Consider the following 72089-nt stretch of genomic DNA (forward strand, 5'->3'; position numbering starts at 1 on the left):
CGGAGGCGGTGGGGGCGTGCTCCCAGACAGCCCGGTGAGTCCAGCAATGATTTATCTGTGATTAAGGCATTACATGACTTATTAGGGGTCGTAACAGCGGGTACAGTGGGGATAAAGGGGGGGGGGGGCGCCTGATCAGCAATTGGCGGCTCCAAGGCCGGCCAGTTCTGGATCAGGGGCGCAATTGAAGGATTTATCGAAAGGATTGCAGAATTTGGTGGGTAGATTTGAACTGGGACAGGAACAGCTGCCGCAGGTGGCCCTTGGAAGGGAACGGTAACCGGGGGGGAAAGAGGTGCTATGGCGACTAGGGTAAGGGTGCAGAGGGTGCCGGACCCCTCGGGGGCGGCAGCAGAAGGAGCGGGTCAAGGAAAAAAGGGGGGCTACAGAGGGGGCGGCAACAACGGCCAGAGTGGAGGTGGTGAGTATTGCGGATGCGGCGAAGGGCGAGGTATATGGGTGCTTTGAGGGTCCACTGGGAACACACTTAAAGCAGGAGGTTCGGGATAATATTGTCAAGGGTGAATATGTGGAGATATTTTTCCCTATTGCCGCTGGAAAAATTTAACCTGTGATAGGGTAAAACCGGATAATTCCAAGAAGGGGGGATGAAGAAAAAAGAGGTACAGGCTGATTCCGCGGACATTTACAAATTGTAAATTTGGGGGGTCCTGTAAGTTTAAGCACGAGTGCTTCAAAAAAAAGGGAGGCGTCACAGCGAGCCTGCACATGAAAGGGACGACGCCGGAAAGGTGAAAAGGAAGAAGCCTTTTCTAAGTAGGTATCCGGACTAGGTAGCGATGAGGCTATTGGTCACGGGGTTTGGGGAAGGTTTTCGTATACCATGTTCATGGGCAGTGGTTCCACCACTGACAAGAAATTAGAAGGTTAGTGGGGGGGGAAAAATTGGCGAAGGAAGTGGCTTTGGGTCGGATGGGGGGCCGTTTGTGGATAATACCTATACAGGATTTAGTTGTTTCACCTTGGGGGGTGGGGCCTAAGAAGGAACCGAACAAGTTCCGACTTATTCATCATTGGTCATTTCCTAAGGGAGTTTGGTGAATGATTTTATCGATCCGGAAGCATGCACTGGGTCTTACACGTCATTCAACGTGGCAGTATGATGGGTGAGGAAGTATAGCAAAAGAGCCATTGATGGCAAGTCGGACATAGAATCCGCCTTCCGCTTGCTTCCGGGGCATCCGGATAGTTTCCGGCCGTTGGGTTGTTATTGGCAAGAACAGTTTTATGTAGACAAATGCTTACCTATGGGTTGCTTCATTTATGGTGCCATGTTTGAAGCATTTAGCTCATTTCGGGAGTGGGTGGTTAGGGATGTGTCGGGCCTAGATTCGGTCATACATTACTGCCTCCGACGTGTGTGCGATTCTGCTATCCACGTTGCAGCACTTCGCGGGCAGGTTTTTGGAGTGCCTTTAGCAGAGGATAAACAGAAGCCCCGACGACGGAACTCAGTTTGTTGGGGGGATAGTGGTAGATGTGGAAACAGTGGAATGTCGCCTGCCCAGAGGTAAGTTGGAGAACTTATACAAAGTAATTTGAGGGATCCACAGACTGTGGTAAGTCCAGTTGAGGGCTTTGCAGTGGTTACTAGGTAAGTTGACTTTCGCTTGTAGGATAATCCCAATGGGGAGGGTGTTCTGTCGACGGCTGTCGGCAGCAATGGTAGGGGTCAAGGCACCTACATATTTGGTCGGGCTTAATAGGGAACACCGGGAGGACTTGAAGGTATGGTATGAGTTTCTGGAGTCGTACAACGGCAGATCGTTGTGGATGTCGGGCCCGGTGACATGGATTTAACTACAGACGCGGTAGGGGCTAAGGGTTATGGGGCGTTTTTTTCAAGGGCAGTGGAGTGCGGGTCCTTGGCCGCAAGTATGGGTGGAGGCAGGGTTCGCGTAACCTGGTGTTACTGGAACTCTTTCCAGTAGTACCGGCGTTGGAACTTTGGGGGTGAGGCTTGTAGGAATATGAAATCGGGACTGAATTGTGCCAACAGGGGAGTGGTCCAGGTGATCAACCGCATGTCGGCGTCATCACCACCTGTACTAAGGCTATTGCGTAGGTTGGTGTTGAGGTGCTTGGGATTGCACATTTTCTTGTATGCTGGTCACATACCTGGAGTGTATAATACACTGGCTGATGCACGGTCTCGCTTTCAGTGGGACAGATTCAGAGAGTTGACCCCGGGCGCAGAGCAGGAGGGAGTCCCTTACACAGATTGGATGTGGGAGCTGGCATTGGAGTCGCCGCGGGATGGATTCGGCAGTCAGTGAGTGTAGCCACGCGGGCGCATTATACTAAGGTATGGAAGGAGTGGTTGTTAATGGTACAGGAGGCCAGGATTGGTAAGGACAGGGCGGAGGTAAGGTTGTGGGTTTTGTATTTTGTGTCTAGGAACATGGAACGTGGGGGATTGGTCTCTGCCATTGAGCGGAAGATGGCAGGCCTGTCATGATTTTACAACTGATGGGGGAGGAGGATGCAACAAAAGAGTTTGGGTGAAACAGGCTTAAAAAAAAAAAAAAAAAAAAAGGGGGGGGTTTTCCGGAGGGGTCACATGAAATTGGTTATGAGACGGCCTGTCACGTTTGCCAGTCTGAGGGCCATATGTGGGATGTTGTGTTCAGTATGTATCTCAAGCTATGAGGTCTTACTGTTTTACTGCGGTATCTTCGCTGGCATTTTATGACTAAGGCATAAAGATGGGTCCTATTTATCAAAAATTCCAATTAATGTCGGTGTTCAGCAAATGCCTTTTCAGGGCAGGCTTGGAGGGGGAACAATACGCTTCACACTCCTTCCGCATAGGGGCGGCTACTGAAGCTGCCAGGTGTGGGTAGGATGAGGCGGCGGTGTGGAGGAACGGGAGGTGGGAATCAAGGAGATTCCGCATTTAAAAAAAAAATAAATAAATAAATAAATAAATAAATAAAATACAATTTTAAAGAAAGAGAACAGGGGGAGGTAAACCGGATTTACGGGGTGTTTTAAATGAGGTTGTCAGTATGTGGGGATATGCTGGAGTATTGCTACCTTGGATGTTTTGTCGTCTCATTTCAGATGGAGGTTCCACACGCCTCATTTTCAGATGGAGGTTCCACACGCCTCATTTGGATCCTCGGTCATTTCTATGTGTGCTGGGATTGGGCATTTCGCGGAAAGAAGCTTATTTGCGGTGGTTGGGTACGCCTGGTATGAGGTGGGAGAGAGTAGTTCGGGAAGTGGTATGATATGAAAGTTGGACAGACCTCCCGATGTTTTGGTAATCCATGCAGGGGTTAGTGGTTTGGGGGGTACGTCCGGTCAGGGAGCTGATCACAGACATCAAGGCTGATTTTCTGCAGTTAAAGGCTGATTTTCCGGGTACTCTGCGGCTATGGTCGGACATATTTGCCCGGACAGTTTGGAGACGGGCTAGATTAGTGACTAGCATTCAGAAAACACGCATATGCATAAACAAAATGGTGGGGAGGTTGTGGTTAATAATGGAGGTTTAGTCATTGGGCATCTAGAATTAGAGACCAATGTTGGGCTCTATTGGATAAAGGATGGAGTTCATCTTTCAGATGGGGGATTGACCTCTAGTCTGGGCTTGCAGGAAGGGATTCAAAGGGCCCTGTGGGTGTGGAGGTGCCTTCAAGAGTAAGTTGGTCACTCTTTCAGGCTGTGGCGGAGTTGCTTGTTGGTCTCTGACGGTGGCAGTAAGAAGTTGGTAATCCAAAAGGGGTGGGGGGCTCATCGGCAAGATCAGCCCCTCCGGTGTATTCCATCATGGTGGATGGAATAAGGAGATGGTGGCACTGCGGGAAAGGGGGTGTCTCCGAGCGGCTACAGCGGGAGGCCTAACGGTTTTCAAAATGGTACCCGCAGTGCGTGGTGGTATATATATTTTTGGTATACATATTTGGTAAACAAGGTGAGTCGCCGTCAGAGACCAACGGACTGGGGTAAAATGTTATGGTATGGGTTTTATGTTGATTTGATAGTGGAGTTATCTGGTTGGTTTGTCTAATAAAAGCTGTTATGGCCATTTATACTCCAAAACAAGGTGTGGACTCAATTATTATAAATGGATATTAAAGTGGGTTGGAGTTTAGGTGCATAACAGTTAATTCATGGGGGTCATTTTGACTACACTGGTCATGCCCTTTTTTTTCTTGGTTTCCTTGCTGCCCATGGGATATAGTGGAACTATTTGGAAAATGTTAAGTCTCTGGAAAGATTTTGCCTTGCCTTTTGAAACCTCTCCCTGGGTTTTCCATGCAGCCCATTGGATATAGTGATACAATCTGGAATATTTTAAGTCTCTGGAAAGATCTTTTGGCTTCCATTTGTTCCCCCTTTGGCCCACTAATACCTGTGGGGTCAGTTCCCTTGGTGCGTTAATCTCAGTGACTCATTTTGAATGCTGTATACTCAATTTTAGGATATCAATGTTGTGACAATATACTGTATATAATGCTTTACGACTCCTGAAGAAGCCAACCGGCGATACATCTCGAGCGAAGAGCATTTGTCAATAACATAGGAATCTGTATTTGATATTCCTTGCCTATTTTTAAAGTTTAATATTATATGCATATTACTATGTTAAAGCACAATAAACAAATGTTTTTATGACTTGCGTGTTAAGGCGCTTTTAAAGTACCTTCTTCATTGTTTCCAAAAATGTTCTCTTTTGGGATGTAGGTGCCCTTGATTTCCAGGTTTAGTGGTATATTTGAAATTATTTACTGATTGCAAAGTGTGTGGTAATGCTTCTATTTAGAATCAAGTTCCACATTTTATTATCTTGGTTGACGTTTCTTTGCAACCACGAATTTGATGCAGCGTATTACAGCGTCAACATGTAGTTGTTGATTTATAGGTTGGTTTGCCCATAGTGTTATCTATGCTAGTATATGGGCACTGCAGTAGTGGCTTACTGGTTAGCTCTTCATTTGTGCAGCACTGGGGTATCTTGGTTCAAATCCTGGCCAGGACATTATATATCAGCATGTTCTCTCTGTGCTTGCATGAGTTTCCTCTCACACTCCAAAGATATGCTGGTTGGTTAATTGGCTTTCGTCTAAGTTGGCCCAGCTGTGTGAATATGAGATAAGGACCTTATATTGTTAGTTCCGTAAGGGCAGGAACTGTTGTAAATGTACAGTATGTAAATTGCTATGTAACAATAACACACACAGTCTAAGTGCGATGAAAGAATTTGTATTACAATTAAGACAGTTCACAATAAACCCAGTGGGAAGACAGATCAATCGGGAACACTCACAACCAAACAGACAGTGCCTGTTAGGAGGGGCATAATGCGGCTTGGCCATCTCTTGCCAACTGTCCAGAGACCTTGTGAGCCCTATGCTTTCCCTTCTTATCAGGAACCTTTCCCTGGTGCTAGTTCTTTCCCTACCAGAAGGGATACCTATCCCTTCTCTACCCACTCGCAAAATGGGCGCCAGGGAGCCAAGGCCTTAAATAAGCTCTGCCTGACCCAAGATGGCTGCTAGAATCAAATGGGGACGCAGCATCCAAACCATGTTCCTCTTAAATTCCTCTCCAACTGCAATGCCGCTGCAGATGAGCGCCAACTGCAGTGGAGAAAGTGGACTGCACCTGCCTACACATCCACAGTCAAAGAAATGCAAGTAGGTATGTTGGCTCTAGTATAATACTTTAGAATGTAAGCTCTTTGAGGGCAGGGGCTCATGTTAATCTGCTGTGTAAATTGTCAGTGTTATATAAATGTTTGTATTAATATAGTTGACCTTGGGGTTTTGTGCCAGATTTAGGTGTTATGGTTTCTGTCCATGCTGTGCTCATTCCGGGTCACCTCACCTCATAGCTATCCAATAGAGAAGATCTCTAGAAAGGACAGAACAACCTTTCTCATGCAGGATTTTACCTTTAATGCATATACAGTGGAGAAATAACACTTTGCTACAATGTAAAGTAGTGAGTGTACAGCTTCTATAGCAGTGTAAATGTGCTGCCCCTCAAAAAAAACAACACACAGCCATTAAAGCGGAGTGTCACCTAAAAAAAATTTTTTTTAAAGTCAGCAGCTACAAATACTGCAGCTGCTGACTTTTAAAACATGGACACTTACCTGTCCAGGGCGCCCGCGATGTCGGCACCCGAGGCCGAAGCGTCTCTTCGTCCTCGGGTGCTGCCGCCTCCATCTTCGGAAAGGGAATCAGGAAGTGAAGCCGTGCGGCTTCACTTCCCGGTTCCCTACTGCGCATGCGCGAGTCGCGCAGCGCAATACGGATGGTCCCTGCTGCCTCTGGGACCCGTGTGTTTCCCAGCAGGCAGCGGGGGGGGAACAGGATGTGGCGTAAATACCCGCAGATTCTGCGGATATCTATGCCGGAAGTGGGTACAGATACCTGTAATATACAGGTATCTGTACCCCCCTCCCCCCTGAAAGGTGCCAACTGTGTCACCGGAGGGGGGGAGGAATCTAATGAGTGGAAGTTCCACTTTTGGGTGGAACTCCACTTTAATGTCTAAACTGCTGGCAACAAAAGTGAGTACACCCTTAAGTGAAAATTTCCAAATTGTGCCCAAAGTGTCAATATTTTGTGTGGCCACCATTATTTTCCAGCACTGCCTTAAGCCTCTTGGGCATGGAGTTCACCAGAGCTTCACTGGTTGCCACTGGAGTCCTCTTCCACTCCTCCATGACGACATCACGGAGCTGGTGGATGTTAGAGATCTTGCGCTCCTCCACCTTCCATTTGAGGATGCCCCAAACATGCTCAATAGGGTTTAGGTCTGGAGACATGCTTGGCCAGTCCACCACCTTTACCCTCAGCTTCTTTAGCAAGGCAGTGGTCGTCTTGGAGATGTGTTTTGGGTCGTTATGTTGGAATACTGCCCTGCAGCCCAGTCTCCGAAGGGAGGGGATCATGCTCTGCTTTAGTATGTCACAGTACATTTTGGCATTCATGGTTCCCTCAATGAACTGTAGCTCCCCAGTGCCGGCAGCACTCATGCAGCCCCTGACCATGACACTCCCACCACCATGCTTGACTAAAGGCAATACACACTTGTCTTTGTACTCGTCACCTGGTTGCTGCCACACACGCTTGACACCATCTGAACCAAATACGTTTATCTTGGTCTCATCAGACCACAGGACATGGTTCCAGTAATCCATGTCCTTAGTCTGCTTGTCTTCAGCAAACTGTTTGCGGGCTTTCTTGTCCATCATCTTTAGAAGAGGCTTCCTTCTGGGATGACAGCCATGCAGACCAATTTGATGCAGTGTGCGGCGTATGGTCTGAGCACTGACAGGCTGACCCCCCACCCCTTCAACCTCTGCAGCAATGCTGGCAGCACTCATACGTCTATTTCCCAGACAACATCTGGATATGATACTGAGCACGTGCACTCAACAACTTTGGTCGACCGTGGCGAGGCCTGTTCTGAGTGGAACCTGTCCTGTTAAACCACTGTATGGTCTTGGCCACCGTGTTGCAGCTCAGTTTCAGGGTCTTGGAAATCTTCTTATAGCCTAGTTCATCCTTATGTAGAGCAACAATTCTTTTTTTTCAGATTCTCAGAGAGTTCTTTGCCATGAGGCCCCATGTTGAACTTCCAGTGACCAGTATGAGAGAGTGAGAGCGATAACACCAAATTTAACACACCTGCTCCCCATTCACACCTGAGACCGTGTAACACTAACGAGTTACATGACACCGGGGAGGGAAAATGGCTAATTGGGCCCAATTTGGACATTTTAACTTAGGGATGTACTCACTTTTGTTGCCAGCGGTTTAGACATTAATGGCTGTGTGTTGAATTTTGAGGGGACAACACATTTACACTGTTATACAAGCTGTAGACTAACCAATTTACATTGTAGCAAAGTGTCATTTCTTCAGTCAAGAATCAAATTACAATCGCTGCGCTATCAAAGATATAAGCATAAATGCTAATCGTAAGATTTCCGTGAAATGGTAAAATAACCTATACTTAGTGATATAAAAAGATATACATATAAAGTCAAGTGATTAATAACCATAAATATAAAGTGACAATGTGCATTCATATAGTAGTGCAATGTTTAAATCAAGTCTGTGGGAAACAAAAATATCAATAAATCCCAAATACTGGGATTAAAAAGGTGCTGCTGTGCATTGTGAAAGTTCAAATTAATTCAATCCACAGGTGCTCCACACTTCATGCAATTCAGTATGCTGTGAAAAACGATCCAATAACCAGATGCTGTGTCTCTAACTCAAGTGCCCCCCCCCCCCCCCCCCCCCCCCCCCCCATGTATTGAAGGCTCACCTTAAGATGTGTGACCTTGCTGTTAAGCTTGGTCGATACACAATTTTAGAACCACTACAGGGTTCAGCAATGTATCCAGATTCCTGGATCAGTCTCCAATATGCCTCAGTGACTTTGAATTTAGGCAAAGGTGCACTCCTGGCCCATCAGGGATATCAGTCTTCTAGTACAAGACTCTATGACCTGTGCGAGTGTGTGGGGTGCAAGGGCTCATCCACCAGCCACCTCCTCCTCTCTTCTTCAGTGTTGTCTCACGAAAAGATATAAAAAGATATATTTACAAAAATGTGAGGGGTGTACTCACTTTTGTGAGTTACTGTACATAAACCCAACAATGAAAATATCACAGCTTACCAGTCCTTAGGTGTGGTGGATTAATTTGTTTTCTTTTAGCAGGCTATTTTAGCCTGTTAATTCTGTGAATAACACATTTCCTGTCCTGGATTGCTATGCTCACTCCTGCACTGTATATACAGAGGGAGCCATGGTCCTCACCCAGGCTGGACTCTGTCTTTGTCACTAGTTTTTACCATGGCTGCCTTTGTTCATCCCCATTACATGGGGATGGAGAGTTTAATAGAATACGATTGTTTTTGCTTCCAGTTCATCTTACAGGAAGTGACAAGCACACTGTATTTCTCGCAGGATCAATATGTATTTTCTGCCTCCAGAAGGATAATTATTAAGTTGTTTTGCCTGCAATATCAGGTTTGACCACAAGAAGGAGCTGGTGGTAAATTTACTATTTTTGCAGAAACTAGAAACTGTTCACCTTTAACAAAAGTTCCCATCAGTCTTCAGTATAAGGAAGAGAGACAGGTGCATCCTAGGAACTCAGACTCCATCTTAGAGACTGAAAGCAGGAATCAGTTATCAGAGCACATGTTGGACTCAAACTTGCATCTGCTTGCATCCCCTAAATGCAGAATCGCTGGTTTGAATAACTTATCCCCATCTACAGCCTAGTTTATTCATTGTATTTCTTAATAGTTTCACCCCAAACTGTTCTGTTAATAAATCTTCAAAACAACACTCAATCTGGCTTATTGCAGAATAGGAAGGTTTAGCTGCATGTCGAGCTACACATAGGGAAACGTGTAGTGGGGACAGAACAGTACTTACAAAAAATGTAAAACTATTGTAGCTGCCACATATAAGGATTGGTAAGCTGCAATATATTAAAGTTTTGATCCTGTGTTTAGTTATACTTTTGTCAGGGCTGGGCTCAGCCCTTCCTTCTCTGAGCTGGTCGCTCAGCTGTTGGCTAATTGCCAGCTCCTATCTCTCCACAGTTACTCAGCTGTTGATGATACCCTGCTCATCAGTCCTGCCTACTTAAGCCATCCAGTCCAGAGAAGCTCTGCCTTCGCCTTGGTCAACATCACAGATCTCCTGCGATCCTGTTCAAGACTTGCTTTGCTGACATCCCTTCTAGCTCCAGATCCTGCTTGCTGTTCCACTACATTGATCCCTGACTTCTGGCTTGGCTGACTATCCATTCCGGTTACTGAACTTTGGCTATGTTTTGACTATGTTTGTTCTTTTTACTTTTATTATTAAACAAGTGTGATTTAACTGTACTTCTGTCTCGGCCTGATTTCATTGTTCCTGACAGCTTTAACTTAGAGCAGGTTCTACACTCACATCAGAACGTATCCTATGTATCCAAGCACTGGCTGTTATCAGTTTTGATGACACCTTAGGGAAACATGGATGGTTGTGTCTCTGTCCCTCTTATTACAACTGTTTTCGAACACCACACCGTGTGCATCACTCCTGTTTGTCTTGAACACATTTTAATAGTTAAATAACCTTTTTATATCCCTCTCCCTATTTTTTGCTACACCTAGTTTATTTACACTCAGGGACAGCTCTGTGTGCTGTTATTCGCTTGCATTCTCTCACTGTTGGAACATAAGGAGGTTGAAAAAAATTTCAATTTACAAAGCCTTTACATTTTTTACATGTAATTTTACATGTAATTTTACATGTAATTCTGGCAAAGCTTTTGTTATATGAAAGTTCTATTTTGTCACAATTACAAGTAAATACTAAAGCGCTAATGGATTATAAAGTATAAATACGTGCCAATATACAATTTGTGTATAGTTAGTGATAAAGTGCAAAGTGATTGTAAATATCTGTGTTGCTCCTCTATTTACATGTGCTTCCACCTCCACCCTTTATTAAATGACATGGGATACTAAAGTGAAGAAAATCAAAAATGCACATACAAAATCCACATACAATCCTAAAAAGTCCACATATAAAAAATCCACATATATAACGAAATCCCTTATGTTTAAAAGCTGCACCTTAAGGTAAGTGTTCTGATATCACTAATTAAAAATTATACATATAGGATTAAAGAGTGCTCGTGCTGCCTGGTAAGTGTTGAGAATAAAAAAATAAAAAAATTAAAATAAAAAAATAAATAAATAACATTAGGTGAATAACTTATAGCATATAAAAAATATATATAATATATAGATATACACATATACTTCAAACTCCTTAGTTATGGTTACATATAGATCCACGGGACAATCTTGCAATGTACTTTACAACATGACAAGTCCGCTTGCTAAATATGCATACAGGTATGGGGTATGGTATGGAGCGCAATCAGCTGCAACTCAGGACGGATGACTACCCCCCTTGCAGATAGTGTTTCACATGCAGTAGCACTCTCAATCGGCTCTCTTGTGTGCTAGGGATCCGCTTTTTATTGCCTTCAATATTGTGTCTCAATCATGTAATATAAATAGAAAAGATTCATAGCGCAATATGCTATATGCTATTATTAGGAAGAAAACTGAGTACACTCACATTTGATTTAAACCATTATGGGCGCATAGAGCAGTCAGCCAGTCCACCGGTACTTTCCTCCTGTACTACGAGGGACACTTTCGCACTATGGATGACGTCACTAGGCTCCCCCCGACGCGTTGCGTCACATGTCACGTGACTTTATTGAAGACAATAAAAAGTGGATCCCTAGCACACAAGAGAGCCGATTGAGAGTGCTACTGCATGTGAAACACTATCTGCAAGGGGGGTAGTCATCTGTCCTGATTTGCAGCTGATTGCGCTCCATACCATACCCCATACCTGTATGCATATTTAGCAAGCGGACTTGTCATGTTGTAAAGTACATTGCAAGATTGTCCAGTGGATCTATATGTACCATAACTAAGGAGTTTGAAGTATATGTGTATATATATATATATATATATATATTATATATATTTTTATACGCTATAAGTTATTCACCTAATGTTATTTTTAATTTTTTAATTTTTATTTTTTCATTTTTTTTATTCTCAACACTTACCACGCAGCACGAGCATTTGGAGCATATAAGCGCACTTTTAATCCTATATGTCTATTTTGTCACAATGATGTCATCAGGCCACTCCTGATGATGTCATTGTGACAAAATGCATTTGGCGGGGCTTGCTGATGTCACTTCTGCTGACCGACTTCCGGCGTTTGGAATGCAGATGAGTAATACAAGCTGGGGACATTGTTGTATGCAATCTTAGCTTGCATAATGTGAGCATTTGCATAATGTGAGTCTACTTTTATTGGTTTTTAATGTATTTTAATTAAATAAAAGGAATTATGCTATGGAGCTTCGCCTGGCTTTTATCTCCTTACATATGCACGCATGATGGAGCGCTACTAAGAGAAATCCATTTACCCTAATAAGAAGATAGGGGAAACAGCCTGGAAAGAGATCACTGGTTCTATATATACAAATCACTTGCTCGTTTAAGGTCTGGTGAGTGTGGAAACATAGGAGGGGTGCACGGAGTGTTTCACACAGCCCACGGAAGAAGTATTTGAATTTATGAGCACTGAGAAATCATGTTATCCTTGAAAGGTAAGGCTACAAAAAAAAATATGATTCTGATTATTACAGATACCTATTGGTGACTGTTCATTTGTTAGTCCACCGATAAGCTTTGGATCACTTACAGGTGGATGCAGGAAGTCTGCATTACTCTCTTGCTTCTTAAAATACCCAAGTAGTGTGATTTCTGTTTCCCACTAGGAGCCTTTTTTCAACATCCTGTATGACACAGATGTTTAAATCTTTGTGATTTATTGAAAATGTCAGTTTTGCTAACCATTTATCTTACAGAATTGTAAAAAAGTTTACAACTGTCTATTATGAGTAATATGCACTTTAGAAAAAAAAAATAAGTACAGAGAAATCGTCTATTTTTCATCCTAGGCAAGATATTAAAATGCCCTGCTATGATGTTCAGTCAATAGCAGGACAATCTGAGCATGTTCTTTCTTAAATTGGAACAATCATTAAAACCCTCACTGCACCAGAATCAATGGGGTGCACATCAGCATTACCAAATCCCATTATTACCAGACGTCAGAGTGTACGTCTTGCTTACCCTGGATAAGAGAGGACAGTGCTGTCTCTGCCTAAACTGACATATGCAGCACAATTGTTCCAGTGATTTACCAGCAAGCTAAAGATCAAGGATCATTTTACTAAGTCAAGCTAAAGTTTATTAAAGTTCACCGTTTATTGATAAAGGGGGTGCCTTGGCCCCCGAAACAAATTGTCACATACCTGGTTAGTGAGCCTGATGTGCAGAGGAAGGTCTCTCTTACAGCTCTGGCTCAAGGACCACTGATGGTGAGACAGCAGCCACTGGAGCACGGCGGGGTAAGAGAGCCTAGGATCAGTAGTCTGTGCGAGTAGTAGCCAGGAACCCATGGGAAGAAAGCCAGGATTGGCTGATAGCAGGCAAATGTGACAGCAGACAGGCTGGCAGGCTTGGCTGATGACAGACTGTGGATGCTCGAACAAGATGCAGGGTCCTGCAGATGCTGAGCTGGACTGAGGGAGTTGTAGCAGGCTGAAGAAGCTGGAAGCAGGGTCAGGCGAGCTGGGCAGATCAGGCATAAACGGCAGGCTGTAGCGTAGTCGGGTCACAGGCAGGGTTGGCAACTGATGCAGGATAAACGGGAGCAGCAGGCAGAGACAGAATCCATAATAAAGCCAGGGGTTAGAGCAGGTAGCAGACAAGAATAGTCGGGAGTGAGCCGGATCAGGATAAGAAGTCAAACACAGGAATCAAGAACATACACAAATGCTGTAGACCAAGCAGCAATTAGCCAGCACTGAAGCCCTGTCTAAATAGGCCATTTGGCGCCAGTTTTGGTGACAGGTGGGCAAACGCGCAATCGCGTTCGTGTACCCTTTACCTGCAGTGTGCCAATATCAGCTGATGAGTACTCAATTGTCCCTGTCTTTAATGGTCATTCTCATTGATGGTACTGTGACATTTTCCTAATTCTCCTGTAGCACCCTGGAGTTTAGGCAGGGTTTCTCCTCAAAAATTTAGTTATCCTGGTTTGGCCTTGTTGCACTTTTCTCTTTTACAACTAGGTGGCCGGGTACTTGGTGGTACTAGATATGAGGAGGGCAACCTAAGGCCAGGTTATGGGTATACAGGGTGTCTCCCTGCTGGGAGAGCCTATATATTCAAGTGGAGGCAATCTGTGTTCTGTGCCACCTGGACGTCTGTCTTGGTGGACATGTGTCGTATTGCCCTGGGCTGCTAGGCCGGAGATTCGGTCTATCCCGGGGCATCTGGCTGCTAGGCTGCCAGAGGGCCTATCCAGAAGCAAGAGAGAGCAGCGCAGGGTTGGGACTGCGGCTTGCAGTACAGCCAGAAATGACGGTTCTGCTGATCAGAGAACCTGTCGTGGTGGGGGGAAGAGGGGAAGCTGTCGCCACTAAGGGACCATCTGCCTTATTACCAGGAGCCACAGTGAGTTTACTGAAGCAAGTACCAGAGAAGTATTCTCACCGAACGGGCACAGTGGAGAATCGGGAAACTTCAGGTGGTGATCAAGTCAGGGACCCAGCCAGCGGAGGTGACGCTTGCAGAGCAACCTTGTGTGTCAAGCCAGGGACCGAGCGGGCCAGTGGGGTGAAGCTTGAGATGTATCTGTGAGTGCCAAGCTAGGGACCCAGCAGAGAGGCGGGGGTGATGCTTGAGGAAGATACCACCGTGAACATTGGAGGAGCTCAAGGGATTCAGAGGGTCTAGTAAGAGACCAGGAGCTCAGTGTGCTGAAGAACTACAAGGAGAAGTTGTAGTGAGAGTGAAGGAACTGTTACGCTTTGTGTTGGGAACTGTTAAAGACTGTTACCATAAGAGACAGCGTTCCTGCACGTGCAGATGTGGTGTCTTGCTGGAGGCCTTTCTATTGAAGTCTCCGAGTCTGCTAACTGAATTTGCAACTACTTAAGGGTGTCCTGGCCCTAATCCTCTTTCCCCTATAAAAGTTTGTAAGAGAAATAAACATCTCTTTTGCATTCAAGAAGTGTCTGGTGCCCAATAACTTTATCCACCTTGCACACACTATGCCTCACAACCCACCATATACAGAAGGATGTCAGCTATCTCTGGCCCTGGAGGTTCTCATTAGACTGAAGGAGGCCAGAAACCTTGCCACACTCCTACAGTGACTCCTTCAGTTATTCAAGTATCATGTGCCTCCACCTGGAATCTTGCCTATGCTAATCAGAGGACCATTGCTGCACCTTGTGCCCACAATCAAGCCTACATCTGCCTCTTGCCAGAGTCTGACAAAGCTCGGACCTGTCACACACACCAGCATTTAATTTTTCTTGTCCATCATGGTCATGCTCATCTGCAGGATACTTTGTCTGTGTTTTTCCTTTTTCTCTTATAGTTCTCCAGGAAAAAAGTGCTTTCTCCAAGAATTCTGAATTACTGTCAATGGCACTCAGAGCAATCAAATTAACTGTATATATTCTGTACATTGACCTACTTCAAGACAACATTTTTCATCACTAGGGCTGGACAGAACTGCACATTGTAAATAAGGATCAATAATTTTTTTACTCTAGTGCGGTTTTTCTAAACCATGGAGCCTTATGCCCTGTACACACGATCGGACATTATTGATTGGACATTCCGACAACAAAATCCATGGATTTTTTCCGACCGATGTTGGCTCAAACTTGTCTTGCATACACACGGTCACACAAATCTTGCCGGAAATTCCGAACGTCAAGAACGACCTACAACACTTACAACGAGCCGAGAAAAATGAAATTCAATAGCCAGTGCAGTTCTTCTGCTTGATTCTGAGCATGTGTGGCACTTTGTGCGTCGGAATTGTGTACACACGATTGGAATTTACTCAAATGGATTTTGTTGTCGGAAAATTTGAGAACCAGATCTGTCCGATGGAGCCTACACACAGTCAGAATTTCCGACAACACATCCGATCGCACATTTTACATCGGAAAGTCCGACTGTGTATACGCGGCATTAGGGTTCCTCCAAAGGTTGTTAGTGGTTCCTTGAGCAATAAGTATTTTCTGTTTATCTGATAATTAAACAATGATATTTTGCTGAGGGCCTGACATCCTCTAGTGGGCCCTGTGGTCACTGCCCGGCACCATGGAGCTCAACTGGCATTTGCCATTGAACACCAGAATTGGCAGGTCAGCCATTGGCACCCTGTGCTTTTCACAGATGAGAGCAGGTTCACCCTGAGCACATGTGACAGATGTGAAAGGGTCTGGAGAAGCCGCGGAGAACGTTATGCTGCCTGTAACATTGCTCAGCAAGACCGGTTTGGTGGTGGGTCAGTGATGGTCTGGGGAGGCATATCCATGGATGGACGCACAGACCTCTACAGGCTAGACAATGGCACCCTGACTGCCATTAGGTATCAGGATAAAATCCTTGGACCCATTGTCAAACCCTACGCTGGTGCAGTGGGTCCTGGGTTCCTTCTGGTGCACAACAATGCCCGACCTCATGTGGCCAGAGATTGCATACAGTTCCTGTAGGATGAAGGGATTGATACCATTGAATGGCCCCCACGCTTGCTTGATGTAAATCCAATAGAACACCTCTGGGACATTATGTTTCGGTTGCACCTCAGTCTGTTCAGGAGCTCAGTGATGCCCTGGTCCAGATCTGGGAGGAAATACCCCAGGACACCATCCGTCATCTCATTAGGAACATGCCTCAACATTGTCAGGCATGCAGACAAGCACGTGGGGGCCACCAAACTACTGAGGACCATTTTGAGTTGCTGCAATGAAGTTTCAGCAAAATGGACTAGCCTGCTACATTATTTTTTCACCTTGAATTTCGGGGTGTCTTTGAATTCAGCCATCTATAGGTTAATCATTTTCATATCCATCAAGTGATGTGGCATCCTTTCGTTCCTAACACATTAACCAGTCCACATCAGTATAGATATCCAGCATGAGATTTTTCCCCATTGAGATCTGAAGTGTTTTCAAAGTGTTCCTTTGATTTTTTGAGCAGTATATATACAGGTATATATATAATTTTTTTCTAGGACAGACAACCAAAATCCTGTGTTAAAACTGAAAGTGAAGTGCAGCAATACCTCGTACACACGATCAGATTTTCGGGCGACTGTTCGTCCGTTATTTGTTGCATGCTAGTCTCATGTGGAAAGTGAAGAGGTTACTCACCATACGAAAATTCTCATTTGACAGAATTCAACTTCAGAAGTGATGTAATGTGTTGAATAGTTTTGTACGTATTCTTTCGTTTCTGAGCATGCGCAGTCTTGCTCTTACGATTTTTTTCGGATGAAAACCGTACTAATTAAACGAAAATCTGACGTAGTGTTCACATCAGACAAAAATGTCTGCACATCCAGCTTTTGTCATACGAAAATCAGAATCGGCTGTCGAAAGCGCCATAGTAATGATACAAAAATTGGCAGATGGTTTGTCGGAAGAAATTTTACTTCCTTTTTTCGTATCGCATATACGGGCCTTAACAGTGTTTGCACAATGTTAAAAAGAACCTATTCCTGCTCATGCAAAGAAAGTTATACTTCAGTAGGGATGAGCCGAACACCCCCCTGTTCGGTTCACACTAGAACATGCGAACAGGAAAAAAGTTCGCTCGAACACGCGAACACCGTTAAAGTCTATGGGACACGAACATGAATAATCAAAAGTTCTAATTTTAAAGGCTAATATGCAAGTTATTGTCATAAAAAGTGTTTGGGGACCTGGGTCCTGCCCCAGGGGACATGGATCAATGCAAAAAAAAGTTTTAAAAACGGCCGTTTTTTCAGGAGCAGTGATTTTAATAATGCTTAAAGTCAAACAATAAAAGTGTAATATCCCTTTAAATTTCGTACCTGGAGGGTGTCTATAGTATGCCTGTAAAGGGGCGCATGTTTCCTGTGTTTAGAACAGTCTGACAGCAAAATGACATTTTGAAGGAAAAAACTCATTTAAAACTACCCGCGGCTATTGCATTGCCGACAATACACATAGAAGTTCATTGATAAAAACGGCATGGGAATTCCCCAAAGGGGAACCCCGAACCAAAATTTAAAAAAAAAAATGACGTGGGAGTCCCCCTAAATTCCATACCAGGCCCTTCAGGTCTGGTATGGATTTTAAGGGGAACCCCACGCCAAAAAAAAAAAAAAAAACGGCATGGGGTCCCCCCAAAAATCCATACCAGACCCTTATCCGAGCACGCAACCTGGCAGGCCGCAGGAAAAGAGGGGGGGACGAGAGTGCGGCCCCCCCCTCCTGAACCGTACCAGGCCACATGCCCTCAACATTGGGAGGGTGCTTTGGGGTAGCCCCCCAAAACACCTTGTCCCCATGTTGATGAGGACAAGGGCCTCATCCCCACAACCCTGGCCGGTGGTTGTGGGGGTCTGCGGGCAGGGGGCTTATCGGAATCTGGAAGCCCCCTTTAACAAGGGGACCACCAGATCCCGGCCCCCCCCCTGTGTGAAATGGTAAGGGGGTACAAAAGTACCCCTACCATTTCACTAAAAAACTGTCAAAAATGTTAAAAATGACAAGAGACAGTTTTTGACAATTCCTTTATTTAAATACTTCTTCTTTCTTCTATCTTCCTTCATCTTCTGGTTCTTCTGGCTCTTCTGGTTCTTCCTCCGGCGTTCTCGTCCAGCATCTCCTCCGCGGCGTCTTCTATCTTCTTCTCCTCGGGCCGCTCCGCACCCATGGCATGGGGGGGAGGCTCCCGCTCTTCTCTTCTTCTTCTTCTCTTCTTCTCTTCTTCTCTTCTTCATGCCATGGGTGCGGAGCGGCCCGAGGAGAAGAAGATAGAAGACGCCGCGGAGGAGATGCTGGACGAGAACGCCGGAGGAAGAACCAGAAGAGCCAGAAGAACCAGAAGAACCAGAAGATGAAGGAAGATAGAAGAAAGAAGAAGTATTTAAATAAAGGAATTGTCAAAAACTGTCTCTTGTCATTTTTAACATTTTTGACAGTTTTTTAGTGAAATGGTAGGGGTACTTTTGTACCCCCTTACCATTTCACACAGGGGGGGGGGGCGGGATCTGGTGGTCCCCTTGTTAAAGGGGGCTTCCAGATTCCGATAAGCCCCCTGCCCGCAGACCCCCACAACCACCGGCCAGGGTTGTGGGGATGAGGCCCTTGTCCTCATCAACATGGGGACAAGGTGTTTTGGGGGGCTACCCCAAAGCACCCTCCCAATGTTGAGGGCATGTGGCCTGGTACGGTTCAGGAGGGGGGGGCCGCACTCTCGTCCCCCCCTCTTTTCCTGCAGCCTGCCAGGTTGCGTGCTCGGATAAGAGTCTGGTATGGATTTTTGGGGGGACCCCACGCCGTTTTTTTTTTTTTTTTTTGGCGCGGGGTTCCCCTTAAAATCCATACCAGACCTGAAGGGTCTGGTATGGAATTTAGGGGGAACCCCACGTCATTTTTTTTTTTAAATTTTGGCCGGGGTTCCCCTTAATATCCATACCAGACCTGAAGGGCCTGGTATGGAATTTAGGGGGACTCCCACGTCATTTTTTTTTTTTAATTTTGGTTCGGGGTTCCCCTTTGGGGAATTCCCATGCCGTTTTTATCAATGAACTTCTATGTGTATTGTCGGCAATGCAATAGCCCCGGGTAGTTTTAAATGAGTTTTTTCCTTCAAAATGTCATTTTGCTGTCAGACTGTTCTAAACACAGGAAACATGCGCCCCTTTACAGGCATACTATAGACACCCCCCAGGTACGAAATTTAAAGGGATATTACACTTTTATTGTTTGACTTTAAGCATTATTAAAATCACTGCTCCTGAAAAAACGGCCGTTTTTAAAACTTTTTTTTGCATTGATCCATGTCCCCTGGGGCAGGACCCAGGTCCCCAAACACTTTTTATGACAATAACTTGCATATTAGCCTTTAAAATTAGCACTTTTGATTTCTCCCATAGACTTTTAAAGGGTGTTCCGCGGCATTCGAATTTGCCACGAACACCCCAAATTGTTCGCTGTTCGGCGAACTTGCGAACAGCCAATGTTCGAGTCGAACATGAGTTCGACTCGAACTCGAAGCTCATCCCTATACTTCAGTATACCCAGTTCTTAAAAACTCGAGAAAAGGGAAGAAATGCCTTTATTGTTCAGTGCATTGCTCTGATAGTTCAATAGCCCTCACCTAAAGAGTAGAGTCCATAAAGAGAATTCATCTGTGAGAGAGGATAGAGCTTGGCAAAGAATTTATTTTTGCAGTTTAAACAGTAATTTCTTTTACTAAACTGTTGAGACTGAAACACTCTTTACAGGTTTTTTGAAATAAACATAACCTACCCCCTGGTGGCATCTGACCACGCCGGTTCACTGTTCAGAAGAGTGTTCCCAGACTCTGTAATTGCAAAGTGATTTGTTGACATCACAACTGCAACTGTACAGCCATAATCAATAATGCACTGGCACCAAACTGTACCTGTGCTCCCACTGATACTGTGAGAAGTGAACCATTTACCCTGCATCTGGATGAAAGTGATGTCTACTGTGGCAAACTTTTTTCTCTTTAATATTTAGCGTTCTCAAACCATTGCAAAATTCAACTTACAATGCCGAAGATACTGATCTGCACAGAAGGCTGTTCGGCAAATACTATCTTTTATATGGCGGCTCATTTTTTTCAGGAAATCTAAAATTTCTTTGAGAACTCGTGTGGGTTTGTCAGTAGCAGTCGTCCCCCCCCCCACCCCCGCCCCCACCTGAGGCTCTAATTAGCTTCAAAAAAGGGTGGGCCTTCAAAAATGGGTGTTTGCAGCCCCCCCCCCCAAAAAAAAAAAAAAAAATATACCATTAGCTGCCAGTGGTCAGTAGCTAATCCATAGTAAGTGCTATTATGGGAACACCTAATGACTTATGCCACGTACACACGAGCGGATGGGATTTCGTCGGACAATTCGATCGTGTGTGGGCTCCAGCGGACTTTGTTTTCTCAAAAGTTGGACGGACTTAGATTTGAAACATGTTTTTAATCTATCCGTCGAAATCGAGTCCGGTCGAAAAGTCCGCTCGTCTGTATGCTAGTTCGACGGACAAAAGGCCACGCTAGGGCAGCTATTGGCTACTGGCTATGAACTGGCTATGAACTTCCTTGTTTTAGTCCGGTCGTACGTCATCACGTACGAATTCGACGGACTTTGGTGGATTGTGTGTAGGCAAGTCCGTTCATTCAGAAAGTCCATCGTAAAGTACGTCGAAAAGTCCGCCGGGCAAAGTCTGCCGTAAAGTCCGCTCGTGTGTACGAGGCATTACAGAAATTGGTTAGTAACCACAGCAAAGATGTCGTCTGGGGCTGCTTACATCATCTTCACTAAAAGTGGACCTTTCCTGCTTCCCCTTTCTTTTTGAAACCTGCATATATCATTTAAGTCAAATTAGTCTGAATATTAAACTTACATTTGCTGTAGTCCTTACTTGCATTTGCTCTGTTTGACTTCCCCTTTCCCTTGTCCTCCTGCTACCATTTTTAAAAAATTACATCATCGTAGGCCAGCATCTTTTTTCTGGTTTCCCAGCCCACCGATGAGATGTGCGCAAAATCTCACAGGATTATTTTAATTCATTCATTACTATGTAAGAGATCCCTTGCTCACTTCACACATCTTCTCCCTCCTCAAGATCTCAAAACTTTGAAACAAGATTTCCTGGAAAGGCAGTGATCACTTGGCCTTCCCAGGAGACATCTGTGCGGCCAGGGCTACATCACCACTGCCTTGAGGAACCAAGGAAGGGCGATCAGGGTCAATTTTAAAAAATGACATCTAAAAACGGAGCTCCAGTCATTTTTGTGTTATTAAAAGTCAGCAGCTACAAAAAAGTGTAGCTAATGACTTTTAATGAATGCACACTCACCTGTCCCAGGTTCCAGTGATGTGGTCGCCCAAACCATCCTTCTCTTCCTCTCCGGAACCGGCATTTCAATTGTGGGCACACAGCTGTGACAGCTTGCGGCTTCACAGCTCGGTGCGCCTGCTGAGTGGTCGGGCAATCTTCTGGGACACGTGACTTGTCCCAGAAGGCTGCAGGGAGGGAGGCGGAGCGAGGGGGAGAGAAAAATGTCCGCTCAGATCGCCTAGGCCATCCGAACGGAAGTGGAGGCAGGTACCTGTCAAAACTAGGTACCTGCACCCCCCTCCAAAAAAATGACATGCAAAATCTAGCAGGGGAGGGGCGAGGAGTGCTTAAAGCAGAAGTTATCCTTTTGGGTGGAGATCCGCTTTAATATGTTGCTGTTTCAGTTTTCTTTTCTTGCTTATACTGTATGTCATGGAGACCCTTGTGGGGACCACCAAGTGGTGGTCCTCCTCTATATTCATTTATTCTTTCTTAAAACACAAAAGTATTAACAGCGCTTATGATGGATACTCATTCATGCTAATGATTTATCATTACGTGCTATATAAATCCTATGTTCAACTTAACACTCATATATTATTCCACTCTACCAGTCCTCCTAGCAGCTGTGACACAACTCAGTGAGAAATGTTAGATCATATATATGTGTTAAGCATCAGAAAAGGTGCACGGATAAAATTAAATATGACAGTTAAAAATTAAATAAGGTTCCAAAACGTAGTAAGCAGTTCCTGATGTTCAAGATCAAGTATAAAGTGCAATGTGCTAGATAAACATCAGAAAGTGATAAGTCCCCTGTTTGAGTGAAATGACCATAGCGGGAGAAGGCTTCTGTATTGAGTCTTAAGTGCTGTCCTTAGGTTGATATAGAATGATGTACCTCCACCGTATCACCTCGTGGTCAGCCCCTAATGTATAAATGCTTTCTTAGAAGGATGGATTTAGTACAGCCTGGGATCTCCTCTATTGCAATGATCCGCTTTGGAACAACAGCTGATCACACTTCGTCTTACTCCGGAACATCACTTAACACAGTAGCATCATGTAAAACAATAGGGGAACTCTCCATAGTGTGATAATGTTTAATACGAAAGTGTCCCCCCAATAAAAATTATGCTTACAGTGTTCCAAGTGCCCTCTGAAGATGTAATGACGAAACGCATCAGGGCATGACCATGTGACCCTACAGCTTCACACACCAAGCGTCATCCCGGGACTCATCGAGGTGGGCGGTACGCCAGCACTCCGACCAGCGGTGAGCAGACGCAAATGATGTGACAGGCTGTTTTTAACTTGGAACACTGTAAGCATAATTTTCCATTATATTCATTTATTATGAATGTACTTTTCTACTTGAAAGCTAAATAAAACCTTATTCTTCATTCATAAACTCCAACATGTTTCAACTTGCGAATAGCATTTGTCTTCTTCAGGTATAATTGTCACTAATGGTTCAGAAAACAGTTGTACATAAAAAAAGCATATAATAGGTTGAGTGCCTCCAAGTCAGATGACCTCCAGATATGGGCCCAGGACTGCACAAGGGTTAAAAACGGGCTGCCCCACAGAGTCAACCCAGTAGAACGACTCCCACAGTTAAGGATGGAATGTATGTTCTCCAATGCGAAGTTATCAAATGGAAGTCCGAGAAAAAGGAGGGCCCCAAAAAGCCAAGGGTTAGGAAAAAACAGGTCACAGGCATTGTCTATCTACTAGGTTGATTATCTGGGGCAGCCTGTTTGTATCCCTTGTGCAGTCCTGGGCCCAGCTCTGCCTCTGTAGGTCACCTGACTTGGAGGCACTCAACCTATTATACTGTATGCTTTTTGATGTACAACTGTTTTCTAAACCATTACTGACAATTACACCCTGAAGAAGACAGATGCTATTTGCAAGCTGAAACGTGTTGAAGTTTATAAATGTACATCTGGCACTCCCTTTGGAATGCCGAAGATGCATTTCAAGTGGTGGTTTATGATGTGTTTTTAACCCTTTACATACAGTTATTGTGTTTATGTAGCCCATAGGTTGATTTTTTAAAATATCATAGGAAATAAATAAATAAATAAAAGCTTTGTCATTTATTTTTTTTTTTGTTGTATTTATAAGGAGTGCTTTAAAGTCCTGTTTTTCCCTGTTTCTAACAGTTCTGCCCGATAGAAAACCACAAAATACGGAAACATGTAGCAAGATGGTGGCTTTCATGGGGGCTGAGAGGGAGGGGGTGAGAGAGAAGGGAGGTATGAGGGGAGGCTGAGAGAGAGGGGGCTGAGAGAGGGGAGCTAAGAGAGAGGGGGGGCAGGAGAGAGGGGGGGGGCGGAGAGAGAGAGAGGAGGTGGAGCAGGTTTCTGAAGCCAGATGTTATTAGTCAACAGTCTGATATGTTGAACTCCAAATGAGAAAGTCTGCAGACTTCTTGGATCAAGACAATTTCCTCACAGGGTTCACAAACCCTCCTATTCTTTAAAGCCAAGGAAGCTGCCATCTAAGCCCTGGTTCATACAGCTGCGACTTGCTGTGATATGTGACACAGAAAGTTGCAAGACGAGTCAAAACACCATCATTTCAATGAGTGCCGTCTTAATTGCTGCAACTCAAATCACAGCAACAAAAAAAAATTGTTTCTGCGTTTCCCTTACAACATGAGTGCTGTAGACTGCAATGTTAACTGCTTGCCGACCAGCCGCCATCATTATACTGTGGCAGGTTGGAATGGCTGCGCAAATTGCCGTAGGTGTATGTTGGAAGCTTTAACAGCCCTAGGGGGCGCGCGCGTGCGACACGACGCCCGAGCCGATGCGCGTGATCGGCGGCCGCGATATCTGCCAGCAACCCACGATTGCTCCTCAGTGTAAACAGACAGATCCCCATTCTGTCAGGGAAGTAGAGAGAGATCTGCTGTTCCTAGTGATCAGTAGGGGTGAAAAAAGAGAAAAAAAGAAAAAAATGTTTCCGCGCAAAGGGATAAATGCTAGCTCAAGGGTTGGAACTGGTTAATGGAACTGCTGCCTCTACCAATTACTACCACTAGGTGGAGTAAATGAAAAGTGAAACGAAAACAAAGTAGGTATGGCGCTGTTCTGTTAATATATGCGTTCTTGGTAGCAGATATTTGTTTGGAGGGTTAAAGAGAAATACTAGTAGACCCACTTCCACTACCATTAGTGGATATAGTCAAATGGGAGACAAAATAGATAGAATACATCTAGTGCTGTTGGTAAGTACTGTTAGTAAACCTTATTAGTGTGAGTCAAAAAATATAAAACAAAAAAGTATGCATAAACAGTTAAATCTCCCAATATGGTCCTGTAAACTTAGTCGCAGAAATATCAGACCAATGTATGATACTTATGTGTTGTGAAAACTCAGTGTGTGCAATCCAAAATAAAAAATAAATAAATAAATAAAGAGTAATGTTTAGGTGTGGTTAAATACAATCTAAAATAAATATTGTAACAAAGAATATATATATATATATATATATATATATATATATATATATATATATATATATAGGGCTGGACAGATCCCCAGCATGTACAATAGTCAATAATGATTAATTTATGCAAAAATTGACTTCTCAAGTGAGTGATCACACCGTGCGTGCCTTATTCGGGCTCCTATTACGGCTGCACTCACCAGATTCTTCTCCCCCTCCTGGGGTCTAAACCCTCCAAACAAATATCTGCTACCAAGAACGCATATATTAACAGAACAGCGCCATATCTACTTTTTTTTTCTTTTCACTTATCAGTAGGGGTGAGCCCACGGTTCAAGTCGAACATATGTTTGACTCGAACATCGGTTGTCCGCTTGTTCTAAAATGAACCGAACGTATGGGGCGTTCGCAGAAAATTTGAGATCCGCAAAATGCCCCATAATGCACTGCGAGATCGCAGTGCATTGCTGTATGATGATTGGCCAAAGCATGCACCTGACCTGCATGCTTTGGCCAATCACAGCGTGCTCTGCTGAGAGAGCCATAATTGGCCAAAGGCAGGGTGCCTTTGGCCAATCATGGCTCTTGGTTACTAAGTCCACACCCCACACTATATAAGGCTGCTTACAGAGCGGCCCTGTGTAGTGTTGTTGGCGTGGATAGAGAGACAGCTTGAGTTAGATTAAGCAGGCAGGTTATTCAGTTAGTGGCAGTGTATTTGATATATATATATATATATATATATATATATATATATATATATATATATATATATACATACTGTCAGTCTAGTGTATATATATATATATATATATATATATATATATATATATATATATATATATATATAAAATCCAAAAGGTTGCTGCACTTAAAAAATCTTTGTTGCTTTATTTCATCAAGTCTTGACGGAAGATTACAAAGCAGACATAATCGTTCCAGACAAAATAGTGACTGTTGTCAATACAGATATGAATGGATAGGGTTTTCCCACATTCATTTGTTTGAATAAGTATTCACAGGTATCATCACACGTGGAAGCAATATGGTTAATTATTCACAGCCTTAATTCAATTAATGTTTATATACACAAATTATCTACCATAAACACAGAACATGGCTAGTAGCAGCTGATAAGTTCATTCTCTCATTTATCTTCTTTAAATGTATCCAGAAATCTGAAAGAGATATATACATATGTATATAGTGAGCACACATACACAATAATGATTTGCCTGAACAGATGAACGCATATATATATATATATATATATATATATCCATATGCTCAAACAAATAAATAAAGATCCAAGTCTACATTTAAACCATACGGAGCAACGGAGCAATAGTATTTAAAAAATGTAACCAATATACCTCTCTTTTTCATCTCCCGATCCCCTCCTCTCCTATTTTTCTCAATTCCCTCCAGGACCATATATTTTAATTGTGATACACTGTGTCCAGATTCTAGAAAGTGTCGGGCAAGTGGTAGATGTGTTAATTTGTCTCTAATGCAGTACTTATGCCTTGCTATCCTGTCTTTTACTTTCTGTGTGGTTTCTCCAATATGAACCAACCCGCATGGGCACTTAATGGCATATATATATAACGTATGATGACTGACAGGTGTAATATCCCCGTATAGGGATATTAAAACCCCTATGGGGGTGTGTAAAATATTTGCCTTTAATCATAGAATTACGCTGTATACGTGACAAACAGGGGTATGAACCCAAATTTTTTGGCCCCGGAAATGTTCATTTAGGTACTACTTTATCAATCGGTCACGTATTGTTCTACCTTTCCTATAGGATGACATAGTAGGACTACAAAATTCTTGTACCATAAGGTAACTAGTTCTCAAAAGATTCCAATGCTTTTTAATGATTTTGGAAATTTTATAAGAAAAAGGGTGATATTGCATAATAAAAGGAATTCTCTTTATATCTTTTTTAGAGGTCCTAACTAAATTCACATTGGACCGTTCTTTTCTAACTAGTGCTTCAGGATATCGTCTGTTAATTAGTTTAGCCTCCATTTCATCAAACCTCCGATCCCGGCACAGCGGATCACTAACGATCCGATGTATCCTCATCATCTGCCTCTTTGGAATAGAGGCAAAACCATTAGGCTGATAGAAGCTATTGTAAAATAACAATTGATTGCGATCTGTAGATTTAACATACAGATGGCTGGCGCTGAGCTCGCTGGGACTGTGAGGGGCTGAAGCGCTTCTGGGGACATGCCCGCCGAGCGTGTCTCATCTGTGGACCGGCCGGAGCTGTGGCAGTTGTCCCTAGCATGGCGGCGATCTGGCTCTGCAGCCAATCGGTCCCCACTAAATCCGCCATTGAGCGGACCTGCCCTGCCAGGAGTCAGCCATCGCGGAGCCGCAGAGGAAGGGCACAGCTCAGAAGGTTTCTCCTCCTCGTGTGCTCCCTCAGATGTCCGGTTCCCCCTGGCCTCCCTCACTCCTGGCTTCTACAGTCTCTACAGTCTCTTCTCCACACTGGCTGCCCAATCCCCTGCAGCCCCATGTTGCCTGACAACATGAATTAACCCCCAATTAACCACAAAGCCGTCCTCATCCTCCTCATCCTCTGTCACCCAGGCTCAGAGTAGTTTGCCTGCTGTTGTGGAAATTTTATTATATAAGATTTATGCTAGGATGTTTGTTTTATAGATTGTCATCTGTCTCCCTGTGTCTGATTTAATCGAGGAGTGCTCTAGCAGAGCGCACTTGGGTTGAATCGAGACCAGTGGTAAAAATGGTCAGTATGAAAACCTTCTCGTGGGAGTTGAGACGTGTTCTCTGTGTGTGTAGAGGTTTGTTGGTTTGTAGGTATCAAGCACAATGGGCTGGGCTTCTTGCCTTCAGATGGCTATGCACATTAGAGAAGCGAAGTCCGCATAATGAGAGAAACATTATATCTCTCTTGCAGACTTCGCTATCCCCTTTTGGATACATATCCATATCTGTTTTTATAAGAGGACATTGATATCTGCCTTGTCGGTGTACCCGTACCGTATATTGACAACAGCAGTAGCAATGTCCCCTCAGATTGTCGCAAGCCTGTAAGAACAAGTAGAATCATCTTACTAGATACTGTTTACTTAGAGCAGTATTGAGTGGGCTCCATGCTGATTAAGTTGGGGCGTGTGCACTTCCCTCCCCCCTTTCCCTTCCTGTGAGTGCCCTCCCCTTTACTGTTTGTCATTTCCTGTGATGTCATTTTGTATTGAGGAAGCGATTGGCTATTGTGGCCATCGCTTCCTGTTTGTCATAGCTTTTGTGATGTTGGGATAAAAACCAAGGGCATGCTGGGCGGAGGGCAGAAGAGCATGTTGCTGAGAACGTAAGCTATGGTGATGTCTGTTTACTTGGGGATATACAGGAAATAGAGCTATAGGTGAGATGCATTATATCATTAGACAAAATGTGTGCTTAGGAGCACAGGAGATATGGTGTGCGCATAGCGTACAGCCAAATTTCCCAGACACTTCCAACGCAGCTGGCAAAGCGGCCTATTCCACTGGCTCCTTGTCCACAGTCACTCCTTCCGTAGCCCCACCATCATGCACATTATTACAGAATTATTTGACCACAGTGTCGGTTATATGCTGCTGGAGCGATTTGAAGGCTCCAATGTTGGTTCCCAGGTTGAGGAAGGGAGTAACGTGAGCCCAGAGAGAGGGGGTGCTACAGAAGGACAAGAAACTGGCAATCATGTTTCACAGCAGGGCCCGTTCCTGCGCCCAACAAGAGTATCTGTGAGGGGTTACAGTGTTGTGGCACCATCACCACCACCACCCAATTTTTCTGCCCCTGTTTAACAGGTGCATGTAATTACAACTTTTGATATAATATTTCACAGCAGGGCCCGTTCCTGCACCCAACACGAGTATCTGTGAGGGGTTACAGTGTTGTGGCACCGCCACCACCACCACCCAAGATCCAGTTATTCTGCCCCTGTTGAACAGGTGCATGTAATTACAATTCTTGATACAATATTTTACAGCAGGGCCCATTCCTGCGCCCAGTCAAAATAACTGTGAGGGCTTACAGTGTTCTGGTACCACCAACATCTAAGGCCCAATTTTCTGCAGAGTATATAGGGCAGGCCAAATAGTATACATACTGCTGTTCAGAGTATATAGTGCCTGGGGGCCTGGAGGACCCCCCATGCCATTTTTTTTTTAATTTGGGTGCAGGGTTCACCTTAATATCCATACCAGACCTGGAGGGCCTAGTATGGATTTTGGGGGGGACATCCACTCCATTTTTTTTTGGTATTTTTGGTATTTTTGCCGGGATCCGACAATACATTACAGCTGCAAGCAGTTTTAAATGACAGTTTTTCCTTTAGAAATGTAATTTGGCTGTGGCACGGGACAGATGTGCTACTTTACAGACATACTAAGGACACCCCCCCCCCAGGCAGGATATTTAAAGGAATATTTAATTTTTATTGTTTCACTTTAAGCATTATTAAAATCACTGCTCCCGAAAAAAACATCAGTTTTTAAAACTTTGTTTTGCATTGATACATGTCCCCTGGGGCAGGACCCGGGTCCCCAAACACTTTTAACAGTGTTCACGTGTTCGAATTATTTTTTGCCTGTTCGCATGTTCTGCTGCAAACCGCTCTGGGGGCGAACCGATCACTCATCCCTAGTGATTAGGAACAGCGATCTCTCTCCTCCTCTAGTCAGTCCCCTCCCCCCACAGTTAGAAACACCTTCCTAGGGAACACTTAACCCCTTGATCGCCCCCGTGTTAACCCCTTCCCTGCCAGTGATATTTATACAGTAATCAGTGGCTTTTTTTTTAGCTCTGATAGCGGTATAAATGTAACCGGTCCCAAAAAAGTGTCCAATCTGTCCGCCACAATGTCGCAGCCCCACTAAAAATTGCTGATCACCGCCATTACTAGTAACAAAAAAAATTTATAATAAAAAATCCATAAATCTATCCCCTATTTTGTAAACGCTGTAACTTTTGCGCAAACCAATCAATATACGCTTATTGTGGGGTTTTTTTACCAAAAATATGTAAAATACATATTGGCCTAAACTGATGAAGAAATTAGTTTTCTTTTTGTTTTTTTGGATATTTATTATAGCAAAAAGTTTAAAAAAAATTTGGTTTTTTTCAAAATTGTCGCTCTCTTTTTGTTTATAAAAATAAAATAAAAACCGCAGAGGTGATCAAATGCCACCAAAAGAAAGCTCTATTTGTGGGAAAAAAATGACATAGATTTTGTTTGTTTACAATGTCGCACGACCGCGCAATTGTCAGTTAAAGTGACGCAGTGCTGTATCACAAAAACTGGCCTGGTCATTAAGGGGGATCCTTAAGTGGTTAAAATCATAAAAGTCGCAATGAAGTAGTTTCTTTGTCTTATCTTTGCGACTTTGGCTCTGACTTCAGAGGGTTTTGTAAGTTCAGTAATATTTGTTATATTCTGTATTGTTATGATTGGCCAAAGCGACCAAACATCAAAGTCACAAAAAAAGTTGCATTGAAATTGCATCAAGTCCAATCGAGTCCTAATGCAAAGTTGCACTGGAAGTCGCACAACTTTGGGGTCGCAGCAGTGTGAACCTAGCCTTAGTCTTTGTTTGATCTGCAGTTGGGTGGAGGCGGGGAACATGATTGCGCAAACCAGAAGCGGAGCCCCAATAGGATTTGCTGAACCCAGGAGTGTTACTGTAAATGCGATATTGATCTTTTTTCGTTATGTTAGTGCAAAAATTTAAAAGATAAGGGTTTTCATGGAAATACTGCACTATGGTGGTCCTCTATCTATTTTGAGCACATTTCAGTGACCAGGTGAGCAGCTCTTCCCCCTTAAAGGGGAATACACCTATTTGCTGAAGTGGCAAAAAGAAGTGACTTGTGGAAGATATCCTGAGCCCCCATATAACCCTGGAAGTAAATACACTATATTGTCAAAAGTATTGGGACACCTGCCTTTACACGCACATGCACTTTAATGGCATCCCAGTCTTAGTCCATCTGGGTTCAATATTGAGTTGGCCCACCCTTTGTAGCTATAACAGCTTCAACTCTTCTGGGAAGGCTGTCCACAAGGTTTAGGAGTGTGTCTATGGGAATGTTTGACCATCCTTCCAGAAGTGCATTTCTGAGGTCAGGCACTAATGTTGGGCGAGAAGGCCTGGCTTGCAGTCTCTGCTCTAATTCAACCCACAGGTGTTTTATCGGGTTGAGATCAGGACTAGAGATTATGGACCTTTCTTTATGCACTGGTGTGCAGTTATGTTGGAACAGAAAGGGGCCATCCCCAGACTGTTCCCATAAAGTTGGGAGCATGAAATTGTCCAAAATGTCTTGGTAGGCTGACGCCTTAAGAGTTCCCTTCACTGGAACTAAGGGGCCAAGCCCAACCTCTGAAAATCAACCCCACACCATAATCCCCCCTCCACCAAATGATTTGGACCAGTGCACAAAGCAAGGTCTGTTATAGCTGCAAAGAGTGCCCCCAACTTTGTGGGAACAGTTTGGGGAAGGCAACTTCCAGTTCCAGCATGACTGCGCACCAGTGCACAAAGCAAGGTCCTTAAAGACATGGATGAGGCAGTTTGGGGTGGAGGAACTTGACTGGCCTGACCTCAACTTGATGGAACACCTTTGAATGAATGAATTTGAGCGGAGACTCTCGTCCAACATCAGTGCCTGACCTCACAAATGCCCTTCTGGAAGAATGGTCAAACATTCCCATATATGACCATCTGAACTATAACATTTTATAGGTCCGTGGTTCAAGGTGGGGGCAAATCTTACACGGCGGTGGAGCATGCTTTTTAGTTGTGGTGTCACAAGTCTGATACACTACTATTTGAGAAGTATTATAAGAACTTTATCTTTGGAGTCGCACAAACACACTGTATTTGGATTGTTGTGATATTTATTCTCTTGACAATGATGAAAATGACTTAAGGCACTTATGCACATTATATGTAAATTGTGATATGATTCACTTTACTGTTATTCATTACTGCAGTTATTGAGTTTTATCATTCACACAGCTTTCTGATATTTTTTTTATTTTGTTGGCATAGCGGCACTGTATCAATATCATGATCTGCGGTTGCCACAGTGCTGCACATGTAATAAAGTTATGACACCAGCCATTTGATGGCTTGACAGTTCAGTTGAGAGAACAATCACCCGTGACAGTTAACACTGACAACATGCTTTGAATTTACCTGTCTTAGGAAACAGTTAAGTTATTGGGTTTAATTCCGCTTTAATTCCAGACTGCCCACCGTCGTTATACGTCGGCTGTTTGAAGAGGCATATCGTTGTTATAGCAGCAGCTAGCTGCCATAACCCTGGTATCTTCTTCTTCAGTGAGCGGTCCGGTTTAAGATAAAAGTGGTCTCTGTGGCAGATTCGCCGCAAGATCACTTTTATCAGCGGCGGGAGAGGGCCTCCCCTCCCGCCGCGCTCCGGTGCCCTCTGCCGCTTACAGGAGCCGCCGGAAGCGTCTGTGGCGATCGGCTGTCACTAGCTGGGTATGGAGACGGGTGAGGGGAAGATGGCCCACCCATCTCCATAACAATGCAGGGCTGAAGTGATGTCAAAACGTCACTTCCGCCCATAGCTCTTAAAGGGCCATTTTTTTGAAAAAAAAAATTGTAAATGACAATTTTTAAATTTTTTTTTTATTGCATTTTAGTGTACATATGAGATCTGAGGTCTTTTTGACCCCAGATCTAATATTTAAGAGGTCCTGTCATGCTTTTTTTTCTATTACAAGGGATGTTTACATTCCTTGTAATAAGAATAAAAGTGACAACATTTTTTTTTTTTTTTAAACAGTGTAAAAATAAAAAAATAAAAGGTAAAATAAATAAGAAAACAAAAAAAAAATGTTTAAACGCTCCCCGTCCCAACAAGCTCACGTGTAGAAGCGAACGCATAGGTGAGTACCGCCCGCATATGAAAACGTTGTTCAAACCACACATGTGAGGTATCGCCGCGATCAGTAGAGCAAGAGCAATAATTCTCGCCCTAGACCTCCTCTGTAACTCAAAACATGCAACCTGCAGAATTTTTTAAATGTCGCCTATGGAGATTTTTAAGGGTAAAAGTTTGTCGCCATTCCACGAGCGGGTGCAATTTTGAAGCGTGACATGTTGGATATCAATTTACTCGGTGTAACATTATCTTTCACAATTTAAAAAAAAAAATTGGGCTAACTTTACTGTTGTCTTATTTTTTAATTCAAAAAAGTGTATTTTTTCCAAAAAAAAGTGCGCTTGTAAGATTGCTGCGCAAATACGGTGTGACAGAAAGTATTGCAACGACCACTATTTTATTCTCTAGGGTGTTAGAGAAAAAAAAGTATAATGTTTGGGGGTTCTAATTAATTTTCTAGCAAAAAAAAAAAATTTTAACTTGTAAACAACAAATCTCAGAAAGAGGCTCGGTCCTTAAGTGGTTAAGGTTACTGCTATGTGACAGCTGGCTGCTATTTTCATAAGAAGATGTGCTTATATGGTCCAGTTGTCAATCTTGCTATCAGCTGCTATACTGGATGTTCCAAAGTGCCTATAGTTGTGCAACAATAACCTTACTGTCTTTATAAACATTTTGAAGAAGCTGATAAACTAAAGTGAAATTCCATGTATGCATACTTTTTATACATACTTACAATGGCCCACCTTGGATCAATGCATTTATAAACTCTCACCGGCCAATTTATTGAGTACACCTGTTCAATTGCTTGGTAACACAAATTGCTAATCAGCCAATAACATGGCAGCAACTCAATGCATTTAAGCATCTAATTGTGGTAAAGACCAGTTGCTGAAGTTCAAACTGAGCATCAGAATGAGTAAGAAACGGGATTAAGGTAACTTTGAACGTGGCATGGTTGTTGGTGCCAGACGGGCTGGTCTGAGTATTTCATAAACTGCTGATCTAGTGCGATTTTCATGCACAACCATCTCTTGGGTTTACAGAGAATGGGCCGAAAAAGAGAAAATATCCAGTTAGCGGCTGTCGTGTGGAGGAAAATGCCTTGTTGATGTCGGGGAGAATGGGGAGACTGGTTTGAGATGATAGAAAGCAACAGTAACTCAAATAACCACTCGTTATCACACATGGAACCTTGAAGCAGATGGGCTACAGCAGAGGAAGACCACACCGGGTGCCACTCCTGTCAGCTAAGAACAGGAAACTGAGGCTACAATTCACACGGGCTCACCAAAATTGGACAATAGAAGATTGGAAAAATGTTGCCTGGTCTCAAATTCAGCTGCGACATTCAGATGGTAGGATTATAATTTGGCATACACAACATGAAAACATGGATCCATCCTGCCTTGTATTAACGGTTCAGGCTGGTGGTGTAATGGTGTGGGGGATATTTTCTTGGCACACTTTGGGCCCCTTAGTACCAATTGAGCATTGTGTAAACACCACGACCTACCTGAGTATTGTTGCTGACCATGTCCATCCCTTTATGACTACAGTGTACCCATCTTCTGATGACTCCTTCCAGCAGGATAATGCACCATGTCACAAAGCTCCAATCATCTCACTACTGGTTTCTTGAACATGACAATGAGGTCACTGTACTCCAATGGACTCCACAGTCACCAGATCTTTGCATCATGGATGTTTCCAACACCCTTTTGAACTCTGCCAAAAATAATTATGGCAGTTCTGAAGGCAAAAGGAAGTCCAACCTGGTACTAGCAAGGTATACCTAATAAAGTGGGTGGTGTGTGTATATGCCATACCTGGCCGATGGAAGCTGGAAATCACTGAAGTAGACACGCCTCTTCAGTGATCTCCCCTACCTTCCGGGTCTCATGCTGAATGGCTGGCTTTCTGAATTCTGAACATAGGAGGGCAGCAGCTTGGCATGAGCTCCATTCAGAGAATGCGTTGACCCATATCTCCACCTTGTCCATTTAGAGAATGCTTTGCATTCTTTCTGAAGTTGCAAATAATTCTCTGAATGATACCCATGGTGAGCTACCGACCTCCTGTGTTCAGAATTCAGCAAACCAGCCACTCAGCATGGGACTCAGGGGCTATTGAAGGTCACTGAAGTGGTGGTGTCCAATCCCAGGGGCAATGGCAAGGACTGATATATACATATGTAGCACCCTGGTGTTTAGGCAGCCTTGCTCCTAAATTTACCTACCAAGTATACCTGCCTTGGCTAATTGTCGAGGATCAATTGATTTCACTCTAAGTCTGTAGTTGCTGCACTTCTCTCTTTTGCCTCTAGGTGGCCGGGTACCTGGTGGCTTTAGATATGAGAGGGGCAATGCAAGGTCAGATTATGGGTATATGGGTATCCCAGCCAATGGGCAGGTGTTTTCTTAAATCCCTTGGCCTGCTGGGGGAACCTATATATTTGGGTGGATTTAGGTGATCGGTGTTCTGTGCCACTTGGACGGCTGTCTGGGTGGACACGTGTTGTATTGCCCGGGCTGCTATGCCGGAGATTGGGCCTATCCCGGGCACATCTTGCTGCTAGGCTGTCTGAGGGCCTATCCAGAAGCAAGAGAGCAGCGCAGGGTTGGGATTCAATCCAACCAGGAGTGACGGTTCTGCAGGCCAGAGAACCTGTCATGGTCGGAGGTAGAAGGGAAGCTGTCGCCAGTAAAGGACCATTCGCCTTATTACCAGGGACCACAGTGTGTAACTGAAGGAAATACCGGAGCAGCATTCTCACCAACCGGGGATGGTGAAAAATCGGGAAACGTCAGTGAGTATCAAGCCAGGGACCCAGCCAGTAGAGGTGAGGCTTGCAGAGCAGCCTTGTGTGTCAAGCCAGGGACCGAGCAGGCCAGTGGGGTGAAGCTTGAGAAGTATCTTGAGTGCCAAGCTAGGGACCCAGCAGAGAAGCAGGGGTGACGCTTGAGGAAGATACTACCTTGAAGATTGGAGGAGCTCAAGGGATTCGGTGGCAGTGAATCATCTAGTCTAGCGAGAGACTGGGAGCTCAGTGGGGTGAAGATCTACAGGAAGTGATTGTAGTGAAATCGAAGGAACTGTTACGCTTTGTGTTAGGAAATGTTAAAGACTGATGCCATAGGAAACAGCATTCCTACACATGCAGATGTGGCGTCTTGCTGGATGCCTCCCTGCATGGCTGTTCTCCTGTCGAAGTCTCGGAGTCTGCCAATTAATCTTGCAACTACCTAAGGGTCTCCTGGCCCTAACCCTCTCTCCCAAAGTTCTGTTAAGAGAAATTAAATCTCTTTCGCATTCAAGAAGTGTCTGGCGCCCAATAAATCTACCTTGCATTACACCCACTATGCCTTGCAACCTACCATATACAGAAGGATGTCAGCTATCTCTGGCCCTGGAGGTTCTCATTAGACCGAAGGAGGCCTGGGACCTTGCTACACACAGTTAAATTCTTCCAAGCTGGATCCATGTAAGCTAGTTATAAAATATCCATACCTAGAATTCTCCTTCAACAGATGCATTTTAAGACTTGAAAACACTGAAAGTAAATGAACTAGAACAGTGGTTCTCAACCTGGGGGTTGGGACACCCTTGCGGGTCGAATGATGATTTGTCAGGGGTCACCAAATCCTGGGCTGTTCCTGAAGCCTTTTTGCAGCCGCCCAGCTGGGCTGTTCCTGGAGCCCACAGCCGCCCACTCAGCCTCTTCGCAGCCACACATTCAGTTCAAGGCATGGCTGGGGTGCAGAGACTAGAGGTCAGCTGACTGATGAGGAATGTGAAGTGGGAGGGGCTGGAAGAGACCCTATTTCCTGATTTTGGCATAGGTGTCGCTACTATAAGACACCACAAAATCAGAGACACAGTGAGAAACACTACCTGTGATTATAATTGCCATTAAAAGTCCCCTCTACAGTTCTCAGATCAGCAGATGACCTTGATCAAGAGCACCTAAGTTGGCTGATCAGAACTCCCCCCAGCACTGCCACTGATCCCACCCACCACCAAGGAGTAAGAGTAATACATGAAAGGGAGAGGAAAAGAGGCGGAGGAACGAACAAAAAGGGAGAGAAAGAATAAGAGAACAAGAAAGATGGCTAGAGAGAGGGATGTGGAAAAAAACAAGAAATTAGGATAGAGAGAGATAAAAGGGAAAGAAAGGAGAACAAAGAGAAAGAGTGGTACATCCTAAAATGTATCATAATGAGTTTTAATACTGTACGAGTGGAAGGGACTCAGGGAGCGCTAAATGTCCATTGGTTAGGGGTGCAATTTACTTGTCTTGCCTTGGGTGCTGACAACCCACGCTACAAAAATTTTACTGTTAGGGGTCCCCACAACTTGGGAAATTTTATCACAGGGTCACGGCACTAGCAAGGTTGAGAACCACTGAACTAGAAGATCCTGATGATATTGCAACTCCGTGATTCCACGTTTCAAAATAAAATGTCTTGTTATGGGATGTCTACGCTTTCCACGGATTTGGCGAACTGTGAAAACCTCTGAATTCTAACACGCAGCATTGCTGACATTGAGAAGATGTTCTCTATAATTAAACAAAACATAGAGCTTCACTATCATTGCAAACTGTTGGTATTATGTAAAGTGTTATTTTCTCCCTGGAAATACAAATTGAAATAAATATTTCTGGAAGGACACAGTTTTATCTTGAGGCTTTTTTTCTACTGATTTTTGGTTCATATATACATATTATCCTTAGCAGTATGGCAAGTGCTCATCATGACCAACCAGGAGGCAAGGATCTCCCTGCTCCAAGGCCAGTACTCAGGACTCCTTCTCCTATCATATTTCTTACTAGAAGACAGGACCTCACCCCCTATCCCAGTGTTAGTACTCAGGGCCTTCTTTCCAATTGCATTTCCTACTAGGGGACCGGGCATCAATAGAAAATTACATTATAATACAAGATGTGAACAGTAGTTCCTCCAAAACTAGAATCCCTAGTAAAAACTTCAAAAAATGTATAATGGGTACATCAAGCAGCTGGTTTTCAGTAACATATTGCAACTCTTCAAGAGATAGAAAGAATTTATGTAGTGGGCGTGGCTTAAAGGGGTGTGGCTCTAAGGGATGTGGTTAGAGTCTGAGATGAACGAGGGATGGAGGGAGAGGGAGGGAGAGAGAGAGAGATGGAAGGACAGCAGGCCCAGATCGTACACCACAATAGAAATATGTGTATTCCAGAAAGTTTAACAATCAGCAGATAAAGATACTCCAAACACCTGGTGTTAGTGCTTCAATCATCATGGTTGTTATGGTGTCAGGATGATTGAAGCGCATTATTTCTATTATTACATTGTAATATAAAATGAAATCATTCAACTCACCATCAGCAGAATCAGTGGGAGCCCTGAGCGTGTCACCTGCCATGTCACCTGCCACCAGATGCCTTCAGGTGCCCCCAGCGGAGTCCGTCCTTCCATCAGGTGCCCCCAGCAGCAGAGTCCCTCCTCACATCTGTGTCCCCATCAGTGGAGCCCTCCTCACATCTGTGTCCTTATCAGCGGAGTCCCTCCTTACATCTGTGTCCCCATCAGCGGAGTCCTCCTTACATCAGTGTCCCCATCAGCGGAGCCCATCCTTACATCTGTGTCCCCATCAGCAGAGTCCCTCCTCACATCTGTGTCCCCATCAGTGGAGCCCTCCTCACATCTGTGTCCTTATCAGCGGAGTCCCTCCTTGCATCTGTGTCCCCATCAGCGGAGTCCTCCTTACATCAGTGTCCCCATCAGCGGAGCCCATCCTTACATCTGTGTCCCCATCAGCAGAGTCCCTCCTCACATCTGTGTCCCCATCAGCGGAGCCCTCCCCACATCTGTGTCCCCATCAGCGGAGTCCTCTTTACATCTGTGTCCCCATCAGCAGAGCTCCTCCTTACATCTGTGTCCCCATCAGGGGTGTCCTCCTTACATCTGTGTCCCCATCAGCAGAGCTCCTCCATACATCAGGTGCCCCCAGCAGCGGAGTCCCTCCTCACATCTGTGTCCCCATCAGCGGAGCCCTCCTCACATCTGTGTCCCCATCAGCGGAGTCTTTCTTACATCTGTGTCCCCATCAGCAGAGCCCCTCCTTACATCTGTGTCCCCATCAGCGGAGTCCCTCCTCACATCTGTGTCCCCATCAGCGGAGCCCCTCCTTACGTCTGTGTCCCCATCAGCGGAGCCCCTCCTTACATCAGTGTCCTCATCAGCGGAGCCCCTCCTCCTATTTGTAGCTGTTGATTTTTTTTTTTTGTGGGGGAGTAGTACTCCTCTTAAACAACCTGTGAATAGCTGGTTGTTAAGGAGCGAGAAGCCGCCATGTCCTTAACAACTGATAAATGATCAGCTGTCAGTGGGATTCCCCACTGACAGCTGAATGTAAAAAAAAGAATGGCCAGCAATAAAATAAACAGGAAGAAAATGGTGTGGGGTCCTCCCCCTCATGCATACCAGGCCCTTCAGGTCTGGTATTTATTTTGAAGGGAACCTCACGCCAAAATAAAACAAAAATGGTGTGGGGTCCCCCACAAAATCTATACCAGACCCTTATCTGAGCATTAAGCCAGCAGGTCAGGAAAGGGAGGGGGCGAACGAGCGCCCCCCACCCCTGAAGTATACCAAGCCACATGCCCTCAACATGAGGACAAGGTGCTTTGAAAGTTTGAAGTTACGCTTTGAAAAAGCGCAGATGCGTGAAACGCGTTGTCAAGCAAACCATCACAGCCAACAGGTCACCCAGGTCCATGAGGTGCTCCAACGACCAACACCACTAGAACCCCAGCAACACTGACTGACATCCACATCGGCCCATCCAGCTCTGGTTTTCCATCACCCTGAGGTCTACATCGTTTTGAGACACTCCCACGCAACTGTGATTTAAATCCATTGGGCTTTGGATGCTGTGAACATATAGCTTCATTGACACTGCAGCTACGTGGTTCTTTTCCTTCCACTTGTCAGTACGCCAGCGGACTTGGCATCCCAGCCACGTGCAGCTTACAGTTTGGGTCTCCATCTTCCCTCTGTCAATCATCTTTGCTTTCTCTTTCAGCACGTCCAGCCCTTCCCCACACACTGGTGAGCGTGTTTCACATTCGGCCGCAGTAAAGCAGGGGTATTGGCGCCCCCCCATGCTTTTTATAAACCCCAATGACGTCAGCTCCTTGTTGCTCCATGGATCTTCTGTGAAAATGTAAGCTGTTGATTTCTTCTTTTTTTACCTACCTCATATCCCTTCCTGTCTGACAACAGGATTGTTCTTTTACATGCATTACTGAATAAACTAGGACTAATCATGTTCAACTATCTGCTGTGAGACTGTGTTTACTCCTCAACCCATTGAGCGCTGGTCGGAGAATTATTTCTGAACTTCTCTGTTTGCATTTATTGGGAATTGTTAAGAGATCAAAGAGATGACTGTTAAGATGTTGTATTTTTCAGGAATGTTCCAGAAAACAATATAATCTTTTATGATGCTTAAGGGTCCTTGCACAGAAGATGAAGCATTTTTATCAGTACACAAATTTTCGTTTTTATAGATATGAACACAGTGTATTGTTTTCTTTGAGTCAATACTCATCATGGGAGGGAAATTCTTAAAACTGGAACAGAGAGAATCTGGAGCAGCTGTGTATGGCAATCAATCAGCCTTGATCTTTTACTTTTTCAGTTAAGCTTTTGTAGCACCCTCTACCAGAAGGTAGGTGCTAGTAAGTGTTGTTTTACTAGGTTTATTCAGCAAAGGCAAATTTAGGAAGGCTTATGCTGAAAGCTAGGCCTGTCTGTTTTGATTCTGGGGCTGGGAGTGTTTAGAGTAGCAGTGGGTGTGACCACCTGGGCTCCAGTCTGAGGCACCTCCCCTGCTTTCAAGGAGAATGTTCTGGAAGAGGAGGCTGGGCCTGGAGCTGGAGTGGCATGCAGCACATGTGGGAGCTCTGACCAATCCATAACTGGCATTGACAGGGGGCGGGCCTTCTATATAGCTTAGGTCACATGCTGCTGGGGAGGAGTAGTCGACTGGGTGACGTGAGGAATGGAGTGATGGACAGCTGCAGGATCTCACCCCCATCTGGGGGGGGGGGGTCTGGGATCGCAGGGGGAGGCTCGGGGAGAACTGTGAGGGAACATTGCCTTTACACGGTCATTGGCAATGTCTCTGTCACCACACGGTCGATGGCAGGGAACTCCTGGAGCAAAGGGTCAGGAGAAGCTGTCGGAATGCATGGTCCGGTCAAGTTCCTCATCAAGGACTCAGGGCTCAGTGGATGGCTGGGGGATGTGCCAGGGATTCTGTAAGTGAACTCTGCTTCTACACGGTCACTAGCAGAGTCTTCATCATGCACACGGTGGATGGTGAAGAATCCTGGACCAGAGAAGAGACTGTGGGGATGTGTGTGTCAAATCAGTGTGGCCGGGGAACACATGACTTGCAAGTTGGACTGGCTGGGAGCAGTAGTCCGTTTCCTATTAAATAGACTTTAACCTACGAGGCCTCCGGGGAGAGGTTCTGCAGGCCTCAGGCCTAGTAGCAGCGTGTCACCAGAGCCAGTAGAGGGGCTTATTCAGAGTGAGTTCTTCATACCCATGTTATACCCTAATGTAACTACAAGTTGTGCAGGAGAAAACCAAGTGTGTAAGGAGAAGCAAGTTTGGGTAGGTGGTGAAGAGAGCTAAGACAATTACTTTTACATGGTCAAAAGTGATGTTTCTGTCCCTCACATGGTGATGGATGGAGAACTCTTATTAACAGCAATCTGCATGGAGATGCAGGGAGCAATAGTCTGCATAGGAGATGCAGAGGGAGTAACAGTCTGCAGGGAGCTTCAGGAGAAGATTTCAACTCAGACAAGTGTTCACATTCAATCTTCAGGCTCTAACTATCATCAAAGTATACTGAAACTGTAAATATGATGGCAATGATTAATTCTATGGGCATCCCATATCCCAATCCCTATCCAAGTTGTACCCCCCAATAAAACAACAAAAACAAAGCTCGCAAATGACTGTTCATGGTCTCTGGAAAGGATGCATGAAGTCTGGCAGTGGGGTGATTTGGCGGAATGTTAGTTAGTAGTGCTATCACCATGGCTACACTTTCAAAATGAAAGATAGAACCTGATAGGTTGCCATTCACAGCTGCTCCAGATTATGCCTAGTCCAGTTTTGATATATCCCCACTACATGTGCACAAAGATCATAAAGATCAGTAAAACTGGACTGTCTTCAAATCAATTACCCAAAATTAGAAAAAATTGCATTCATGGTCAGTAATTTGCATGTACATGCATACATGCGTAAATGTAATCCCTGGCTAAAAAAACGAATGGAAGAAAATGTTTTTTTAGATGTCATTGCAAACAGATGTTTACACATCTATACATGTGTGAATGCAATTTTCCATACTTTACCTGCATTCTTTACACAGGATCTTTCAGTGGGCCTTTGTCAGCAAGTACTGGGGTTCATACATTAGTAATTTAAAGTGGAGCTCCAGCTTTTGAAATTAAAATGAAATAAATAAATAGCAGGGCATGAATGGCCAATGAAAAAATACAGCTTTTAGGTCTCCAGCGCTGTTACACACAGAAACTTTGCTCTGTTGGTTGACCTTCCGCTTCTTGGTTGAATCCCCCAATACATACTTGCCAAAGATTTCCAGCTTTGTTCTACATGATTCAGAATTTGCCACAGTGTACTGCCTCCTACCTAATCCCATCCTCCCACCACTGCCACTGATCCCATCAACCCCCCAGCATTGCCAATGATCACCCCCCTCGCCCAGCATTGCCACTGATCCCAGGAGTCCTAGGATCCCTAGGAATTTTCTGTCTATTGATGGGTCCCCTCACCTCCCCAGTCCATGGTGTGCAGGCAGTGAGGAGATGATGGTCTGTAACCTTTAGCAACCAATCAGTGAGCAGTAATGGTGTGCATTAACCTCTAGCAACCAATTAGTGAGTGGTAAGGATGTCCAGTAACCTCTAGCAACCAATCAGTGAGCAGTATTGATGTAGAGTAATCTCTAGCAACCAATCAACAAGCAGAAGTCACGTGCTGTAACCTCTAGCAAATAATTATTGAGCCATAATGTGTGCTGTAACCTCTAGCAGTCAGTCAGTGAAAAGTAATGATACACTGTAACCCAGTAGTGCCTTTAGGTTTTGCCTGACTAAACTCGTGCACCCCTAATCTAAATATGACCCACCCCTTCCTGTAAAGGTCACACCCCTTGCTGTTTAAGACCCGCCCTGACATTTTCGAGTGGGGACATTTGGAGTACCTGGGGGGGCAATGCATTCCCTTAATTTGCATAGATTTCCTCTCACTTCCTGTTTGGCTATGGGGCAGGAAGTGAAGGGAAATCTCCGCAATGGGACAGGGATGGTAAAAAAAAAAAATGTTGTCTATAGTTCTACTTTAAGCACAAATTTCTGATAATTTTATGGAGAGGACTAAGAAGCTATAACCATGCCAATGGTGCAGCATAAAACATATAGCACAGTGAGGAAGGTTTGTGGTCTAGGATGATAGGACAGTCAAAATTAGAAGCGACGCCCCTCCCCTCCCATAGTTGCGGAAAGCCGGCCGCCTGCATACCGGAAGCAGTGTGGCCGATTTATGGGAGCGCTAGAAAAATTTGCCTCTCAGCCTAGTCCGCCCCATAAGAATCGCAATAGCTGCCTGATCTGATTCAGTAAACTGATTTTGAGTCTATCTGCTATTTATTGTGTTTCCCAGAGCAGGTGGAGAGCGAAATTACATGGAAGGGGGTGCCCCAAGAAAATGTTTGCCCAGGATCCAATCAATATTAAAGATGGTCCTGGCTGAAGGCATAGACCACTAATGCCTTGTTTCCACTGAGTGGATCGGTTCGGTTCGGTACGCTATTTTGAGTGTTTCCATTAAGAAAGCGGCCCATACAACCGAACTGCACCATTCTGGGTCCTGCTTCAGATGTGGGGCCATAGAAAACGGTACGGTTCGGTTAGGGCGGAGCTACGATACATTCCACTGATTGGAGGACGTGTGATGCCATGCTAGGCATTTTTTCTAAAGCCACGTATGGCCCCTGGCGGTCCGAAATGCTCACCTGAATAGGCCGGACCATTCTAGGCCTTCCAAACTGTAGTGTAGTGTCCATAAAAACCTTGCACCACCAGGATCCTTTATACAAAACATTACCTTGTTTTATTGGTCCTAACCTGTTTTAGAAAATGGTGATACCATGTAAGTTATGAATGCATTTCTACTGATCATAGAAAGAAAATGTGTAGCCAATAACTATACAGGGTAAACCATCTCCTTTCCATTCTCACTTATTGGCAGAGGCCTACAGTACCATATGGTAAATCTGTAAATCCAGTGATCCTCTGACTGCATTCCTACCCTGAAATTTCTTGACTATTTTCGGAGAAGTAATCTTGGTATCCCTGGTTATATTATTCCAAATGGTCGCTTTCTGTGCCATGAGATAACCCAGTGATTATTTGCTCCCCTTACCTCCTCTGTAAACCAAAACATGTGTTCCCCCAATGAAAAGCTGGCCATACAACAGTGGAATTTTGTTCAAAAAATTCTGTCCTGGTAAAAGTTTGTTTGATTTTCTAATAGTTAGTGGAGTAAAATAAACATTTGTGTTTGACTGTAGTGATAAGAAAATTCCAAGGAGAAGGATGGAAATGTTTAATCCGTACATTGTGATGAAACCTTTTTAATACATTTGGGATCCCATTAAAATAGCAGGTCTGGATGAAACAAATTGAACAAAATCAGTTGACTCAATGATAGTAAGAAAGAATGTTCAGATTAACTACTTTTCAGAATTTCCAATTTCTTGTTCATACATCAGCCGCTCACCTCCTCCACTGCAGGCTCTGCCACTTGGATAGAAAGGACGATCCACAAAGTCTTGGGGTCCCACGTAGTACCACGGTCATCTCCTTCCCCCCCCCCACACCCCCAGCCACCGCCATGTTGGTCCTACGTGTGCGCGAAGGGGGCGCGCTTTTATGGCAGAAACAGCGGGGAAGGAGGGGGGGCGTGGTTGCCAGCGCCGTGCACGTGCGGCATGCACGGCGCATGCAAAACAACAGTGTATGCAATTGTATAGTACCTCTGCTTTTTGTCAGCTTAGGACTATGTCTCCCCATAAAAGGATTTCAGGGGCAGGTAAAAGAGTACCAAGAAGGCACCGTCTGGGTCTGGGGGCTCTAGACGTTTCTGTAGGATAACATTCCCCCCTGAGAGACTGGAGGCAGCCACACAGGGTGAGCCATTGCCCTTGTCAGGCTTACAGCCTCTTCCTACATTGCAGCCCTGAATAGGTCTTTTGAGGACGTTTGTTGGTGTTGCAGTGTGTGATTTACAAGAGAAGTTTGCTGCTTTAATCGCAGTGTCTTCACAAGAGAGCAGAAATTGGGGTAGTTTCCCTTCCCCTGCTCTAAATCCTCATTCAAGAGGATCAACAGTCTGATGATGGAAGATCACCATTAGGGGACAGGGAACAGGTGCAATCTGACGAGGTGGAGATATTAGAAGCCTCACAAGCTTTGAAGTTGTAGCTGCAATCTTTTACAGAGGTTCAGGCTGCGTATAACTTACCTTCAGCCTACTCAGCCAAAGCCTCTGTCTCCTCCTTGGTTTTCTTCTTAAATTCCCATAGGTTTCTTGTACCTTCCCAGTGCGTCCATTGCTACTAAGTAAGGATCAGCTCAGGCGTGTTCGCACAGCCCACACGCAGAGCCCGCCAGGAAGTCGGCACTGCGCTGCGCTAATCACAGGCAGTGAGACATTGTCCCGATGCGTGGCTGCAGAGGTCGGGAAATGTCTCACTGCTTGTGATTAGCGCAGCACAGCAATGTGCCGATTTCCTTCTGGGCTCTACATGTGGGCTGTGCGAACATGCCGGAACTCATCCTTACTACTAAGAGGTGAAAAACCTCCTCAAGGTCCTCATGCAGGTGCTTGCTTACAAATCAGCACAATGCACAACTACTGAGATGCACAGTTCTGTGCACATTGTTGCTAACACACAAGCAACTGATCGCATGAGTGCAGATACGCACGTCAGCGAAGGATAACTTTCTTTTTTGGTTATCAGTCCACAAGTTTGCATAAATACATGAGTTGGATTGTACAAGATGCATGTGGCAGAACATGTTATTCATATAGAGATACATGTTTTCTGGTTGTAGTGGACTTGCATAGTCACATGAGGATGCTTGATCATTTAGGTGCCTGTTTGCGCAGAAATGCCTAAAATCGCATAAATGCCTAAAATCGCATAATTGCCTAGTGCCCGTTTGCATAAACATACGGGATCACACAAGAGTGCTTGATCTCACAAGAGTCCTTGTTTGCTCAAGGATGCTTGGTCAAGCAGAAAGGCTTGTTTTCATAAGGAAAGGCCTAAATTGCATAAAATGCTTGGTTGCATAAAAATGCGGGATCGCACAAGGGTGTTTGATCTCACAAGAGTCCTTGATTACTCAAGGATACTTGGTAACACGGAGAAGCTTGGTTTTTACAAAAATGCCTAAAAATTGCATAAAAATGCTTGATTGCATATAAGATGCTGGATCGCACAGGGGTGCTTGATCACACAAGAGTCCTTGGTCACACGAGGGAACTTGTTCGCACAGTAGTGCTTATAATTCATAAAATGTTTGATCGCATAAAAAAATGCTGAATCGCAAAAAAAAAGATGATCACCTAAGTTGCATGATCACCTAGATTTGCATGGTTGCATAACGAGGCATGTTAATTTAGCTTATGTTCACATAATACGTGTCTGTCTGCATACATGATGTGTAAATTACAGAGACGCATGCTTGCTTGCAAGATGCTCTTTCCACAGCACATGATATAGGTATGCGTGTATACAACGCACACCTTTTTCTGTTTTTGCCTTAAATATATTGTAAGAAATTCATGCTTCCATGAACGCACGCTTCTATTGAGGCATAGGGCGTTTACTCTTGCCACATACACATATGAAGAGCGTATGTGTTAATTTGCATGACACTACAGAGGTTGTCTGCGTTTCACAGGGAAACAGCACCTCCTCCAGTTAGTAGGCTTGCCCTTGGGTTAGCCACCATGCTCAGGTTTTAAAGAATGCTAGGGTAAGGTGACCAAATTTTCAAAATGAAATCCGGGGACATATTTTTTTATTTATTTTTTATTGGCAAATGGGAAACTATTTGATAAGCATATTTTCCTCAAATGATATATGCAGTGTACGTGGTATGTGTTTATGGAATGATTGTATGATATATACGTTAATTCTCACATTTCGTCCATGAGAAAAAAAGAAATACTTCTTACCACTGTCCAGAGCACTGTGTACACTACAGGCATCCGTTTATACCACTGTCCAGAGCATTGTGTACATTACAGGCCTCCTCTCAGACCACCGTCCAGAGCACTGTGTACATTACAGGCCTTCATTCATACCACCGTCCAGAGCACTGTGTACATTACAGGCCTTCATTCATACCACCGTCCAGAGCACTGTGTATATTACAGGCCTCCATTCATACCACCATCCAGAGCACTGTGTACATTACAGGCCTCCTCTCAGACCACCATCCAGAGCACTGTGTACATTACAGGCCTCCTCTCAGACCACCGCCCAGAGCACTGTGTACATTACAGGCCTCCATTCATACCACCATCCAGAGCACTGTGTACATTACAGGCCTCCATTCATACCACCATCCAGAGCACTGTGTACATTACAGGCCTCCATTCATACCACCATCCAGAGCACTGTGTACATTACAGGCCTCCATTCATACCACTGTCCAGAGCACTGTGTACATTACAAGCCTCTATTCATACCAACGTCCTTAGCACTGTGTACATTACAGGCCTCCATTCATACCACCGTCCAGAGCACTGTGTACAGTACATTACAGGCCTCCATTCATACTACTGTCCAGAGCACTGTGTACATTACAGACCTCCTCTCATACCACCATCCAGAGCACTGTGTAGCCCCCCAGTCGGCACAATCCTCCCCTCAATCTGCACAACCCCCCCAGTCTGCACAATCCCCCCAGTCTGCAAATCCCCGCCATTCTGCACCCCCCCAGTCTGCACAATCTCCCCAGCCCAGTCTGCAAAATCCCCCCAGTCTACATAATCCCCCCCAGTCTACATAATCCCCCCAGTCAGCACAATCCCCCCCCCCCACTTAGCACAATCCCCCCCAAGTCTGCACAATACCCGCCAGTCAGCACAACCCCCCCAGTCTGCACAATCACCCCCCAGTCTGCACAACCCCCCCAGTCTGCACAACCCCCCCCAGTCTGCACAATCCTCCCCCCAGTCTGCACAATCCACCCCCCAAGTTTGCACAATCCCCCCAGTCTGCACACAACCCCGCCCCCAATCAGTACAACCCCCCCCCCAGTCTGCACATGGGGGAGGACGGAATAAGAAGGGAAAGTAGCAAAGAGGTCTGGTGAGAGAGGAGAACTGTTCATGGAGCGGATGGCTCACTCACCTATTATGCTTCCCCTCTCAGGCTGGTTTTCACAAGTAGGCTGAGCACAGAGCATGCATTGGCTGGAGTGTGGGCGGGGTTGGGTGGACACCAATTTGAGGCGGATTGTCTGAATGGACAGGCAGCGGAGTGAGGGAGGAGCCAGGAAGTGCTAATGGGACGGGCAACAGGCGCTACAGCCCGACTCCTGGAGCTAAAATGCGGAAGCGCCTGAGACTAAGTAGCTGAAAATAGTGCCATGGCTGCTGCCGCGCCTATCCGGGGACAAAACCGGGGGCATAGTCAGTCCAGGGAGAGCGTCCCCAATCCGGGGACTGTCCCCGGAAAACAGGGACGTCTGGTCAGTCTATGCTAGGGCCTGCCTCTAGTGGGTCTAAGAGGCCAGGTTATAGCAGTAATGGCATGCCAAGACAGTCTGCTGCCGAGAGATCAGTCTGTTGCATGGCTGGACCTAGATGCATCCAGCATGGTCAAGTATCTGGAACTCCTGAGTTAGGATCCCAGTCTAAGGTACATTCTCAGCCCAAGGAGACTCAATGTGCTCAAAACAGTAAAGACTTAAGAGTACTTCAGCTGGGTCCTCAACTTAGAGAAATCGTCTTGCAGCCCCTTTAGAGGCTGGAGTTATTTGGGTATACACAGCCCAAAGCAGGGTGTCTTTACCCAGGTCAAAGGCCAAGACCATAAAATAAAATTTAAAGAAAAAAAAAATGTTTTGGCCTAAGTAGGCAAGTAGGGGAAAGACCTTCCATTTGCCTTTGTATGAAGTTGTTTGGGAAGATGGTAGCCTCATTCAAGACTGCTCCCTTCGCCTAGTTTCACTCAACGCCATTAAAAGAACAGCATGCTGTCTCCTTGGATCAAGAGAATCTAAGCCTTGGATTTTCCGATGCGCCTGACGTCAGAAGTACGTAAAGCTTCAGTTGGTGATTACTAGCCAAAAGTCTACAGGAAAATCCTTTATTCCAGTCACCAGGAAAGTGGTAACTACTGATACCAGCATCATAGGCTGGGGTACAGTCCTAGAAGAGCTTTCGGTCAAGGGAAGTGGTCCAGACCGAAAAGTCTGTCAATATTCTGGAGGTTTGGGTAGTACGTTTGATCCATGTCTTCCCTAGTAAAAGTCATCTGTAGCCTTTCATTGTCATATGCAGCCTTGTTGTGTCATTTGCAGCCTTGTTGTGTCATCTGCAGCCCTTCCGTGTCATCTGCAGCCTTTCAGTGTCATCTGCAGCCTTTCAGTGTCATTTGCAGCCTTTCAGTGTCATCTGCAGCCTTTCAGTGTCATCTGCAGCCTTTCAGTGACATTTGCAGCCTTTCAGTGTCATCTGCAGCCTTGTAGTGTCATCTGCAGCCTTTCAGTGTCATCTGCAGCCTTTTAGTTTCATTTGCAGCCTCTCAGTTTCATTTGCAGCCTTTTAGTGTCATCTGCAGCCTTGGCCAGTGACACTGCAGACTTTTCATTTTTTAAATGTGGCGCTTTCGGCTCCTCTCATAGTGATGTGGGCGGAGCCGAGCGCCGCCGACATTCATACATAGCCGAGTGTACATGGAGCTAGCCGAACCTAGCCGAGTACACTCGGCTATGTATGAATGTCGGCGGCGCTCGGCTCCGCCCACATCACTACGAGAGAAACTGAAAGCAGCCGCGCGCCGCCGACATTCATACATAGCCGAGTGTACTCGGCTAGGTTCGGCTAGCTCCGCTCACAGTCACGCCCAGTCAAGTATTATGTCCATCATAGGACGGGACTAGGCGTGACTGTGAGCGGAGCTAGCCGACCTAGCCGAGTACACTCGGCTATGTATGAATGTCGGCGGCTCTTGCTCCTCCGCTCACAGTCAGCGGGGGATCGGCGTATAACAAGCACCCGCGATTTTCCCTTGATTTTAAGGGGAAAAATTTGCGTGTTATACGCCGATAAATACGGTAAATAAAAATATACCATAGTTTATAGACGCTATAACTTTTGCTCAAACCAATCACTATATGCTTATTGGTATTTTTTTTACCAAAAATATGCAGCAGAATGTATTTTGGCCTAAATGTATGAAGACATTCGATTCTTTTTCAATTTTATTATTCAAAATGTTTTATAGCAGAAAGTAAAAAATATTTTTTCTTTTTCAAAATTGTCGCACATTTTTTGTTTATAGCGCAAAAATAAAGACTGCAGAGGTGATCAAATAACACCAAAAGAAAGCTCTATTTGTGGGAAAAAAGGACATCAATTTTTTTTTTTTTTTTGGTACAGCGTTGCATGACTTAAAGTAATGCAGTGCCGTATCGCAAAAAATGGCCTGGTCAGGAAGGGGGGTAAATCTTCAAGTGGTTAAGTGGTTAAGGTAAAAAACCTTCAGCCTTTACAACCACTTTAATTGTAACAGCAGATTACTCAGCAAAGACACAGTAATGTAGTGGTGGCTCAATCAGTATTAGCACTGTTCCAGGCAAGGACTGGTTTACCAAGGATGGCGTCTGCAAAAGGGGTGGCTAGCAGGTAGGGATGAGCCGAACACCCCCCTGTTCGGTTCGCACCAGAACATGCGAACAGGCAAAAAATTTGTTCGAACACGCAAACACCGTTAAAGTTTATGGGACATGAACATGAATAATCAAAAGTGCTAATTTTAAAGGCTTATATGCAAATTATTGTCATAAAAAGTGTTTGGGGACCTGGGTCCTGCCCCGGGGGACATGGATCAATGCAAAAAAAAGTTTTAAAAAAGGCAGTTTTTTCGAAGCACTGATTTTAATAATGCTTAAAGTGAAACAATAAAAGTGTAATATTCATTTAAATTTCGTACCTGGAGGGTGTCTATAGTATGCCTGTAAAGGGGCGCATGTTTCCTGTGTTTAGAACAGTCTGACAGCAAAATGACATTTCAAAGGAAAAAAAGTCATTTAAAACTACTCACGGCTATTAATGAATTGCCAGTCCGACAATACACATAAAAGTTCACCCGAACCCGAACCAAAATTTAAAGAAAAAATGGCGTGGAGGGTCACCCTAAATTCCATACCAGGCCCTTTAGGTCTGGTATGGATATTAAGGGGAACCCGGCCAAAAAATTTTAAAAAATATGGCGTGGGGTCCCCCTCAAAATCTATACCAGACCCTTCAGGTTTGGTATGGATTTTAAGGGGAACCCCGCGCCAAAATTTTTTTAAAAAATGGTGTGGGGTCCCCCCAAAAATACATACCAGACCCTTATCCGAGCTTGCAACCTGACAGGCCGCAGGAAAAGGGGGGGGGCGAGAGAGTGCCCCCCCCCCTGAACCGTACCAGGCTACACGCCCTCAACATTGGGAGGGTGCTTTGGGGTAGCCTCCCAAAACACTTTGTCCCCATGTTGATGGGGACAAGGGCCTCATCCCCACAACCCTTGCCCGGTGGTTGTGGGGGTCTGCAGGCGGGGGGCTTATCGGAATCTGGAAGCCCCCTTTAACAAGGGGACCCCCAGATCCCGGCCCTCCCCCCTGTGTGAAATGGTAAGGGGGTACTGTACCCCTACCATTTCACAAAAAAAGTGTCAAAAATGTTAAAAATGACAAGAGACAGTTTTTGACAATTCTTCTTCTATCTTCTTTCTTCTATTTTCTATCTTCTATCCTCCTTCGGTTTCTTCCTCCATCTTCTTCTTCTTCTGGTTCTTCCTCCAGTGTTCTCGTCCGGCATCTTCCTCCGTGGCGTCTTCTTCCCTTCCCGTAACGGGTGACCCCGGCCTCCTCTGACATCACGGGGAATGCCACAGGGAAGTCAAGTCCCCGTGCGTCAGAGGGGGGCGGGGTCACCGGGTGGCCCCGCCATACGTTATTTAAGAACCGTCAGAAGAGGAGAAGCATCACCCAGCGGTAGCCACCTATTATGGTGGAGCGGCCCGAGAAGAAGAAGGCAAGAAGATGCCGCGGAGGAAGATGCCGGACGAGAACACCGGAGGAAGAACCAGAAGAACCAGAAGAAGAAGAAGATGCAGGAAGAAACCGAAGGAAGATAGAAGAAAGAAGATAGGAGATAGAAGAAAGAAGAAGAATTTAAATAAAGGAATTGTCAAAAACTGTCCCTTGTCATTTTTAACAGTTTTTTGTGAAATGGTAGGGGTACTTTTGTACCCCCTTACCATTTCACACAGGGGGGAGGGCCGGGATCTGGGGGTCCCCTTGTTAATGTGGCCTTGTATGGTTCAGGAGGGGGGGCGCTCTCTTGTCCCCCCTCTTTTCCTGTGGCCTGTCAGATTGCGTGCTCGGATAAAGGTCTGGTATGGATTTTTGGGGGGACCCCACGCCTTTTTTTTTTAAATTTTGGCGCGGGGTTCTCCTTAAAATCCATACCAGAACTGAAGTGTCTGGTATAGATTTTGAGGGGGACCCCACGCCATTTTTTTTTTTTAATTTTGGCCGGGGTTCCCCTTAATATCCATACCAGACCTGAACATGAACCTCTCCCTGCGCTATGACTTTACTTAACAAGTGTGGTCTCTGTCCCTGACTTATCCACTCACTCAAAGCACGCCAAACTGCACTGGCATCCTTAAGGGTAAGTTCAGCTTTGGGAACATGTTACATGCTCCACCCGTTTTTAAGGTGGAACATATAAGATGTTCCCGCTCCTGCAGTGGCTTGGCGATCCAAGCCCTATGTGTGACAGCAGTACAGGAAGAAGTTCCCCATGCCAGTAGTCGCATTTTGAAAAGAATATGACCGTGCGGTGCTCCACCTACACGGCCACATCATTCATTCACAGAGTTCTGTGAATGAATGAACTACAAGTACCGACATCCTTTGCGGCTGTCGGCTTGTAGTTCTCAATGAATTACCAGGGCACTACTGAATACTGTGGTAGTTCATTGATTCTTCCTGTCTGTACGGGGCAGACAGCTCACACTGACAGTCTGCAGGAGACCTGCATGGCACCAGCAATATGCTGATCACTGGTGCAATGCTTTCCAAGCTCCTAAAAAATATATAGCATATGCACATTTTTTTTTACCTGCAAAAAAACGTGCATTTATTATTTTTTTTTTAAACTTATCCTTTAAAGTGGCTGCTCCATGAAAGATGGCAGCTGAAGGGATCAGACAGCTACCCTCCCGAGACACCTATGGAGCCTGCAAAGGAACAATGTTCCTCTTAGCCTCTGCTCCATCTGTACAGTGGCACAGCACTACCTACTGGATGGAGGACAATTGCACCAGCTCCCTAATGCGGAAAAAAGATACCAATAAAAACTTGAGTGTGGGTCTAAAACTTTCCCCACTCTACTCAAAATTTTAAAAAGGTGTTTCCTTGAGATTTTCTTTAAAGTCTGATGAAGGGATCACATTTTTGACGAAGGAGTCCTGGAATGCCCTGAAATTAATTGCAATTAACTGCTGTGATGCATACCTCCCAACATTTTGAGATGGGAATGAGGGACACCTACTACCAAACGTATGTAGGCATAGGACACGCCCCCTGTCACACCCCCTTAAAGGAGAATTAACCAAAAATAAAAGGTTATTAAATCCACAAGGGCTTTTTTTTACTACTACTATTCCTTTATATTGGCTTTTAAAATGTACAAATGCAGCAATTTAGAATTTGGATGAAAGGTTTAGCACTGGGAAACACTGTTTTTAAAGATAAAAAGTGCATTTTATATACAACGATATAGATCAGACCAAAATGAGGGACAAATGAGGAGGAATGAGGGACAGAGGGACTTAGTTACAAATCAGGGACAGTCCCTCGCAATCAGGGACAGTTGGGAGCTATGGTGATGTGATCACTTTAATAAACATTTAGATGTTATCTTGAATATCATGTGCTGGTGATATGTAGCACTACCCCCACAGTGGTTGCTGGTAACTGGCTCCCCTATTTCTGCACAGCCAGGCAACACACATTTTCCACTTGCATCCGGACACAAGAAATCAGCCCCATGCAGTGTAAAGCATGCAGTAGCATCATGCTAGTCTGGGAACCAAGGGGATAAAGCAGGTTATGTGATGAGGCAAAACAACGCCTCCTTATAGCCTGCTTTAACCACTCGGTCGCTGTACTGCACAAGGTTGCACAGCCTTTGCAGGGCAGCCCATGCCAAGCATGACAGGGACGCCTGGGATGGGGGCAGAGAGGGACCCCTGGGATGGGGGCAGAGAGGGACCTCTGGGATGGGAGCAGAGGAATCCCTGGGATGGGGGGCAGAGAGGGACTCCTGGCATGGGAGCAGAGAGGGACCCCTGGGATGGGAGCAGAGAGGGACCCCTGGGATGGGGGCAGAAAGCGATCCCTGGGATGGGAGCAGAGAGGGATCCCTGGGATGGGATGAGAGAGGGGCAAGTGGCAACTCTTTGCTTTGGGGAAGGGGGGGTCGGATTCGAAATCCCCCCCCCCCCACTAGCACATGTCCTCTACCCTCAAAGACCCCCCAAGCACATTTTCTCTTATACCCCCCTCTCCCATCACTTTTCCATGTGTTACCTGCCTCAACCTCCTCCCCTATCCACAAACTATACACAAACCTCAGAATCAGCGCGGCTCCTGCAGTGTAAGATCTCTCCTCCCCCTCCTGTCTGTGTACTTCGGAGCCGAGGAGGAGGATCCTAAGTGAGCTGCATGCAGGCTCAGGAGAGAGAGATGTTGGCTTAGCTGCCACAGAGGGGAATCACTGTGGGAGGGAGCCCAGGCACAAGAGATATCTTGACTCACTGCCCCTGTCAGACTAGTTACCGGAACTCAGTGCTGGGACTTGTTCCGGCACTGGGCTCTGGGATAAGCAGAGATTGGGACGGACAGGGGGACTCTAATGGGGCCCCCTGCTGGCCCCGGGCCCTGTGGCAGTGCCTGAGTGCCCTAATGGTCAGTCCGCCCCTGGCCCCATGGCTTGTTTTTATTAGGGATAACAACTTGGTTGGGGTAGAGGGGTTATGGGATGCTCAACTGGACTAAAACAACAGATCGGGACAACTTCATTCCTATATACAGAGAAAAGATCCTTCACTGGACATCATCAGTCTTTAGGGATTAGTGATAAAAGTCCCTTGCGGACTAGGAGCTTTTAATCCACTTTGAAAAAAATAGCACAAAATGTTGCAAAACTGCATGCTCCCAGGTCCACTGCCTGCAGGTGCTGCCAGCCCAACGGGCTGCTCTGAGGATCTCCCAGGACAAGGGATAAAAAGGGTTTAGCACAGCGTTGTCCTTTGAAAGCTGAGAAGGTTCTTCCCAGCCAGCCCGAGCCCAGCCTGGAGGTAAAGCCCCCCTAGACCTAGGGGACCCCTCCTAGGCCACTGACAGCCTCCTCAGCACTCCATCTTCAACCTGACTCTTCTGCTGGCTAGGCTGTGTCGTATTTAAGGGCTTATCCATCCACCCTGCCAGGACATTTTACCTAGGGATTGGTCAGACTCCCCTAAATATGCAGATCAGGACCTCCTGGCCTCCGCCCACTAGCTTCCACAAGCTTCTAGATCCAGAGGGAGGTACCAGAGACTTGCCTCTGTAGAGCCATCCAGCCTGACCTGTAGTAACCCGACCCAATTACCTCACATAACCTACTATGAGTCATAAGCTTAGATTTACCTACATTAACACTAGTAGCACATTAGAGGGTGCTACAATTATATGCTTTGACTTGACTTGCCGACCATCCACAGGATATATACGTCATTATTTTGACGTTAAATACCAGGGTTATGGCAGCAGCTAGTTGCTGGCATAACCTCGTTACCAATTTTTGTTGTGAGTGATTAAGCGCTGGATAAAAGTGGTCCCGTGGGCGGATTTGCCGCCATATCACTTCTAGAGCTCCCCAGTCGTTTCCAAGCTTACTGGAGCCGTCGGTAAACCCGTAAGCGATCCGATGCGGTCGTTCGCTGGGCAAGATGGCCCCCACTTGTCTCTATGCCCTTGGAGGACTAGAGCGACCTAGAGTTGCCACCTCATCTCTTTAAAGGCTGCAAAGGGTGGGCCAACTCAATATTGAACCCTACAGACTAATGCCCCGTACACACGGTCGGACTTTGTTCGGACATTCCGACAACAAAATCCTAGGATTTTTTCCGACGGATGTTGGCTCAAACTTGTTTTGTATACACACGGTCACACAAAGTTAGTTGCTAGTTGCTGGCATAACCTCGTTACCAATTGTTGTTGTGAGTGATTAAGCGTTGGATAAAAGTGGTCCCGTGGACGGATTTGCCGCCATATCACTTCTAGAGCTCCCCAGTCTTTCCAAGCTTACGGGAGCCATCAGTAAGCCCGTAAGCGATCCGATGCGGTCGTTCACTGGGCAAGATGGCCCCCACTTGTCTCTATGCCCTTGGAGGACTAGAGCGACCTAGAGTTGCCACCTCATCCCTTTAAACCCACACACATATTAATCACACAGGTTCTGTGGCTGATGAAGGTGGTAATTAAACTTGGTGCCTTATCTGCATTAAATTAGCCTCAGAACCTGTGTAATTCATATGTGTTCGGGTTTAAAGGGATGAGGTGGCAACCCTAGAGCGAGCGCTAATGTCACTTCTGGTTCTTGGGCATGAACAAATTATTTTTTTCAGGTATGAAATACAAACAGTTTCTAATATATTAGGGTTATTTAGAAGTATATGTAATAATCATAGAATGAGACAGATTTCTTTCACTTGTTTGCTAAAAGGGACCTCCGCCACTGTTTACTGCTATGTACATTATTTGTTGAATTACTGCTTAGTTACTGCTATAACCCAGGCAATTTATTTTAACAAAAGCAGTATTGCTGTACAATATCAAACTGAAATCTGATAATGACTTATTTGTACATTACCAGACCAGCTGAAGGATTTTAAGTGGAAATATAAAATCTGAACATGACATATATATACACAGCAAGCAGTTCTCCTGCCACGAATATTACATCAGGGATAAATAGCATTGCATAATCAAAACTGCATATGATTGCTACACATTCCTAATGTATTGTCAGAATGCCAGGCGCTCTGGGCAAATTGTTGTGTGTGTGTGTGTGTGTATATATATATTTGGAATATTTACTGTATATACAGTATCTCACAAAAGTAAGTACACCCCTCACATTTTTGTAAATATAATAAAGCGCTGCGTAAACTGTTGGCGCTATATAAATCTTGTATAATAATAATAATAATAATTATATCTTTTCATGTGACAACACTGAAGAAATGAAACTTTGCTACAATGTAAAGTGAGTGTTCAACTTGTATAAAAATGTAAATTTGTTGCCCCCTCAAATTAATTTAAAACACAGCCATTAATGTCTAAACCGCTGGCAACAAAAGTGAGTACACCCAAAGTGGGCCCAAAGTGTCAATATTTTGTGTGGTCACCATTATTTTCCAGCACTGCCTTAACCCTCTTGGGCATGGAGTTCACCAGAGCTTCACAGGTTGCCACTGGAGTCCTCTTCCACTCCCCCAGGATGACATCACTGACCTGCACAAAGTCCTGACCTTAACCCAGTAGAACACATTTGGGATGAATTAGAGAGGAGACGGCAAGACAGGCCTTCTCGCCCACATCAGTGCCTGACCTCACGAATGCGCTTCTGGAAGAATCTTTAAACATTCCTATAAACAAACTCCTAAACCTTGTGGACAGCCTTCCCAAAAGAGTTAAAGCTGTTATAGCTGCAAAGGGTGGGCCAACTCAATATTGAACCCTACAGACTAATTACCTGTACACACGGTCGGACTTTGTTCGGACATTCCGACAACAAAATCCTAGGATTTTTTCCGACGGATGTTGGCTCAAACTTGTTTTGCATACACACGGTCACACAAAGTTGTCGGAAAATCCGATCATTCTGAACGCAGTGACGTAAAACACGTACGTCGGGACTATAAACGGGGCAGTGGCCAATAGTTTTCATCTCTTTATTTATTCTGAGCATGCGTGGCACTTTGTCTGTCGGATTTGTGTACACACGATCGGAATTTCCGACAACGGATTTTGTTGTCGGAAAATTTTATATCCTGCTCTCAAACTTTGTGTGTCAGAAAATCCAATGGAAAATGTGTGAACGAAAGGATGCCACATCGTTTGATGGAAATGAAAATTATCAAACTACAGAGGGCTGAATTCAAAGACACCCCGAAAAACAAAGTGAAAAAATGATGCAGCAGGCTAGTCCATTTTTGCTGAAATTTCATTGCAGCAACTCAAAATGGTCCTCAGTAGTTTGTATGGCCCCACGTGCTTGTATGCATGCCTTACAACATCGGGACATGTTCCTAATGAGATGGCGGAAGGTGTCCTGGGGTATTTCCTCCCTGATCTGGACCAGGGTATCACTGAGCTCCTGAACAGACTGAAGTGCAACCTTACGGTGTCGGATGGACCGAAACATAAATGTCCCAGAGGTGTTCTAATGGACTTAGGTCAAGCAAGCTTGGAGAACATTCAGTGGTGTCAATTACTTCATCCTCCAGGAACTGGCTACATACTCTCGCCACATGAGGCAGGGCATTGCTGTGCACCAGGAGCAACCCAGGACCCACTGCACCAGCCTAGTGTCTGGCAATGGGTCCAAGGATTTCATCCTGATACCTAATGGCAGTCAGGGTTCCATTGTCTAGCCTGTAGAGGTCTGTGCGTCCCTCCATAGATATGCCTCCCCAGACCATCACTGACCCACCACCAAACTGGTCATACTGAATGATGTTACAGGCAGCATAACGTTCTCCACTGCTTCTCCAGACCCTTTCAAGTCTGTCACATGTGCACAAGTCTGTAAACCTGCTCTCATCTGTGAAAAGCACATGGCACCAGTGATAGACCTGCCAATACTGGTGTTCAATGGCAGCTCCACAGTGCCGAGCAGTGAGCACAGGGTCCACTAGAGGACATCAGGCCCTCAGGCCACCCTCATGAAGTTTGTTTCTGATTGTTTGGTCAGAGACATTCACACCAATGGCCTGCTGGAGGTAATTTTGTAGGGCTCTGGCAGTGCTCATCCTGTTCCTCCTTGCACAAAGAAACAGATACCGGACCTGCTGATGGTTTAAGGACTTTCTATGGCCCTGTCCAGCTCTCCTGGAATAACTGCCTGTGTCCTGGACTCTCCTCCATGCTCTTGAGGCTATGCTGGGAGACACAGCAAGCCTTCTGGCAATGGCACGTATTGATGTGCCATCTTGGAGGAGTTGGACTGCATGTGCACGTATCGCCTCATGCTACAAGTAGTGACACTGACCCTAGCCAAATTCAAAACTAGTGAAAAACAGTCAGAAAAGATGAGTAGGAGAAAAAAATGTCAGTGGCCTCCACCTGTAAAACCATTCCTGTTTTGGAGGTTGTCTCAATATTGCCCATCTAGTGCACCTGTTGTTAATTTCATTAACACCAAAGCAGCTGAAACAGATTAACAACCCCCTCTACTAAAGTACTTAATTGACCAGACCTTTCCCAGCAGTTTTTTTGACTTGATGCTATACTCTGATTAAAAAGTGTTCCTTTAATTTTTTTTGAGCAGTGTATACAATGCCTTGAAAAAGTACTGACACCCCTTGAAATTTTCCACATTTTGTCATGTTACAACCAAAAACGTAATTGTATTTTATTGGGATTTTATGTGATAGACCAACACAAAGTGGCACATAATTGTGAAGTGGAAGGAAAATAATTAATGGTTTTCAATTTTTTTTTTTACAAATAAATATATGAAAAGTGTGGCGTGCATTTGTATTCATCCTCATTTGTTCTGATACCCCTAACTAAAATTTTGTGAAACCAACTGCCTTTAGAAGTCACCTAATTAGTAAATAGAGTCCACCTGTGTGTAATTTAATCTCAGTATAAATACAGCTGTTCTGTGAAGCCCTCAGAGGTTTGTTGGAGAAACTTAGTGAACAAACAGCATCATGAAGGCCAAGTAACACACCAGACAGGTTAGGGATAAAGTTGTGGAGAAGTTTACAGCAGGGTTAGGTTATAAAAAAATATCCCAAGCTTTGAACATCTCACAGAGCACTGTTCAATCCATCATCCGAAAATGGAAAGAGTATGGCACAACTGCAAACCTACCAAGACATGACCGTCCACCTAAACTGACAGGCCGGGCAAGGAAAACATTAATCAGAGAAGCAGCCAAGAGGCCCATGGTAACTCTGGAGGAGCTGCAGTGATCCACAGCTCATGTGGAAGAATCTGTCCATAGGATATCTATTAGTCGTGTACTCCACAAATCTGGCCTTTATAGAAGAGTGGCAAGAAGAAAGCCATAAGAAGTCCCATTTGCAGTTTGCGAGAAGCCATGTGGGGGACACAGCAAACATGTGGAAGAAGGTGCCCTGGTCAGGTGAGACCAAAGTTTAACCTTTTGGCCCAAAAGCAAAACGCTATGAGTGGGGGAAAATTAACACTGCACATTACTTTGAACAAATCATCCCCACCCTGAAACATAGTGATGGCAGCATCATGTTGTGGGGATGCTTTTCTTCAGCAGGGACAGGGAAGCTGGTCAGAGTTGATGGGAAGATGAATAGAGCCAAATACAGGGCAATCTTAGAAATAAACCTGTTATGCCGTGTACACACGACCGGACTTTACGGCATACTTGGTCCGGCGAACTGGAGTCCGTCGGACAATTCGATCGTGTGTAGGCTCCAGCGGACTTTTTTTTCTCAAAAGTTTGATGGACCTAGAAATGAAACATGTTTCAAATCTGTCCGACGGACTCGAGTCTGGTCAAAAAGTCCGCTCATCTGTATGCTAGTCTGACGGACAAAAACCGACGCTAGGGCAGCTATTGGCTACTGGCTATAAACTTTCTTGTTTTAGTCCGGTCATACGTCATCACGTACGAATCCATCGGACTTTGGTTGATTGTGCGTAGGCAAGTCCGTTCTTTCGGAAAGTCCGTCGTAAAGTCTGTCGAAAAGTACGCCGAACAAAGTCTGCCGTAAAGTCCGCTCGTGTGTACGCAGCATTAGAGTCTGCAAAGGACATAAGACTGAGGCGGAGGTTCACCTTCCAGCAGGACAATGACCCTAAACATACAGCCAGAGCTACAATGGAATGGTTTCGATCAAAGAATATTCATGTGTTAGAATAGCCCAGTCATAGTCCAGACCTAAATCCATTTGAGAATCTGTGGCAAGACTTGAAAATTGCTGTTCACGGACGTTCTCCATCCAATCTGACAGAGCTTGGGCTATTTTGCAAAAGACAAATGGGCAAAAATTTCACTTTTTAGATATGAAAAGCTGGTAGAGACATCCCCAAAAAGACTTGCAGCTGTAATTGCAGCAAAAGGTGGTTCTACAAAGTATTGACTCAGGGGAGGCTGAATTCAAATGCACGCCACACTTTTCAGCTATGTATTTGTAAAAAATGTTGAAAGCCATTTATCATTTTCCTTCCACTTCACAATTATGTGCCACTTTGTGTTGGTCTATCACGGAAAAATACCAATAAAATACATTTATGTTTTTGGTCGTAGCATGACAAAATGTGGAAAATTTTGAGGGGTATGAATACTTTTTCAAGGCACTGTATGTAAGTATGTACAGGGCTTTTTTTCAGCGGGTTCTCGGTGGAACGCAGTTCCGGCACCTCCTGGACTGACTGTATGTAATGGCAAGGGGTGCTGGGGTGTGCTGCAGGGTATTGATGCTCACTGCTGGGGGATCTATTCTAGCTGGAGGGGGATCTATTTTTGCAGGGGGGGTCTATTGTTGCTGAGGTGGTCTATTGTTGCTGGTGGGGGACCTATTGTTGCTAGGGGTGGGTCTTATGTTGCTGGGGGGTCAGTTGTTGCTGAAGGGGATATACTGTTGGGGGAACGGTCTATTGATGGCTGGATAGTCTATTAATGCTGGCTGTGCAGAGATCTGTTGATGCTTCGGGGAGTCTATTGTTGCTGGGGGGTGGATTTTGTTGTGGGTGGTACATTGTTGTTAGGGGGATCTATTGTTCCTGGCTGAAGGGGATCTATTTTACTGCTTTTCTTGATATCATTACCAAATTCCATACAAATTACTTAGCACCACAAAATGATACTTGGTTCTGTATTGTCTAAAAGGGGCGGTGCTGGGAGGTGGGTAGGAGCGGAGAAAAGGGGTGACTCGGAAAAGGAGAGTTCCTGCACCTATTGTCTGAGAAAAAAAGCCCTGTATATATATATGTATGTATATATATATATATATATATATATATATATATATATATATATATATATATATATATATATATATATATATAATTGAATTAAGCATAGCTACATGCATTAATTACATTAGCAGTAGCAAACATGCAACATAAGACAAAATATAAAAATGACACTTCTTGTTCATCATGCAAGCCAGCACAATTAGGCACTAAAACCTCAGCAAAAAACTTTAAACAGCTCCTTTAAAACTGTCTGGGATAAGATGGAAACCAGGCTTGTAGTCCTTAGTGCCGAGTCCATGAACTTATTGCTCTCCCTGGGGGAGCCACACTAGCTAAACAAATATCTTTGCTGAGTCTCTGGTGCAATGTGGAACACTGATCCCCTGAGGTGATGATCATTGTACACAAGCCCTGTTAGCCATTAGCTGGTTCTATTTTCACATAAACAACCGTCAATACTTTTGACAGTTTTTTTTTGCTGTGCGTGTCGAACAGATGTAACAAAATGTTTTGTTAAATGGTTTTATTGAACAATTCCAAAATGGAGCTCATTGTTAGTTTGTTGTTGGGGTTTACACTTTAAAGCGTTTATCTATAGTCAAAATTTTTAAATAATATATTAAAAGCAGAGTTTCATCTTATTCCTCCCCCCCTCCTGTGCCACATTTGGCACCTTTCGGGGGGGGGGGGTAACCTGTTTTTGACAGGAACCCTGTCCCCACTTCTGTCAGACCTCGCGGCGATGAGGTACATCAGAAGCCCCTCCTCCTCCCTCCTCCTTCCCCTGCTATTAGGTCAGTAGGAGAGTGCATGCACAATAGGGAAGCCGCAAGGCTGGTATGGATTTTGGGGGGACCCCTACACCTTTTTTTTAAATTTTGGCACAGGGTTCCCCTTCAAATCCATACCAGAGCTGAAGGTATATTTTGGGGGGGACCCATACGCCATTTTTTTAAAAAATATGGCGCAGGGTTCCCCTTAATTTCCATACCAGACCTGAAGGGCCTGAAGGGATTTTGGAGGGACCCTAACGCAATTTTTTTTTAAATATTTGGTTCGGGGTTCCCCGTAATATTCATACCAGATCCAAAGGGCCTTGTAATGGACTATACATCTATATTGCCAAGACCTGAAAATTCATTACAGCTGCGATCAGTTTGAAATGACAATTTTTCCTTTAGAAATGTAATTTTGCTGCAGTACTGTTCTAAACACAGTAAATATGCGCCACTTTACAGACATACTATAGACCCCCCCCCCCCAGGCATAATATTTAAAGGAATATTTCATTTTTATTGTTTCACTTTAAGCATTAAAAAAATCACTGCCCCCGAAAAAAAGGACATTTTTAAAAAAATTTTTTTGCATAGATACATGTCCCCTGGAGCAGTACCCAGGTCTACAAACACTTTTTATGACAATAACTTGCATATAAGGCTTTAAAATGAGCACTTTTGATATTTCATGTTAGTGTCCGATAGACTTTAACGGTGTTCCGCGGCTTTCGAATTTGCCCCGAACACCGAATATTGTTCAGGCCGAACCGTTTGGCCATCCCTACTCAGGTAGTTTAATGGGCTGGAAATAGGTACTCGGGTAGTCTAATGGGTTGGAAATAGGTACTTGGGTACTCTGATGGGCTGCAGGAGGGAGGGAGTGTACCTGTTAGCGTCATTTTACACTCTGGTAGGGAAGAGGTTAAAATCCATACCAGACCCAAAGGGTCCCCCCACGCCGTTTTTTCCCAAATTTTTTTTAAATTTAGCTCTCAGCGGGGAAGCCTTAACAACCTATTGACTGTGCGCTCGGCGGGCGAACATCCCACTATGTGCCCAGAAAGTTTGGTTGTTGGGCGAGTACCTGAATGGGCGAACACTGTAAGCCCTCACAGTTACTGTTGTTTGGGCATAGGAATGGGCTCTGCTGGTAAAAATTTAAAAAAAAAATTGAAATTACATGCACCTGTCAAACAAGTGCAGAACAATTGGGCCTTAGGTGTTGGTGGTCCCAAAACCAAAAATATTGTTGAAAGCTAGCATAATCAAGATTCAGGAATAGGATAGGTAGCATAGTCAGTCTTCAAGGGATCCCAGATCTCTAGCAAATTCAATCAGTTACACCAGCATCAGAGGCTTGATAGCTACTGTTGATCCAGGACTGATTCATTTTGATAAATGTCAGCCTGTCAACGGAGTCTGTGGACAGGCGCACTCTTTTATCTGTCACAAACCCTCCAGCAGCACTGAATGTCCGTTCAGAAAGCACGCTGGATGCAGGACAGGCCAGTAGCTGGATTGCATATTGAGCAAGTTCTGGCCAGTGGTCCATCCTTAAGACCCAGTACCCCAGTTGTCACGTACCTGGTAGGTGGAGCCCGGAATGCAGGGAACGGCCTCTCGTATACCTCCGACTCGGGAACCCCTGGTAGTGATGACAGGGGCTCGGGAGTGCGAAGGGGCACAAGTGCCTGACTGGAAGGCTGGAGCAGAGAGCTGAATCAGGCAGTCAGCTGGGAGGTGTCCTGTAGTCCGGCAGCAGGATGCAGACAGCAGGGAGGTGTCTTGTAGTCCAGCAGCAGGATGTAGACAGCTGGCAGGTGTCTTGTAGTCCAGCAGCAGGATGTAGACAACAGGGTACAGGCAAGCCGGGTCAAACACAGACGGGCAGATCAGGTACAGAAGGTAAATCCGGGAGAATAGTCAAAGTCCAAAAGCTGAGATCAGGGCAGGCAGAAACAGAGTAGTCAAAGTCCAAAAGCCGGGATCAGGGCAGGCAGCAAACAGAGTAGTCAGGAACAGTCCAACAGGTATCAGGTAGCAAATGCAAGTAACAGGGCACAAGGGGTCTTCAGGAACGCTGTAGACCGGACAGCAAGGCAGCAGTGGAACAGTCCTCTTTAAATAGCCCCTTTGGTGCCAAGTGGTGTCACAGGGCGCCGCTATTGGCGCTATTGCGCATGCGCGTACACACATTCGCGCTATTGGCGCTATTGCGCATGCGCATACACACGTTAGCGCTATTGGCGCTATTGCGCGCGCGCGAGCGCCGGATGGCGCTTCTGTGCACAGGCATTCCTTTAAACTTTAGTTTGCTGGCATATTTGCAAGAGGGCTTTTCCTGACACCAGTGGATACTCATTTGGAAATGTCTCCAAGTCTGCTCTTGCCCCTAGATAATCCTGAACCATATGATGCAGATGCTGCCAATGGTTGCTTAAAGCTAACAACCCTGGGCACTGATGACTAAAGAATTGTTTAAAGGCATCGGTCAGCCGGCCGCCTTCTCCACCGCTCTTCCTCGGACTGAAGGAAGCCTCAGAAACACAATGTCCAGGAAATGGTAACCTCCCAGTGTCTGGAAAGGTGTTACACAAATTTTTCTTCAAGGCGTCCTGAAGATGTTTCATTCTCTGCGAAGGCAGGATGAGCTCTGCAACTTTACCATTGTAACATGAATCAAGAAGGGTTGCCAGCCAGTAATGATCCCTCTCCTTGATACCATGAATCCTCGGGTCCTTTAGCAGGCTTTGCAGAATCAGGGAGCCCATGCAGCGTAAGTTTGGGGGGGCATGAGATTCTGAGTCCTCTGGGTCACTTAGGATGACATTGTCAGGAACTACCTCCTCCCAGCCATCTACAACTCATGGGGTTTCTGGGGACAGAAAACCATCCCCTGAAGAATGCTGTATGTTATCCTCTACATCCATGCTGACACAATCCTCCTCCTCTTCCTCCTGTGTGTTTGGCGGCCCCGCAGGGATGCTATCTGCATAAAGGGGGCCTTGAGAGGAAAGGAAGTCCTCCTCTTCCTACTGCTGTTCTGCCCCAAGTGCCCTGTCCATGATTCCAGAATGTGTGTGCTCCAACAGGAAGACTAGAGGGAGGGACAGTGTCACTGATGCATGCATTGTCGTGGCTCACCATCCTTGTGGTTTCCTCTAATGGTGACAGGACAATGCATGCATGTATATCAGTAGCCACTGGCGTGGCAAAAAGGAGCCAAGCTCCTCTGAGCCTGTCCTTGTGCCATACTCACACAGGTACTCATTGATGACCCTCTGCTGCGTGTGCAGCTGCTGTAGCATTTCCAATGTTGCGTTCCACCTGGTGGGCATGTCACAAATGAGACGGTTGGTAGGCAGGTTGAATTCCCATTGAATGTCAGCCAGCCGAGCACTGGCATTGTATGACCGCTGGAAATGGCAATTGATTTTTCTGGCCTTTTCTGGCCTGCCTGACTTTTCTGGCTCTGAAAGTACATTGCGCTGTGATTGGCCAAAGCATACAGGTCAGGTGCATACTTTGACCAATAAGCAGCCATCAATGCACTGCGATCTCGTGGGCGGGCAAATGTCCCACGAGCGCTCCATATGTTAGTTTGTTCTACGGTTCGACTCAAACAGCGGGCCCATGCCTATTGGCAATCAATAATAACACTGTCAAAGGACCAGGCTTTAAGCAAGTTAGTAAAGTTACTTAATATATTGTCACTAAGCAAACGGGATAACAGAGCAAACATAGGGTTGGATCAACAATCATGGTAACTGTCTTGGCATACAGAATGTTGAGTGGCAAGGACTAAATATAAAAGTAACTCTTGGTTTCCAGATCAGCATAAACAGTAGCAAAGCCACTGTAGGTGCAGCAGTGGGCATTATTGAAACGTAATCTACCAAATGCAAGATTATACTGCCAAAGTGCATTAATGGCAGTTATGCTAGGCCTAGACTGACTGGTGTGTGTAGGGTGGTGGGAGCAACGCTGTATCCTGGCCTAGGCCAACAAGGCCCAGGCCTAGGGCAGCACTTTGCAGGGCGGCAGCACAAAAAGAGTCCCCGCCGGCTTGCGCTACACTGTTAGTGTAGCGCCAGTCTTATTGGGCGTACTGGGCTGAGAGGCAAATTAGTCTAGCGCCCCCATAAAGTGGCCTCACTGCTTCTGGTATGCGGGCGGCTGGCATTCCGCAACTGGGGGGGGCGCTTCTAATTTTGACTGTCCTCTCATCCTGCACCACAAACCTTCCTCACTGTGCTTTACTGTATGTTTTCTGCTGCACCATTGGCATGGTTATATCTTCTTAGTCCTCTCCATAAAATTATCAGAAATTTGTGCTTAAAGTAGAACTATAGGCAACACTTTTTTTTCATTTTGGATAGAGTAAGGGAGGGTTATAACCCCTGTCAGTTTATTTTTTACCATCCCTGTCCCATTGCAGAGATTTCCCTTCACTTCCTGCCCCATAGCCAAACAGGAAGTGAGAGGAAATCTATGCAAATTAAGGGAATCCATTGCCCAACCCCCCCCCCCCCCAGGCCCTCAGAACTAGTGTCCCCACTCGAAAATTTCAGGGCGTGTCTTAAACAGCAAGGGGTGTGGCCTTGACAGGAAGGGGTGGGTCATATTTAAATTAGGGGGTGCACAAGTTTAGTCAGGCCTAAGGCAGCACAAAACCTAAATACACTACTGGGTGGGAGGCATGTGTAGGGTGTTGAAATGGGAGTGGCATTCCTTTAAGTGGTTCTTCTACCATCTATCATTGGGGCCCTTTAAGAAGTGTTGGTACACTTGTTGGCAATCCCCATGAACCAGCATTCAGTGTAGGACGGTAGAGATGGAAAAGATTTTGCAAAGAGGCAGTATCCAAAAGGATAGGGGGATATAACTGCTGAGTAGGTAAGGCACAGATGCAATGTGAGGAGTATAGGGTGCTCTGGATAACAAGGAGACTTTTAAAAACAGCACATTACTGGCTCTTGAAATATGATTAATGCACCACAGCAGCACTTCAGAAGGGGAAAGCACACTCTATAGGAAAAACAAAGCAGAGAAGAAGGCGCTTCTAAGTGCAATAATAAAACACTTTAATGACCAGGAAGGGTTCAAAATACTTACACGATGGAAGTGAAAAAAAAGGCATATGAATGAATCCATAATGTCCATCGGGATGCCTCCTGGGAGTAAAAACAACTGCAGGTGGAAGTTCCAGCCGACCAGCGGTGGTAAAGAGTTTGCGGGACATGTTTCGGAGCATGCCCAGGTTTGAAGAAGGAGCGACTGGGCATGCCCCGAAACATGTCCCACCCACTCTGACATCACGTCCGGTTGCCTGGATTCCATGCTTGTCCTGACAGCACGGCTTGCCATCTTGGATCAGAGACCGTGTTTACCACAGCTGGTGGGCTAGAACTTCCAGCTGCAGCTGTCTCTTCTCCCAGGAGGCATCCCAGTGGACGTTATGGATTCATTGATATGCCTGTTTTTCACTTGCATCTTGTAAGTGTTTTGAACCCTTCCTTGTCATTAAAGTGTTTTATCACTGCACTTTAGAAGCGCCTTCTTCTCTGCTTTGGTTTACAGATGCAATGTGGTAACTGCTAACAGGGCATATATTGAGCGACAAGTCTTCTCACCAGTCCCTGGATGATTAGAGTAGAAATGGGGCTCCCTACTTTCCCTCTTTCTCTCTGAGGTGCCTCCAAAGACTGTTGGGAAGCTGCGGTTTAGAGTCTCTTCAGTTCCTCTGCAGCAATGGCATGGATTGATCACAGTGGTCCATGTTGTGCCAAGGGTGTCTTTCTCCCCCCTCCTGGGCTTCCTGACCGTTTTTTTTCCCTGGCTACAGATGTGCTCTCCCTGAATCTCTGATGCCAAGTAAGCAAAGTGTTTCTAGGCAGAACAGTAAAAGCCATCTTGCCCTACTTCTCAGTGCCTTTGGGGAACTGTAGTGTAAAGAGTTCACAGGCATTTTGCATGACTGCTGTCTGGAAATACAACTTCCATGATTCACCCACTCTCAGCATAGAAGCCTATGGGCTGGCTTGGCTTTGCTCTCCCTCTGCTGGTCGGAGGGTATAATGGAACATACTATCAGCACTACAGTAGAAAGTAGAGCAACAGAGGGCCTTGCCGTCCTCTGTTTTGCTGTAGTCCCACATATTTGTATACGCTATGCTACATTTGTATTGTTATTATAATGTCGATCTTAGAAAATTAAAGTGTATGCTGTCTTTTAAAGTGATACTAAAGACAAAAACGTTTTTTACTTTAATGCATTCTTCTGGGTGCAGCCCCCCCCCCCCCAGCCCCCCTTATGCTTACCTAAGCCCCATCTTGATCCAACGATGTAAATGAGAGCAGCGGCTCTCCCGGGTCTCACAAATGTAACATTTGCTTTCCTTTTTATTGTTAAGAAAAAGGTAATTTAAAGTGGAGTCTTTATGCTGTTTGTCATGGATTTCAGAAAAGAAAGGAGCTGTGGCAAAATATAGATTTGTTCCGAAGTTCAAAAGATATAGAAGCCCGGTACTGAAGGAAGGGATTGTCAGTGTCTGTTGATAACATTCATCTGTTCTAGTTCATACAGCAAGTATCTCCCCTGCATTCCCATCCTGTGGGATCCAGAGGAAAGGAGGAAAAGAGGAAAGAACAGCCAGTCTACTCAAGGCATCCTTATGGGACCTATAGCTAAAGCCTGAGATTCCACCGAGCATATGGGCAATGATAAAGAAAACAATACGAAGGACTTTCTACTGTGCAATTAAGGTGAGGAGGCAGCAATTATGGAATTTCTCCCAGGACATAAATAACATAGGGAAAGGAAAATAAAATGTAGAAGTACATGTATTGGCTTTATATAAATTAAATGTTGCAAAGCCTGCTTATATTGTCAGGACCATCTGCTTAAAAAATCACCTAATGTTAGTAGTATCTGTAAAGAAAAAAAATTGAATTTATACTTTGGTTACCCCCATTTTTCACCTGCAGTGCCTAGACAAGGATAAATTCTCATTTCTTCTTCTTAGAGTCTTTTGAATACAGAGCAATTAAAATTTAATCAGAAGACGCTCTACGTTGGACTTTTTGCGAGGGTTCGCTTGCTCTTTCCAGATGAATGGTGATGTCACACCAGGTGATTTGGAAGATGGGGGTAAAGTAAGTATGGATCTAACTTTGGAACTACTAATATTATGAGACTTTGAAAGGGGAAGGAACATTGTGGATCTTGCAGGTCTGCTTTATTAAACCTTAGGGCTCATTTACACTTGCTTCAGTTTCAACACACATCAAAGCTTCAACATGCTTTTTTGATGTGTTTTGGTGGTGCTTCGGTGGTGCTTCAATGATGCATCGATGATGCTTCAGTGGGGCTTCGATGATGCTTCAGGGGTGCTTCAAGTGAGCTTCTTCATAGAATTCTATGGAGGCTTTGAAGATGCTTTGAAGCACCATTAAAGCGACACAGGGTATAATTTTGGAAGCAAAGCCAAAGCAAAACAAAAGCAAGGTGTAAACAGGACTGTAAGCGAACCATTTTATTTAGTGACAAGGGCTTTTGCCGCGTACACATGATCGAAATTTTAACCCGTTAAAGACCGATGAGAGTTTTTCGTCGGAAAATGCAACCGTGTGTACGCTCCATCGGACTTTTGCTGGCCGAATTCCAGCCAGCAAAAGACTGAGAGCATGTTCTTAATTTTTCGGTCGGAAAAAGTTCCTATCCGAAAATGCGATCGTCTGTGGCAATTCCGACGCGCAAAATTCCTACGCATGCTCGGAAACAATTCGACGCATGCTCGGAAGCATTGAACTTCATTTTCTCAGCTCATGGTACTGTTGTACGTCACCGTGTTCTTGACGGTCGTAAGTTCAGCGAACTTTTGCGTGACCGTGTGTATGCAAGGCAAGCTTGAGCGGAATCCCGTCGAAAAAGCCGTCATATCTTTTTCCGACGAGAAGTCCGTTCGTGTGTACGTGGCATTTGACTGGTGTTCAGAGAGCTTTAGCAAAGCATGTCCAAAGCCTTGTTTTGAGGCAAGTGTAAACTAGCCCTTAAAGTAATACTAAACACAAACTGTTTAATTTACATTATCCATTCTATTTCTAAATGTGAATGATGGCACTGCAATTATTGAAATAAACAAAAAAACAAAACAAAGTACCTTTTTTCTAATGTATAGCTGTCACACGACCCAGCTCTTTCCAGGCCCATCTGAAGGGAAACATAAGCAGGAGTTTCTAGTGCTCTGCTGCTGGTCACATGTTCAAAAAAAAACAAAACAAAAAAACAGCCTTTGGAATACAGAGTAAAAATAATTAATTAATATCACTAAACTGTTTTGAATCATCATTCACATATATATTTAAAATCAAATCTTTATTATTCTTTGTCAATAACAAGGTGTGTAGGGATTTCTGCCAGTCACAGGCTGTGTCTTAGAATAAGAGGGAGGTGAAGCCTCCGTCAATCTACATGTAATACCCAATTGTGTTTAGCTATTTAGTGACATGAGGAAGGAGGGAGGGAGTGGACTGTAATTTATCACTGTGTATACGCCCACATGTGTGACTCTATAGTGACTTGGGCTGCTCAGATGTAATAGGGGGAAATACTTAGCATTGTAATTCACTGAAAAATGAGCATGTGCAGAGCTGCCACCACTGCATTGAGGACATGGACAGAAGGGTCAGATAAAGAGCAGCAGAATCAACCTGTTTTTTGCAGAATACAGAAAAGGAATCCTATAGTGA

Source organism: Aquarana catesbeiana, linkage group LG01 (assembly GCF_042186555.1).
Source record: "Aquarana catesbeiana isolate 2022-GZ linkage group LG01, ASM4218655v1, whole genome shotgun sequence".
Classification (NCBI taxonomy): Eukaryota; Metazoa; Chordata; class Amphibia; order Anura; family Ranidae; genus Aquarana; species Aquarana catesbeiana.